Source organism: Ascaphus truei, chromosome 2 (genome assembly GCF_040206685.1).
Source record: "Ascaphus truei isolate aAscTru1 chromosome 2, aAscTru1.hap1, whole genome shotgun sequence".
NCBI lineage: Eukaryota > Metazoa > Chordata > Amphibia > Anura > Ascaphidae > Ascaphus > Ascaphus truei.
This window is the reverse complement of record NC_134484.1, coordinates 253573372-253645460: the sequence shown is the minus strand read 5'-3', so window position 1 is coordinate 253645460 and position 72089 is coordinate 253573372. Positions and strand designations below refer to the sequence as shown.

At 42.2% G+C, this 72089-nt stretch overlaps 2 protein-coding genes across 6 annotated transcripts in view; one reads left to right on the top strand and one right to left on the bottom strand.

The window, feature by feature from the left end:
- Positions 1–12462, top strand: part of LOC142487223 (uncharacterized) — a 42459-nt gene extending 29997 nt beyond the window's left edge. For all 3 annotated transcript variants that reach the window (XM_075586103.1, XM_075586105.1, XM_075586102.1), the window contains 6 exons: positions 213–264; positions 1190–1249; positions 2090–2197; positions 2399–3455; positions 9457–9775; positions 12165–12462. In XM_075586103.1, coding sequence (XP_075442218.1) covers positions 213–264; positions 1190–1249; positions 2090–2197; positions 2399–3455; positions 9457–9775; positions 12165–12177 — 1609 coding nt within the window. In that variant the 3' untranslated portion in view covers positions 12178–12462. The remainder of the gene's footprint in view (positions 1–212; positions 265–1189; positions 1250–2089; positions 2198–2398; positions 3456–9456; positions 9776–12164) is intronic.
- Positions 12463–15561: 3099 nt separating this feature from the next.
- On the bottom strand, positions 15562–47198 carry LOC142487221 (uncharacterized). 3 transcript variants are annotated; one of them, XM_075586099.1, is made up of 15 exons: positions 47056–47191; positions 46545–46622; positions 44866–44951; positions 43014–43052; positions 36884–36949; positions 35491–35515; positions 33621–33743; positions 29636–29767; positions 28143–28182; positions 25750–25792; positions 22460–22519; positions 21709–21816; positions 20562–20637; positions 18424–18768; positions 15562–15824 (listed from the first exon to the last, which is right to left on the bottom strand). In XM_075586099.1, the coding sequence occupies exons 3-15, from the start codon at positions 44914–44916 to the stop codon at positions 15727–15729; spliced, it is 1206 nt and encodes a 401-aa protein (XP_075442214.1). In that variant the 5' UTR covers positions 44917–44951; positions 46545–46622; positions 47056–47191; the 3' UTR covers positions 15562–15726. The 3 variants fall into 3 exon arrangements, with proteins under 3 accessions (XP_075442214.1, XP_075442215.1, XP_075442216.1); XM_075586100.1 differs by lacking the exon at positions 47056–47191 and adding an exon at positions 46915–47023; XM_075586101.1 differs by lacking the exon at positions 46545–46622 and having other exon boundaries at positions 47056–47198.
- Positions 47199–72089: the final 24891 nt, after the last annotated feature.

Here is a 72089-nt window from a genome sequence, read left to right as displayed (position 1 = left end):
TAGGCCCCCAGGGAGGGAGAGGGGGGCTTTTTTATTTTTTAACTTGCACTGGGGCACACCGGTGCCTAGTTCTGCCCCTGTGTGCCAGCCTTCCACTGCTCCTCCTTCTTAACGAATATAAGTAACATTAGGCTATCTGAAAAGTTTGTGTGCAACAGTTCTTTTTAGTCATACATTAGACATCTTACATTTTGTTTCTTGTATGATCTCAGGCTCCCCATAAACAAATTAGATTCATCTACAGAAGAGGATGATGACGACAAGGTGAGTTGAGGCTTTATTGGAGGCCCATCTTCATATCTGTCTAATTTCACCCTCATAAATGTAGAGCCACTCACTGGAAGGGTGTCTGACTGATTATTAAAATCTGTGCTTCCATAGACTTCAACAGTCTCATTCTTTAAAGCTGTAGTCACACGAATACCATACTGAACTAATGGCAGGGTGCAATAGGGTAAAAATATGTGGCTGTATAGAAAGGGACAGTGCTACATAGGATACAATGTTTTCTTTATATAACTTATTAATGTAATTTGCGTATAAAGAAAGATCGGATCCCATGTAAAGTAAAATATTAATTTACTTGCTTATTTTGTAAAAATATGTATGTTTCAGAGGTTTGAAACAACTACATATTTATTGCATCATCAAAACAATATTGCCTAAGTACCAATGTTTTGGACAAGGTAGACCTTCCTGATTGCAACAACTTACTATCATTTAACAGCATTATGTGTGCTGTGGCTGTATGCACATGCAGAATTGTACTCACTAATATGCCATTACTATATTTGTGTTACCCCATAAATAGCTTTAGAACATACATGTTCATTTCAAATAGATATTTGTGGGACTTCCTAAATATGGCTACAATGCCTAACCCATCTTGGCAAAAGTAGCACATTATTGCAAATTCTGTGGTACAGTAAATACCATGATCCCATGAAGATTATGACTTCAGTATGTTTAATAGCTAAAATGTTTACATTGAGAATATCAGGAAATATGCCATCTGTAAAGCAATAGTAATATTGTATTACAAGCAAATGTTCATTAATCAGGCCTTGTTAGATGTGCTTTAATCGTGGACCTTTTCTCTTTCGGTATGAATAGGGAAAAATTTAATCAGTGTATCATAAACAAGCATTTTTGAGTATCACATTTTCGTCTTCAATTCATGCTGTTGTAGGTTTTGGGCAACAATATTCCATTTGAATTTCGCAGTCATAAGGATTTGCAGCAATTTTTGGTAAGTATGCTTTCCTGTTTTGTATAATAGATTTGTACACAACTATAGATGGGATGACATTACACTAGTCATAAGTTCCTTTCTGATTTGCTCCTGCGCTCTCCTATTCTACCTTAAGAGGTGCCTTACACACAGATCTTATCCATAAAAACATGCTATTGTCATTCTATGAATGAACAAATACATCTACTGTACATTCCCATTGTGAGGGATACAATAAAAGTGACAGCCTTGGGCCTAGCAGTGCATTCATCAAGAAATGACATTGCATGAAAGTCACTGGCGTTCTTATTAACTAGTCAGTGTGAGGTAAAAGGACATCATTGTGCTATGTAAGTACACAAACATTTTGAATTGTTTAACTTAGGGCTATGGTTACTTGAATGGTCTGTGAGGTGTCTTACGGAAAAGCACCACTTAGTAACTATGGCCCATAATCCTAGATATCTACTGTTAAGTATAGAAAACAGCAGGAGAGCAGCAAAGGTTTAGTTACTGTTATAGCATGTAATTAAGTAGTTAATCCGTTCTGTGACATAGACACACAGGCCCAGATTCACTAAAGTGTGCTAAGTTTTAGCCCGCTTTTATTGCCATTCATATGAATGGGAGTAAAGGCATGCTAAAGCTTAGCACCCTTTTATGGATCTGGGTCATAGGCTGGGGTTCATCAAGCTGCAAAACCGGGGTGTCGCACTGGTCCATGATAACTGCCATGCAAGTTTATCATGGCTTGATGAATTCAGTCCCCATTGTTGCGTATTCCCAGAATAAAATTATTATTAGCTATTTTACCTACAATAGCTTACAGTTTTATTGGTTGCTTTTTGTTGTGTTCAGGAAAGCTTCGAGATAACCAGCGAACCAGATGCTTCATTCATCTTGAAGGTCACTCAGATAATCACCAAATCATTAACGGAATATAAGGATAAGTGCCTGGCAGCAAAGGTAACAATGTTGTTGGCTTAGCTCTAATGTGGAGTATCTCAGCCTGGTCTTTTACGTACTTGAAAATTGTCTCTGAGAATTTGTACCCTCTGCTGAAGGGGAAACAATTGAGGCCGATGTAACACATACATCTTGTATGTATGTGATAGAGACAGGGAGTTGCCCACTCATACGTAGACTGACCTGTGCCTTTTTACTTAGTCCGTTTCAGGTGCAACATATAGAACTGGCGAAGTTTCAGAATCAACATATAGAACTGGCGAAGTTTCAGATGCAACATATAGAACTGGCGAAGTTTCAGAATCAACATATAGAACTGGCGAAGTTTCAGAATCAACATATAGAACTGGCGAAGTTTCAGAATCAACATATAGAACTGGCGAAGTTTCAGATGCAACATATAGAACTGGCAAAGTTTCAGATGCAACATATAGAACTGGCGAAGTTTCAGATGCAACATATAGAACTGGCAAAGTTTCAGATGCAACATATAGAACTGGCGAAGTTTCAGATGCAACATATAGAACTGGCGAAGTTTCAGAAGCAACATATAGAACTGGCGAAGTTTCAGATGCAACATATAGAACTGGCAAAGTTTCAGATGCAACATATAGAACTGGCGAAGTTTCAGAAGCAACATATAGAACTGGCCAAGTTTCAGATGCAACATATAGAACTGGCGAAGTTTCAGAAGCAACATATAGAACTGGCGAAGTTTCAGGTGCAACATATAGAACTGGCCAAGTTTCAGAAGCAACATATAGAACTGGCCAAGTTTCAGATGCAACATATAGAACTGGCGAAGTTTCAGAAGCAACATATAGAACTGGCCAAGTTTCAGAAGCAACATATAGAACTGGCCAAGTTTCAGATGCAACATATAGAACTGGCCAAGTTTCAGATGCAACATATAGAACTGGCCAAGTTTCAGATGCAACATATAGAACTGGCCAAGTTTCAGATGCAACATATAGAACTGGCCAAGTTTCAGATGCAACATATAGAACTGGCGAAGTTTCAGAAGCAACATATAGAACTGGCGAAGTTTCAGATGCAACATATAGAACTGGCCAAGTTCCAGGTGCAACATATAGAACTGGCGAAGTTTCAGAAGCAACATATAGAACTGGCCAAGTTCCAGGTGCAACATATAGAACTGGCGAAGTTTCAGAAGCAACATATAGAACTGGCGAAGAAAGCAGAGTCGAGCAATCATCGGACCGATTTTCGAGTGATGATATATTTAGTAAAAATACAGGTAAAAGACCATTTGACTAACGCTTCCTCATACTTTTCATTGTTGTTTTTCTGTTTTAGGTACTGTTGGAGATTTAGTAGAGACCATTCCACGGGCCTATAAGCCTTTTCCATATTAGCCAATCCCAAAGGATTGCGCACTCTTCATACGTGTGTCTGTATCTGTGTGTCTGTATTTTTGTATAACAGAATTAGGTGACTCAAACCTGCTCTTATAATGGAATGTATCAGTAACACTATAACTTTAAATACATTTATGGAGTATGCAGATAGGAGGCCATACATTTATGGAATATAAATACACAAATCCTGCACTCATCCCAAATTGGCGTGCAATTTATTAGTGAAATTCTTCATTTTTATCCTAAGTTTTATAACAAAGGAGTCATTTAGTTGCATCTTTGATCAAAAAAAGATTCAAGGCTGCTAACCCCATCAAGGTAAACTCTATTTCAGCAGGTACCTACACTAAATGTAAATTATTTCTTATTGGCTTATGTACTGAACTTGGTGGATATGTGAAAGTGCCTTAAATGAATGAATGAATCATTTATGATATCCGTGATTTAGTACCATTAAAACTGTCAAAAAAAAAAACAACCATAAAATTCCCGGAGCAGTATGAAGGAATTGTGAGTGCACAAGTTCTTTAGTGAAAATTCATTTAAAATATATTGTGTGTGTGTGTGTGTGTACACACACACACACAAATAACCACCAAAAATCAATATAAAAAAATGCTCATCAAAACCACCTAATAAAGCCAATATAATGCTGGTGGCGGTGCTATGGGGGGAAATATATAGAAACACAGGAAGAAAGAAAAAAACCACAACAAGCACTCTGATTAATCAAAAAATAGAAAATAGATTTATTAAACTAATTAAACACAGAAATTCATAAAAAGACAGATTGAGATCAAACTGGGACTACTAGAAAAGCCTAACAAATAATTAAGAGAAGCCACTAAGTCTGAAATTAACTGATATGGGTACAAAAAAAATACACCTATATAAAGCTTGGCCCCCTGCAGACGCACTTACCAGAACTCCCTCCTACTGTCTCTGTACGTTCTCCCTACCTACCAATTAGACTGTAAGCTCCTCGGGGCAGGGACTCCTCTTCCTTAATGTTATGTTTATGTCTAAAGCACTTATTCCCATGATCTGTTATTTATATTATCTGTTATTTATTCGATTACCACATGTATTACTACTGTGAAGCGCTATGTACATTAATGGCGCTATATAAATAAAGACATACAATACAATACAATACACCTCAAATCAGGTATTAAATAACACGAAATTAGCAAAAAAATACACATATTACCTAAACAAACAGTGGGATCTAAATAGTTCCCACTGAGAGTCTTGACTAGCCAGTCCAAAAAACATGCACAATTAAATGACATTTGGAGGAGTACTGAGTGGAACAGAACTAAACTAAACCCTGTGTAGGGAAAGTAAAGAAACCCAGTAGGAAGGGTCAGGTAATGTGAAAAACATGATGTCCATGAGTTGCTATTGTATGTCATTATTAATATAGTGCCATAAATATACATAGCGCTTCACAGTAGTAATACATGTTGTAATCATATAAATAACAAATAATATAAATAACAGGTCATGGGAATAAGTGCTTCAGACATAAGAGTAACATTAAGGAAGAGGAGTCCCTGCCCCGAGGAGCTTACAATCTAATTGGTAGGTAGGGGAACGTATAGAGACAGTAGGAGGGAATTCTGGTAAGTGCCTCTGCAGGGGGCCAAACTTTATGTATCGTGTCCAGGATTATCCACAGTGCTATTCATATGCTTCTTTAAGCAAATGTGTCTTAAGGTGGGTCTTAAAGGTGGATAGAGAGGATGCTAGTCGGGTATTGAGGGGAAGGGCATTCCAGAGGTGCGGGGCAGTCAGTGAGAAAGGTTTAAGGCGGGAGAGGGCTTTAGATACAAAGGGGGTAGAAAGAAGACATCCTTGAGAAGAACGCAAGAGTCGGGATGGTGCATAGCGAGAAATTAGGGCTGATATGTAAGGAGGGGCAGAGGAGTGTAAAGCTTTAAAAGTGAGGAGGATATTGAGTGTGAGATGCGGGATTTGATCGGAAGCCAGGAGAGGGATTTCATGAGGAGAGACGCGGAGACAGATTTAGGAAAGAGTAGAGTGATTCTGGCAGCAGCGTTAAGGATAGATTGTAGGGGAGACAGGTGAGAGGCAGGAAGGCCGGACAGCAGGAGGTTACAGTAATCAAGACGGGAGAGATTGAGGGCCTGAGTCAGAGTCTTAGCAGACGAGTAACAGAGGAAAGGGCGTATCTTTGTGATATTGTGGAGGAAAAAGCAACAAGTTTTAGAAACGTTTTGAATGTGAGGGGTGAATGTGAGAGAGGAATCGAGTGTGACCCCTAGGCAGCGTGATTGGGCTACTGGGTAAATGATCGTATTTCCAACAATAATGTGGAAGGGGTAGTAGGGCCAGGTTTGGGAGGAAGTATAAGAAGCTCTGTTTTTGCCATGTTAAGTTTCAGTCGGCGGAGGACCATCCAGGATGATATTCCAGAGAGACATTCAGAAACTTTGGTCTGTATAGCAGGTGGAAGGTCAGGGGTTGAAAGGTAAATTTGTGTGTCGTCAGCATAGAGGTGATATTTAAACCCAAAAGATGTGATTAGGTCACTTAGAGAGAGTGTGTAAAGAGAAAAGAGAAGGGGTCCCGGGACAGAGCCCTGGGGTACCCCCACAGAGAGATCAATAGAGGAGGAGGAGGTGTTAGCAAAAGAGACACTGAAAGTACGATGGGAGAGGTAAGAGGAGATCCAGGATAGAGCTTTGTTCCGAATACCAAGAGTATGGAGAATGGAGAAGAAGAGGGTGGTCAACGGTGTCGAATGCTGCAGAGAGGTTGAGTAATATGAGCCGAGTGTAATGACCTCTGTCTTTGTCAGCATGGAGGTCGTTGGTTATTTTAGTGAGGGCTGTTTCAGTAGCGTGTGCAGTGCGAAAGCCAGATTGTAGAGGGCCTAGAAGAGAATAGGTGTTGAGAAAGTGTAGCAATCGAGAGAATAAAAGACGTTCAAGAAGTTTGGAGGCAAAAAGCAAGAGGGAGAACGGTCGATAGTTAGAAGGACAGGTAGGATCAAGCTTGCTGTTTTTGAGCAATGGTATCACGGTTGCGTGCTTGAAGGAGGATGGAAAAGTACCAGAGTAGAGGGAAGAGTTAAAGATCTGTGTGAGCATAGGGATTATAGCAGGAGCAAGAGGTTTTAGAACCAGGGTGGGCAACCCTGTCGCCATTCGCCACTTGTGGCGAATTGGCAGTCAAAGTGTGGCGAATTGTGTCAAGACCGACTCCCCCCCCCCGCCCGCATGCGCGACTCTTCCTGCCAAGCGCTTGTTCAGCGCTGCCATTCCAACTCAGCGCGATGCCAACCACAACATGGCCGTTGCATAGGTTCAGGTCACAGAGTGAGGAGGGCGTATAATGAAATCCTGAAGCACCAATCAGGTTCCACATTTGAGCCATCAGCCCACCTACCTGACGCCCCTTCCAATCAGCAAGCGAGCCCCGCGAGCTTCGCCTTTTGCCCTCACCCAGCACTGAAGGTAATCGGGGCTGCGGGGACAGGAAAGTGTGTGCTATTCGAAAACACCAGCCAACCGGGTGCGAGTCCGGGGGCGCTGGGGAGCGCTGATTGAGTGGTGTGGGCGGGGCTTGTCATTGGCAGCAGGGATCTGGTACTCTGGGAGAGAGTGAGTGGCCGCCCGAGGCTCGGAGCCCCTGGCCAGACCGACCAATGGAGCTCAAGAATATAGTAGCCAACACTGTGCTGGTATGTGTGCTGGTGTGTGTGTGCTGGTGTGTGTGTGCTGGTGTGTGTGTGTGTGTGTGTTGGTGTGTGCGTGCTGGTGTGTGCTGGTGCGTGCATGCTGGTGTGTGCTGGTGCGTGCGTGCTGGTGTATGCGTCCTCTCTCCCCTCTCCCTCTCTCTCCCCTCTCCCTCTCTCTCCCCTCTCCCTCTCTCTCCCCCCCCCTCTCTCTCCCCCCCAGGTTTATTATAACTTTCAAGTTTCATGTTTAAAGGGTTAAACCTAGGTGATTGATGTTTTTTTTGTTTGTTTGTTTTTTACCCAAGTCTGACACCAATAAGGATTAATTTAAAAACACTATGAGCTAATGGTTGGGGTTGATTTCCTTTCCCCTTTGTCTGTTGTTACTGTGTGCACAGCAAGTACTTGCAGTCACACACAGCCCCCTCTCCCCTTATCTTTATCATCTCTCTGATAAGGACAAGATATGCATAGGGTAAAGAAAACACTTGGTTGACAAGCACTTCCCTATTCAGAGCCCCCTAATAAATTGAACCAGTTAATTGGCAGTCAAAGTGTGGCGAATTGAGTACCTACTAGTTGTTTCCCATTGTAATGGGAAGCGTGGTGGCAAGTGAGAGTCCCCTCGCGCCCCTCTCCCCCCCTCCCGGCAAGTACGAGGACGCCGGTGGCGGCACTAGTGCTGAGGGGACGAGCGGAGGAAAAATAACAAATTTTCGCATGCACAACACAATACCTCAATTTTAACACGTTGTGGCTATTTTCACTTCTAATTCGCCACACTTGTGGCTACATTGAAAAATAGGTTGCCCACCCTTGTTTTAGAAGATGGGAAGGAATGGGATCAAGAGGGCAGATGGTAGAGGGAGAAAGGGGGATCAAGAGTGACACATCCTCCTCCGAGATAGCAGAAAAAGAGTCAAGAAAGGCAGGAGGAGAGTTAGGAAGCGGTGTGGGATGGGATATAGCAGAGTAACAGCACATTGAGTAAAAGCTGAGATCAACGCACATGAATACTGCTAATGCACAAGACAGAAAAGCCCTGAAAATGAAAGCAGTAAGAGTGGGCTTATAAGGTAATACTTCACCACAGAATCTCATGTGTAGCTCCTGGGCAGCGGCGTGCTAGTAATAGACAGCGGATGGCCATGCAGATTCCAAATCTGGATCTATTCTTTTGGCCAATAAGCAGCTGGAATAAACATGAAGGGCTCTGGTATCCGCATCAGTCGCCATACATGTTTGCCGGTCCCGCGATCCCAATAGCTGCTGGGTCCACGTCTACATCCACAACCAGCGGACACACGGCGCTCATAGTGGGTGAAAGTAGAGGCTAGGTCTGCTGAGAAAGGATGTCACCCTCTCAAATCCACAGACACACACACACACACCTCGACAAATTCTAAAAAAAAAAAAAAAAAACACTCGCTCAAAACAAAATGTCAATTGCCACCCAAATGAACTCTCATCCACTCCCCAAGTCTTACATGCGGTGTCTCCCATCATTCTCCTGCTCCCCTGCAACTTGCGAGTGTCACCCTGCAGCTCCTGTCAAAATGGCTGCGCAGCGTCAAATGACAACGGGATGCTACGTGACGTCGACATCGCGCGGTGTCGAGTTGTCATGGCAACACATACACTCACCACCTTCTATACAAAGTGAACTTTGAACTGAAGAGATATTTTATACCCATTTGCTTAGTGGAGAAGTGGCAAAAGGTCTGAACCCATAATGAGGGGGCAACCACCTCCAAATAAATTATTTAACAAAACAGAATAAGGTGAGCTCAGATATTACCCCTATAACGGAATGTATTAGTAACAGTATATAGAGTAATTGAGTAGGTTTTTCCAGTATGCAGCTGGGTATCGATTTGGCTTCACATCTATGTAAAAATACACACAAATCCTGCCCTCCTTCCAAATTGGCTTGCAATTTATTAGTGAATTTCTACATTTTGATCCTGTACACTTCTCTTGGAATTAAAAGTGTATGTGTGTGTATAGAGATATATTATGTTTCTGTATGTGCATGTACAGTATGAGTATTTACATACGCCTCTTGGAAGTACATAGAAAACAATCTAGCACAACCTCAGTCTGAAACTGGTTGTGATTGTTTTATTACATGCTATTTAATATTGTCATTGATATTTTCTTGTGTTTTATTTAAGGTAACCGAACTATTTACCAACCTGATAAGCAGCGCCCTGTTGTGTCGTACAGGGGAGCACATTTTGAAAATGAAACAAGACCACGGTCTTTGAATTATGCACCAAGCTCATCACAAGACCGGTTGTCCTACAATCCCTCTTTTGTGAAAGTCTCCCCTGTGAGTCCCCCAAACTATGAAAACGTTATGCCAGCAAGAGCACGAGAAGGGGCCCCGTCAGGGTGGTCAAGAACGCAAAACATTAGACCTCCTACCATTGAAAACTTTTTGGGCAGCAGGGATAGCGTGGACTTTTCCAAGGTGATTGCTGTACTTCAAAGGTAAGAAGTGGCTGAAGGAAGTCAGGGATGCTTTTCACGTTTCACTTTCTTTCTGTACTCGGGCGTCAAAGAAATGAACCTTTAGAGTGCCCTATTGACACACGTGGTACGGCATTGGGCCCTGCCAAACGAGGGGCCCTTGTGATGTACCACGTGTGTCACAGGCACTTGCACGTTTTCATGGGGCATATTGGGCTGGCCGCACCTTCCATTAACGGGATCCGGGGACCAGTCGCATCATGCGATTGCTCCAGGGACGCTTAGGTGACGTGTACGTGCTAGAGGTCCGGTGGCATCCTGGTGCCGGCAGACCTTTATCTCTAATGTTCTGCTTCTCTTAAAACCGCATACTGCTCTATTCAATGCTTTTTATTTTGTTTTAGAACTGGGGGCTCCCTGATTTTGTACACTGTCAGTCTTGGACCACGGCACACCCTGATTCCATTGATATTCTAACTGTAGAAGGTTCAACGGATAGGCAAAAATATCCAACAGGCAATTTCCTGTTATTAAATGAGACTTCATGCAATGGTGTTAGCATTATTAAGTCTATAGCTTGTGACATTGTTTCCCCCAGATAACACAACCTATCCTGTTTTAATACAGAATATTAGTATCATCCATAAGATTCAGTGGTAGTGTTGGTGCAGAATATCACAACATATCCTGCTATAATGCACCATAAGAGAAAAATGAGGCCTGTTGCATCTCCACCTAGCGTTAAAGCTTAAAGATACTTTGTTATAACACTATTGAGTTATTAGCAGACATTATATGTTATAATTTACCATAAAAGAATAGAGGCTATTTTACATGTCTCAAAATGGTTTCTTGCCTCTAAAATCATCAAGTAATATTTCTAATAATTTAGAAAAAGTAAGTTATGAATCAGACAACTTGAAACATGTTACTGGGCTGAAATGTCTTTATTGCACCGATCAAACATGGAAAAGATGTATGTTATATGTAAAAGTTTTTTCTTGAAAAAAATAAATAATAATGGCATTTCAGGTTCAATGAAAACATGAGTAGTCGTAATCTACTCTCATTTTATGACTGACATTAAAGTTTTTTAATTTAGTAAATAATTAGACTTTGAACAGTGTTATTACTAGTATTTATTCGTTCAATTGGACCACTGAGAATAAAAAAAAAAATTTTTTAATTGTGATCAAGCTTTCAACATTATAGACTAGCATTTAGAGAAACGTTCCCACTTAAAGTAATGATGGGGATAAAATAGTAGCCACTCTTCGTTCCCCCAATTTGGAATGGACAGGTAAGGAGATTTTACCAGTATACAGTATGTACTGTCTCAGCTGTAGCCTGTGCTCAAAGTAGGCGGGATTATAATTGGCGTAGCTAGAGTGTCGCCAGGCTGTATAAGAATTTGAGGAGCTGTGATCTCTGGATTTGGGAGGGTGACATCCTGTCTCTGGAATGAATATATACAGGTGGACCACGATTCACTTGCACCCTGCACGTCATTTGGAGCGGGTGAACCACAGCCTTGATTGCGGTCAAGTGCAGCGCAGGGTGAATTCCCCATAAGGATTAGGAGCAGTGGTCCCTGCTTCTGAATGGGACTCCTGCTGTGTTAATCCTACCGGGCCGCCACCCGTGTGGAAGAGGTATGCAGAGAGAAGCGGACCCTCTTTCTGTCTCTCTCGGCTCAGCTCTTACAGAAGATCGCGCTGTTTTTATTATTTTTAGTACACAGGATTGAAGCAGGGATTCTCCGGACCCAAACCACATTATTTTCAAGCTTGGGGACCCCCTGCTTCCCGAGATACAGGCCTATCGGGTGCTGGTATCTCCTACAAGTTTAAATGTCCCGTGTCACGTGACTGGGGCATTTCAACTTGCAGGAGATACCAGCACCCAATACTGGGGCCTGTACCTTGGGAAGCAGGAGGTCCCCAGAAGTAATGTAGTTTAGCTCCCGGAACTCCCTGCTTCAAGCCTACTGTATTTATTACAAATAAAAACATGTGTATTAAAGAGCTGTGCGGGGGAGACAGAGTGACTGCTTCTCTCTGCTCAGTTCAGACTGGTGTGGCTCAGGATTAATGCATTGGGAGTTCCATTCAGAAGCAGAGACGCCTTCTGGGAAATTAGTCTACTGTGTTTTGGAGCGTGGGGAAGCTGCGATCTGGTTGTGGTCAGGCTCCCTTCAGCTGTAGTTTCCTTGCGTCTAAATTTCAAGTAAATTATACTGTGCGATCGCGATCTAGTGGCTGTTTCCCAATTTGTGCACTGCTGCTTTAACCATTGGGCCCTGTGGCAGCCAAGGAGTTGAGCACAAAGCTTGTCTATGACGTTTCTTTTAGACCTAACCTCTACAGTTGGTGACTGAAGAAATAAAAATTGGTTTTCTTTCCGAATGCAGGAATAGACATTGAAGCCATAGGAATATTGACAGAAAGTGGACGACTGGATTTACCACGCAGCAGCACCGGCTAGCAATGTGTATGCCTAAAATAAGAACATATGCATTGTCTTAAAGTACATTTAGAAAAATCCCTTTTATGTACAACTGAACTGTATATACACCTGTAATACTTTGTGATTCCTAGTCTTTTTACCCCCTCCCCCCCCCCCCCATCTCTCCCGTATTTGTTTTTGGGGACTTCCTTTTGTATTTGTTATGCAATAGAAGACAATAAAGATTTAGATCCTACAGTAAATCCCATGTAGTAGAATAGTAATTTCACATTAAGGACAGAGTGGAAAATTTGATGATGCTTTGAATGATGGTTGTCCTGCACCAATAACCCAATTAATATATTCCACTGTCACAATACATCTCCCCCTTTATCTTTGCCACTTTCTGTATCTGCGTGTATGTCCCTCCTTTTACTCGAGTAACTGTAACTCTTCATGGCTCCCGGCTTTTTTATTTGTACTTAGCACCAACATTTCAGTCCAGCAATGTGGACCTTTCTCTGTTTGCTAAAAAATCTCTGCAGTCCTGCTGGTTTTTATCTGGGGCATTTTTAACTCGCCCCTGATGAGTGAGCGCTCACATTATGAAGTATGGCTTCAGTTTGTGTTTAAGATATACTGTATATATCTGCCTCATTTTGTGGTGCTTGCCTTTTGAAAAAATCTATATTATTACAATCCACATACCACTGAACTACTACGTTTTCTGTGTGTAAAAACAGAGCAGCTATACCGACACAGGGCTACGCGTTTCGCGAGTATCTCTCGCTTCATCAGGTCCAACGCGTAGCCATGTGTCGGCATAGCTGCTCTGTTTTGGACCACTGAAGGCCACCGTACTTTCTGAAGAAGCTCATTTGCAGGTCCTGCGACCGGACGCGGCAGCTAAGGAGACCCCCACATGAGCTGGCACTAAGGGCTGGGACCCGCTGCGCCCGGCGGCGCGGGCTGCCACACGAGAGTTCCCCACCAGCAGGGGAATCCTCCCGAGCCGGTCCCGGTCCCCCCTGGCTGCACAGCTCACTACACGCTGTGACGCGTCAGCCGCTAGGGGATACAAGAGAATTGTAATCCCTAGCTTCGACGGGTCACGTGGTGTGGCTGTGAGCCAATGAGGAGAGGCTTCGGGGAGCGGGGAGGAGTGTGGAAGGAAAGCAGCGTGAGTGCCTGTGTGTGTGTGTGTGTGTGTGCCTGCGTGTGTGTATGAGTGCCTGTGTGTGTGTGTTGCTTGTGATTACTTCCATCAGCAGCTCCAGCCAGGAGGGAGGGGGGGAAGAGTAGCGGGTCCCTCCGCTCAAGCCACGCCCCCCCTCCCGCTCAAGCCTCCCACTCCCGTTCCGGCTCCCTACAGACCGCATATCGCGGTCTGTATGTCAGCGCCCCGCCTGTCTGCAGTGCGGGAGCGCTGACGGAGGGAGCGGGGCCTTAGCCTTAGGAGACGGATGCCGGAAGTGTATTATTTACATGCAAGTTCTTATACTTACCCGTTTAATAAAATCACTTTTAACTCACTGAGTGTTTCTGCCCCTATTTGGAGCCTACCAGAGGGAGTGAACTTCTCATATCGGAAGTCCCCACATCACCCTGGGTACTACCCTTTGAAGTGGATCTCTCGAAAGAAACTTTGACAAGATCGGCTCACACTTATCCGTGTGAGTAAGATCTGGCTTCAGCCTTTTTATATTTTCACCACCTATTCCAAGTGTATGCTTGGTTCACTGTTTATTCATTTTTTTCCATGCGCTCACCTTTTCAACAAGAATTACCACTGGTGGAGATCAAGGAAGGATCTCATCAAGGTTGAGCTGCTATTTGAAGGGCCAGTATACCACCTGTGTTTTTAGGCTCCCACATGTGTTTATATATGTTCATTCACATTTATATCTTTAAGTGTTAAAGGGGAGCGCCGTAGTTTCTCTCCACTTGTGCTAAGTGAAGACAGAAAGTTAGCCCTCTGCGTATTAGAGGGTAATTCACCTAATATTAATATCACATGGCTCTTGACAGTTATCAAAACGCATCCCAAATTTTTTTTTTTGCAAGTCATGATGTGTAAAGATTAGGAGTAACAATCTGAAATAATTTGAGGAACGAGGAAATCGTGATGTGAGCATTGTCACGAAGACATTAAACATGTCGAATCTGTTAAAGTGTTTGATAACACTGCCCTTAACAATCCTATGCAATCGGGTTTGGATGCTGATGGTATCATTAAGGAAGCCTTTGGCTGTAATAAGGACCCTGTGTTGTGGGAGTAGAGAAGGCCTCAGTCCCCATTTAGTTAATGCCATGGGAACTTTCCCAGACCGGCCCGGCCTTCACCTGCTGGAGCGGACAGAACATGGAGCGGACAGGAACACATCGGCAGAATTCTGGGGTGATTATTATAGAGCTGCAAGGTATGTGTGGTTATACATACTTTTAGTAGGCACAGACTTATATACAAAGTGTATAGAGATACAATATGTATATAAATGCTTACATATGTACACCGTGCACCAAAAGTGCTTCAGTAGATTACTGAGACATTTAAAATGCATTTTCCCAAGTCTCTCTCAGAGACTCAAATTTATTTAACTTAAATTGTGAGACGGGCAGTCCCTGGGGCTGCTAATGCCACTCTGTACAGCTCTGACACCAACTACACCATTTCATAAATAGTAAAGTTCTTGCACATGTCTGTCTGCAGCAGTTTGTTTTCTACTGTGATACCTATTCTCTTATGATCCTTTTGCAGTACTTTGCCTTTTACTGATTGCTTCCTGAGAACAATGTGATTCCCTCACTGAGCCGTTATAGCGATGATGACTAACTCTTCTACTGCTAGAGCAGCTTATCTTATGGTTCTTAAACATACTTACCAACACCTACATTGTGTGTATTTGTGTCCGTGTTCACACACGTATCCTCTTAACTGTGCCCGGTCAATGCTGTGATTAATTTATTTAATCAGAAATGGAAGGGGCATGAATTAAAATCTAACCGTCGCACCATTAAGGTGTTAAAGATATAACTTTTTCTATATTTCACCAAGAATGGATGCTGTACTGTGCATAACATTGCAAAATTCACTTGTCATTTTGGTGCCTGTGGCACAGGAAGATTGAGTGATGTTGCCCAAGGTCACAAGGCACCAACGCTGGAATTCAAACCCGATGCACCCACTTCAAAGACAGTGACATTACCACTTGGTTCTCTATGAAGCAATAGCTAACGTTTCCCCATACCACATTAGTACTATTCAAGTTTTACTTGGTACTATGTTTTTTAGTCCTTACATTTCAAGAAATTATTTTATGAATATATAGCAACACTAACAAAATAAAAAGGCAACACCTACATTTCAAGTCACTTTTTTTAAAAGGTGTCAAAACAGAAAAAGACAACACTTCATCAATAATCATGTCTACACACAAATACCTTAAAACAACAAAGGGCATTTGTTCAATAAATTCATGGATTCCCATTAGATATTTTATTTAAAATATAGTCCTCATGAATGCCCATTATACATCATCTTCATCACTGGAGGCTGCTTCTGCCTTTTGGGATTTCAATTTTCCACTCTCCATCAATATTTTTATTACAGTGTTGAGGTCTAGTCCTGTTTATAGAAGAAAAAAAGGATGTGCTTATTACTGAAACAGTCACATTCTAACTTCAGCAAGTCATTTCAATTTCTAGTTATTAAAAATATTCTGCTGAAACTAGGTTAACTGGTCAAACTGATTTTGCATTTAAAGGAGCAAAACGTGAAATCTTATACAGGCTTTTTTAAAGTAAATCTGTTCTGTAGTATTAGATACTTGCTGCATTTTGTTCTTATGATCATTCAACTCAATGCCATTTTAAAGCATCCGTTGATTTTAATAGCAGGTTTTAACCCACCTCCCAAGCAGTGCCAGATTTTTGCAACATTTTGCCGTTTGGGATCATTTGTTGCAAATGTTCCCAGCACTTTGAACTATAACAATAGATAATGTTACCTTAGTAATATCAGGATACAATTTACCTCCTACGTTACATTGACTGAAGCAGCCATTGTTAGGCTGTGCACTATACTGTAAGCGCAGCCTAGGCACACAATCAGGATTTATAACAGGAGAACCAAACGAGTGCCAGTTTAGGTAAGACTAGAGTTATTTGTTTATGTAAAGCATGTGACAATGTATCAGAAAAGGGGGTGGGGGGAGGAAGGAAAAAGAAAAAAAAAAGTGGGGGGGGGGGAAGAGAAATGTAATCCTGGTCAGATAGTGTAGTGTGAAATTCTCTAGTAGTCTCATTGTTTTTAAGCAGCATCCAGGCAACAGCAATTATTATTTTTTTTTAAAAATAGGTTTGACACAGGGGATCTCCAGAGCTGAACCATATTGATTTTAGCTTTGGGCACCCCCTGCTTCTCACGATACCTCCGTAGGTGTCCCAGCTGGGTTCACAATATGGCAGTATAAAAGTCCCATGTCCTGTGAGCCAATAGGAAATTGCAAGGGATGATGAGGCTTATTTTTGTCCCACAGAGACATTTTAACAGCAGAAAGATACCCACCGACACTCCATACAGAAGTAAGTATCTCAGGAAGCAAGGGGTCCCTGGAGCAGAAATCAACGCAGTTCAGCTCTGGAGAAACACACACACGGTTTCTAGAGTTGAAGCCCATTCATTTCAGCTGCGATGAACCCCTGCTTCTGGAGATACTTACCTCTGGAAGCGGGTGTCAGTAGCCACTCCGGCTTGCTAGCTGGGGTTCATGTAATGGTGGGGTTCAAAGCCCCCGCATCCTGCGGGCCAATAGGAAGCCATGATGTCATCCGGTCCTGCTTACTGTTGGCCCACGTGACATGGGAGCTTTATTCTTTGCAGCGATACCCGCACCCCCTTCGGGGTAAAGTAGCTCAGGAAGCATGGTTCCCCGGAGCCAAAATTAACAATCGGGTTGAGCTCCAAATCTATGTAACAAACAGCTTGCTTGGATTGCTATATTTTTAAGGAAACCCAAAAGTGGCACCAGTGTGGATTTTCTGATTAAATTCAGCAACAAATCACTCATCGATGTAGCATTGTATCCTGAGCCAAGCAGCCAATAACCAAATCATATACTGTGTGTTACTGTTTGCAGTTCAACTTTCACACCTTCAGTTGAAAAATTGTAATTAGAACAGGATAGCCTATCGCAAGCATTTTATTCCCTTAGTGTATTTGCTTATCCACCACTCCATCACCCTTTCCGTCTACTTCTATATCAAATCTATGTGAAAGTGTCAGACCTAGATTTTAGTATGGTCAGTGTTTCTCAAAACAGGGTTCCTAGGCACCCATGGGTTCCCCAGGCATCCCTGCAATTTTATGGTCATTAGAAAATTAACAACTACAGAAGAATTTACAATGCATCAAAGTTGCTATTAGAGAAGTTGGGTGTTCCTCAGAATTTCACTTGGGGTTCCTTGGCAAAAAAAAAAAAAAAAAAAGCTGGAAACCCGCGGATCTAGGTAAGTTACATCTACTGCTTCACTGATTATCTTAATCACCCAGTCCAAAAAAAAAAAATTTCTTCGTTTGAAGCAGGGGAACCTTGTTCAATTCCTAGTGTCGGCTCCGTCACTTTCCCTCCGTGCCTCAGGCACCAAAAACAGATTGTAAACTCCACGGGGCAGGGACTACATCTGCAAAAGGTCCACGTAAAAAGTAGCAGCGCTATACAAGAACTATTATATAAATTTGAATCATTTAATAGTTCCTACTTTTAAGGGTGCACCAGAGACATACATTAAGGTCCAATCTGGGTGATTGGCAGTTTTGCCTTTTATTTGACACCTATATTTATTTCTACATAATTCTTAGTGTAGAAATAACCCTTTCCCATACTCTCCCCTTGTCCTCCAACATTAAAATGGCAGACCATGGAGAGACGGAGCAGCTGATCTCCAAGGATCCCCACCAAAAATGGCATCGTGACATGTTTTGCTTCCCTAATTATTGAATTTGTTTACAAGTGGCAATTGGAGTGGTACCCAAAACATTTTCCTGAACAAATTGCAAATGCCCCACTTCACTCCTGCAGCAGCACACATGGATGCAGGCTCAAGATGGCAGCAGGACTGTTCACTCCAGTGCCAGACTGGGCTGCACAGACATTAAAATAGAAAGAGTACACTGTAGGCCCTCTTCCAGCCCTGTAGTGGTTTATACAATAAGAGCTGATTACCTTTAAAAGCTGGGTTTTCTGCTGCATTTTTCCGCAGCATATCTATAACATCAGAAGCATTCACGCTATTAGAAACATTAGGGGTGACTGCTTTGTTGACATTGCGTGGTGTGCTGGAACGGTCCGACATGCTGCTTGGATTAGGTGAAAAGGAGAAGGTGGGTTGTTTTCCAGTTGATGGACCGAAATGGAAAGACTGCAGTACAGAGGAGGGCTTGAAGAAACTCTGGTTTTGCGATGATTTGGCCGGAGAACTGGAAGATTGCGCACGTGGTGCCTCACGATTACCGTCTTTGTATGACGTAGTAGTATGCAGCGGTCTTGCGCTGGGAAAGGCTGGGGTCTCTACCACAGAAGAAATAATCATTACCAACAGCCACATAAGACTTTTTAAAAGCAGCACATTCACATTTCTTGGGACCTCCTCTAAAGGCATAATAACTGAAATACTGAAATTATTTCCCAAGCACATCCGTGAAAAGTCGCTCTTTGCCTTGCTATCAATTTGGGTTTGTAAGTATTTTAAGCAGGTTCTCTGAAAATTCACAGCTCTTAGCAAAGTATCTGAACATGTAAATGTTTGCTGTAATCCACTCTTGCACATTTTCCCTTCCTATGCATGTGGTCCTGCACAATGTAACCCTTTGAGTCCCAGCACACTCGCAATCACGTGACCACTGATGGAGCAGACAGGAAGAAGCACCCTTTTCCTGACAGAGCGCGCCCCTAGAAAAACGAGCAATTAGATTGATGTACAGTAGCTACTAAGTCTCTGGAGTTCCACACCCCATGCCGTAGTAGCTACCAACCTGGGTCACTCTAAAGTGTTTTTATCCCTTTTAATTAACACAACCCAATAATTATTATTTCTAAAAACATCAATTATTCATATTACCATTTATTTATAACAAGGATATATAGATAAAACAAAAATCTAAAGAATCCACAGCACTCAGTCAGTTGAATTAAACCCTATTTTACAATTTAAACTAACTGGTGAGTGCTGCGGATTCTTTGGATTTTTGTTTCATCTATTTGTGTTGTTGGGTGATGATCCTGGCTGCACTGCCAGCACCCTGATAAGCAGAGAAGGTTATCCACATGGAGGAAAAAGCAGAGCACAGCAAACATCAAGAAGTAGTCTGGGGCCAAGTAGGGATACTTTTTGACAAAGCGTGAAACGCATCAGATGCTGTCTACCATCAATAAAGATTAATTTTATTATCAGTTTTGCTTAGCCCCAGACTACTTTTTGACGTTTGCTGTGCTCCGCTTTTTTCTCCACGTGGATAACCTTCTCTGCTTGTACTTCGGCTGGATGCACGCAATTTGGGATGGTACACACCAGCAATCAATGTGAGTACAACCTTTTCTTTATGAAAATTGGAACGATGACAAATCATACTCTAGGGATTTTGCCTACTACATAGGGACCTGCCGAGTCACTATTGTTTTAACACCACTGTAGCGGATTCTAGCAGTGTTCCCTTTACAGGCAGTTCTTAACCCATTAATGAGTTCTGCTATCAAGATTACTCAGTCCTACTCACTGGCGTGTTTTACATATACCTGTCCCTTGTCCTTTCAAGACTTCATTCATAGTGTTGTGATCTCACACTCCGATGCACTGACATTGGAGAATATTCTTCTCCATTGTTTGCACCCTGATAATAAGATAAGTGACTAGTCTCATTTTTGTCTATTTGAGTGCCCTGAACGTTTTGTGTGTAATATTAATACACACACGCCTCTTTTCGTTTGTATCAGTCAACTAAATTGAACATAGGCTTTGCTCGATGGACATGTCTTTTCATTTCCATCTTCTATGTAATTATGCTATACTGTACTTGGGTTTGTTACATAAACAGTTATGGGTAAAATAACAAATATAAAAATATTACATAAACATTAACAGTCTGATAAGAGGAAAAGAAACCTCTGCTCCAAAGAGCGCATCGTTGAAAAGAACAATCTAGTGCAATTTACCAGGTTCCAAAGGATGACTATCTTGTGGGGGCTCCTGGAACTAGGAATAATCGGTTTTCATCTTCAGTGAACCTCAACACAGAGGAACAAGGCAACATACCAAAGAATGCCCAACCATACAAGAACCAACCTTATTACTGAAACAGACTTACCTGCAGGTTTGCTGGAGTGGGCAGCAGTAAATGGAAATTGGCTTTTGCCGCTTTCTTCAACAGCAGCGTAACAGATCTAAACAAACGCACCATCAACAAACTTGTTAATTCTACACTGGTTTATCTGACTAGAACAAGGACATATGCATGCGTGGCTTCAAAACGAGCACAGAAGAATGGAAGAGAGAGAATGATGACTAAGGACCTACAATGAAATCAAAGCAGAAAACCGACATGAGATGTATGGTAGTTTCAGGTCTATAGCCGAGCAATCAGCCTCATCGAACCTTACCGACTCCAATCAGAGTTTCCAGAATAAGAGCCAATCTAGCAATATCGCATGGAAAGACCCAGTGACTTCAATGGTGATTTCCATGCAATACTGGCCGATCGGCATCAGAACTTACAGAATAAGTAAGGGCTTTCGTGTCCAAGTCTAAAACAGCCAAATGTAATAACCGAATGTGTATGCCAAAAGTAGAATGACCAGCAATCTGACAAATAAATGAATACCTTTGTGGTTGTCAGGAAAGCGATAAAGCAGCAATCCCCTTTATTAAATGTACGTGCTGGTGGTTCTGATCCCGTTTACTAAATCAAAAGTGGCTGCTATCCAAGCCTAATACCACGAGTTAATACCCGGCCTCAATGTCAGAACAGGACACTGGAAGACCCCAGCAACCATCTTTGATTTTACCTCCACATAAAAAAAAATATGACATCTTTCGAGGAGGAAGAGTGGGGGCTCCTGGAACTAGGAATAATCGGTTTTCATCTTCAGTGAACCTCTCCGTTCCAATTTATTAAAAAAAAAAAAATTGAAATAAATCAGGATTGCTGTTTTAATTGTACAACGCCACCTATCACTGTCTGAAATAGAAATGCATTAACATGCATCTCTAGTTCTAGTGTCTAATGAAAGAGTAGAAATGCTTTATTAATAAAAACTAAAAAAGTTGTTTGTGCTTTTCAAGAAGTACTAGTGTCTGCCTCTCCGACTTATCCAATGATATAAATGAAATCAAACCTGATCAAATATAACAATGTGTACCGCTCCATTCATTTCATGCAAATCTGAATGTAATTGGAACTTTGACACACAAAACATTTGTATTTTTTTTTTAAACCAAAATCCCAACATGTTTACCTCTTCTCCCGGGCTCTCTTCTCTAAACTCTTTTAACGCACTGGAGAACTTCTGCTTGACTTTTAAGATGAATGGTATATCAAAAGCACTCGCCACTTCAAAGTTTTTCTAAAGAAAGTAAAGAAGTTTGAGTAATTCACATCAGGCCTCTTGGCAGACTGTGATACTTCATGGATGGCCAGCGGCCCTCAAACGTATTCACCCTAAAATACCAAATTGCAACAAATGTATAAAAAGGTGCTTATCCACTAAAGTTCATAATGCTTACAAGGGGAGAAAGGAGGAAGATCATCATACATAGCTTTGCGTGGATAGCATTTTGAGGAAAGGGGCCTGCTTGTAGTGAAAATATGTTCCGCTGGGTATTATAATATCCAGCATAACATTGCCTCCATACATTTTCACCAAAGTGATGGGCTTGTTAAGAGTGTATTCATTATAATATTGTTTACATTTGCACAAAGATGAGGAAGTGGTTGCATTAAAAATTCAGGGTAGGCTACTCCAAAAATAATTCTACAAAAATAAGCAATATCTGGACCTATTTTGCCTGGTTGTGTAAGGAGGAGCATTTACAATGCGGGGAACTCTGGGCCAGAGTATTCCGTTAATGGGAGCCGGTCACGAGTGCGAGTGACATTAGAACGTGTCAGTATGGAGAATGACTATTACATAAGCCAATGTATGAGTTATAAAATATTGGATAGATATATGTATAGATATCTAGCTTTATCACAGAAAGCATACATACCAAAAAATGAAATAAATCTTCATTGCTTTCTAATGTTAATGGTGTACAGGTATTTTCATCCTACAATAAAATTAAAACAATATTAAAATATAAATAGAAAAAGTAGAAGACACAAAAGACTGCGTGCACGCATCATTGCTCATTTCAGAGATGAATTTCAATATAATTAAATCTGTTGCTAACAAAATCGATTTGAGCGACTGCTAAACTGAAATTCAGAATTAAGTGATGTCCACGTTACATCCTGTTCAAGAATATAAAAATGTGCACGTTATGTCCCATATTTTATCTAACCCGTGTTATTCCTTAAAATACCATCCCACCCTGGAAGACACCACATAAGCTGTAAGGTCTCTTCTGAAACAGCAGCAAGTATTCAATATGAGCCTACATTTACACTGGATATTTCAGGCTCAAAATGATCCATGCTGCTCGAGAAATGTTCTAACCACTTACCGGTTCCCGCACAAAAAGACTGCGGAGTCGGTGCTTCCTCCTGTGGCCAATAAAAAGCTGAAACTTCACCGGGAGGTGACGTTGGCGATCTGGACAACCAGGTTTGTATTTATTTTTTTAGAAGGCTACAAAAGAAATGTGAAGTCTCACCGCTCCCAAACAGAGTGGGTTCCTGGACATCAGGGGACGAGGGTTAAACTCTGGGGGAACCCCCAGTTATGTTTTGGAGGGATGTTGCAATAAACAACAACAAGCTGAAAGCGAAACATTTTACACTAACAAGCCTGAGAAAGATGACAAAGATAACTGGCGCTCCCTCTGACTAATACACACAAATATCAGTGATACAATAAAAAACAATAGCAAGAGAAAACCAAGTAATGATATTATACTGGCCCCTTATGAAATCTGCTGCTCAACCAGAAGAGGATCATCCCTTGATCCTCATAAGACAATGGAGGTGAAGATTGTAGTGAGCGCACGCTGTGAATATATAAAATATATACGTTAAGACACTCAGGAGCAGTGATATTCTTAGACACACAAAAAACAGTCAATTGGGGATGGGATAGAGAAATATAAATAGTAGCTATACTCACACGGCCATGTGTGAACCCTTTCCCATCAGTAAGTTTCTTTGTACTGTACATAGATTGTACCTCCACTGGATCAGTCACTCAGCAGGCCTATGGTAGTGGAAGACCAGCGTCCCTCCGACAGTCCCAGTAAGGAAGACAGTCACAGATAAAATAAATGCAGTTTATTAACACAATACGAGTATATAGTAACTCGCATGTAAACAAACACTCTCCAGCTCTGGTAGCCGCGCTGAGTCCTCCGTTGCGGTTTTCCTCCCACTTCCACAGCCGTCAGCAGGATCGCTATCGGAGAGCTCGTGGCAGCTACGGTGGCCTTCAGTGTACAACAGGATGCACGTACCGACAGGGAACAATGCGTTTCGCAAATAACTTTGCTTAGTCGGGTTCCACAATGTACTCGTATTGGGTTTTAATAAACTGCATTTATTTTATCTGTACCTGTGACTGTCTTCCTTACTGGGGCTGTCGGCTTACCATAGACCTGCTGAGCGACTGATCCAGTGGAGGTACAATCTATGTACACAGAAACTCACTGATGGGAAAGGGCTCACACATGGCCGTGCGAGTATAGCTACTATATCTATTTCTCTATCCCATCCCCAAGTGACTGTTTTATGTGTCTAAGAATATCACTGCTACTGAGTGTCTTAACATATATATTTTATATATTCACAACGTGCGCTCACTACAATCTCCACCTCCATCCAGCGAGTGACATACAGCTGCAGAGAAAGCAGGCAAAATCTAAACTGTGTTTCCAAATGCACAACACACATTTTTGTGCATTGATACCTCTGTAAACACACAGACTTTTTTAGTGTGGACACAATCTAGAATGTGTGTGGTAATGACAGAAAGAAGGAAACGTTACCACTGCAGTTACATTTAATGTACAATTTTCAAACGTACTTCTTATATGGATTTATATGCATCCTTATCTACAATCTCCATGTCATCTGACAGTATAAAAACAACTTTCCTTTCACGTTTAAAAACAAAAAGTATTACAACAGAGGAGAGGAAGATTACACATCTTAGTGTTTATAGTGCCCATGACATAACCAGATGGTATATCATGGGCACTTGCTCATTTTCTTAGGGCAGATCGGCCTGATCATTCCAACGGAGCAGTCAACGCAATCGAAATGGAAGAGACGTCCCTTCCACTTCTGCCATCCAGGCCTGGTCGCATCATGTGATCACTTCAGGAGCAATCACATGACGTGACATCTGGTCCAGCACGTCAACCTAGGATGATTTTATTTTTGTGTGTGTATGGCGACAAGTCCGAGCGTGGCAAACTACGCAATCTAAGTCACAGTAGTAGAGTCACAATGGAGGTGGAGCAATGCGTTGCCGGCCCCTCTGATAGTGAAAGCATGTGTCATGATTCCTCCATATCAATGTCACTTTAACTTAAAGCTTCAATTACTGATAGTGAATTGTTCCCCCATAAACCTTTCCACTAATATTGCCAGCTTTAGTTATTTTTTTGTTCTAATATCTTAGGTGTCCATGGCTTCAACTGCATATGCAGTCCTATAATACATGCCCAAAAGAGTAGAGTGCTGGCAAGTACATTGCTTGTGAAGCAGGAGAACCTGGTTCAAGGTCAGTGTCTTACGACATTCAGCAAAGCATTTCAGTTTTTGGAGTGCTTTAGTTTGCGTTGAGTGGTGTCAAGGATCCCAGATAGAAGCCATATAAGTTTGAAATGTTGTAACGCCAAGGTTTATTGCTTTCTGTTCATAGTCACCCCAGCATTTTGAATATATTCGTAATGTCAGTGACACATTCCTTTAATTTTATGTCAAAGATTGTGCCTATAAAATATGAATATTCTGTGCTGCAAATGCTACTCCTATGAAACAGAATTAGTATTTTACACAAGATCAAAATTTGGCTCAACAAATTGTGAATCCAACGATTCTCCACTCAAAAAGGTCAAGCGTGTCCTTACATGTATATTAAGTGCTTTTTCGAGGCAGTTTTTGGCTATGCGCCCAATTTTTAACAGTCAAAATAGAATAGCGTGATCGTATTACATTACTTTTGTTTACATAACCAAGTGTAGATGTTACAAGACTGTGGCATAAATGAGTCAAGGACGTTCCCAATCAATGCAATGGAATAAACTTTCCCTGGAATTCATAAAGTGCAGAGGATCCCACTGGCTTAGTGTAACAAGCCGCAGCTATACAATAGTAATGGGAATTCAGCATTGTAACGCCTTACCTCTTCATCACTTTCTTCGGTTTTATACTCGTCAGCCTCTTCCCTGTCAAACAATTGTCAGAGAGAGAAGAAGAAGAAAAAACAACATTTTTAATATCTAAATAAAAACATTTTTTAAAGCCTGCACGTAATACAGGAGCAATGTTATAAATGTATTTTATTTTTTTTAACAGTCCCACGGAGCCAAAACCCACTTCTGATCCGTGAGACCCACTGATTCATGAGATATTCACCAGTGGAAGTTTTGGTGCTAGAAGGCGGAGTCGGCAATATGCTGAATCTATTCATTAAACGGTCAATTTTGCGATGCAAAAAAGCATGCAATTAGGGAGAGAGAACCAAGAATGAAGATTTTATTGGGAGGGAATTCAGCTCAGGACGAGTATCAAAAAGTAGGAATAGATACATGATTTGTGCAGAAATATGCAACTATCATACCCATCATTTAACTCTAAGTTCAAAAGAAGTATTTTGGAGGTACTGTATAGAAGGCAACAGATATTTTTATAATGGGCTCTATTTCACTGTGTCTCTCCTTATTGAAGAACCTGAGAATACTAAATGTTGCCTGATTTCCTAATTTACATACAAGAGTTGCATACCGCATGGATTTGCACAGGAGGAACCAAATCGCAACCATTCTCTCATGGTCTTGTCATGCGAGAAGTGTTTAATAAAGTATAGTTAGGTGAATTTTCCCACAGAAATGCCCTAGCTCAGAGGTGCGCAAACTAAGTTGCGCCCTCCGGCATCATCTCAGCGACGTCGCAGTGCCATGGCAACGTGTCGCAATTTGATGCCGCATTGTCATGGTGGCACAGTCGGTTATCAGAAGATGCAAAAGGAAAAGCCGGAGGGGAAAAAAAAAAAAGTGTAAGAGGTAATGACAAAGGCCCATGCTCTCCATCGACAATCAATTTAAATGTTGTGGGGAAGAGCGCGGGCCTCTGTAACCGCAGGGCTCGGTTCGGCACACCACGTAGAAAATAGTAAGCCCCCCATTTTGCGCACCCCTGCCCTAGCTAGTGATCTACAAATCAATGTGGCTGCCAAGCAGGGTACTGAAAAGTACATGTCATTCAGCCAACCCTTCTCCTCACTTTTAAAGCTTTACACTCCTCTGCCCCTCCTTACATCTCAGCCCTAATTTCTCGTTATGCACCATCCAGACTCTTGCGGTCTTCTCAAGGATGTCTTCTTTCTACCCAATTTGTATCTAAAGCCCTCTCCCACCTTAAACCTTTTTCAATGACTGCCCCACACCTCTGGAATGCCCTTCCCCTCAGTACCCGACTAGCACCCTCTCTATCCACCTTTAAGACCCAACTTAAGACACCCTTGCTTAAAGAAGCATACGAATAGCACTGTGAACATTCTGAACACAATACATAACGCTTGGCCCCCTGCAGACGCACTTACCAGAACTCCCTCCTACTGTCTCTGTACGTTCTCCCTACCTACCAAATAGATTGTAAGCTCCTCGGGGCAGGGACTCCTCTTCCGAAATGTTACTTTTATGTCTAAAGCACTTATTCCCATGATCGGTTATTTATATTATCTTGTTATTTATTTGATTACCACGTGTATTACTGCTGTGAAGCGCTATGTACATTAATGGCGCTATATAAATAAAGACATACAATATAATATAACCCAGCACCTAATTTAGAATGTGCCAACGCTTTTTCATAAAGATTTACATCACAGAAAAAAAGACCAGCAAAGTCTGCAATACAACTCAGGAAGTTGATGGATCCACATAATTTGATTGGATGATGTTTACAAAATTTATGACGATGAAGTTCCCAGATCCCCGACTTCAGACAAACAATAAGTGCAACAGCTTGGTTATATTGGCATAAAACATCGGGGAGATTCACCAAGCCCTGATGCCGGGTATCGCACAGTAATCCAACGCTAACTGTTCTTGAAGTCTATGGCAATTAAAGCAGCACTGTTGCACAATTTTACTTACTTTAAGAGATCTCTTCTTGACCTTTCCAACAATATTTTCATTTTTTAAATCTTCTGCTCCATTCATGAGATATATATGCATTTTAAATATGACGTGTCCAGGAGGTTAAAAATTGAGATCTGCCCAGAGCTGGACATTCTCAGGGGTCAAGACAATAATTTGATAGCCAAAATTTACTCAAGGGTGCTAAGCTTTAGCAGGACCCAACTACCATTCACATGTATGGGTGTTGCGATGTGCTAGGGGGGTATTGCTGCTGATCTAATGCAGGCTTACGATACCCTGAAACAAGCGCTTTTGTGAATCCCAACGATTGTTTTTTGACTGAGGGACGAGATGATCAAACATAGCTGGATCTATGCATGTACCTACTGGGTTAAACACACTTCATATAACTATTTAAGCACTTCATTCTTACCCTTCCTGTTGCTCCAGTTTTTCATCAGAACTTAACGCTTCTAACCAAAGAACAGAGAAACATTATTGTTCTGCAATTAGGCATGAAACGCATTGTTTTCCCCATTTGTGATAAAATAAGGCTGCCTTTAAAATTACAGTAAAATTTAAAGTTTGCAGTAAAATACAATAGCACACAAAATGCATTTACACAGTGTAGTAGTGATTTTGTAGAGAAAATGTACAGGAGTGCCAAGCAAAGAAAATTATTTATATCTAAACTGCAGTAAATGCAGCTTTAAAAATAAAAAAAGTTATATATCCACAATTGTGGGTAGGGGGGGAGGGCAGCCGGGACAGGTGTCCGGGCCCGGCGGCCAGTTGTACCCGACCTCTATATTTAGTCGTTACATTACGGAATCACAACAACAAGTCAGGTCTGTGATCATTTTTTAATAGATCAAGTTTACTTAATTCAAAATGTGTAAGTTCCAACCTCACTTGATTCCATTCTCTACCCATCCACTACTAACACAATGAGATCAAGCGAGCATTTGTTTCAAATGTAACACCATTCTACGACAATTCAGGATTTGTCCTACCTAATGTAGTGCGGTACAATAACGAAATAAGGACAAACCGGTACAAAAGGCAAGTGAGGGCCCTGTTTGAGAGTGTTTAGAAAATCGAGAGAACTGGCTTAACGCTTTGAATATTCCAAGATCCCTCTAGTATTGCCCACACCTAGTAACAATATGCTTTCCAGTATTCTGCCGTCACTAACTAGCTCTGTTAAACTCAAGTGTATATTCCTGCCATTCGTAGCATTAAGCCAGTTCTCTGGTCCTCCGTGTATAATCTATATACATAGCTACATTTATTATACCTGTATATTAGCCCTTGCAAGATTTGTCCTATGCACTTTTTTGCAGCATTGGGACATATACGAGACACTGAGCAATAGCTTCTGCATACATCACCTCAGACTAGCGCCTCCCTAACAGCACTTTAAGCGTAATGACTTCATCAATTTAGTTAATACGTCTATGTATCTAATAAGTTTCAAATGTAGAGACTAGCCATATAGCTTCCTTTTCCACTGCTATTTCATTGTTTTTATTATTCACTACATTTATAGTGAATAATTATAGGTGATTCATGTGCAGGCTTTATAAAAAGCCTGGAGTATGGGAGCAGATAGATATTTTAGTTGTGTGGGTGTCTTTTCTGTGTCTTGAGAAAGGCCCTAGACAGGACCTAAAAACATTGATCTAATAAATTCCCATTTTGTTTTCACCAAAAGAACTGTGAGTGCTGATATTTCTACAAATATCTTATCTATCCAATATCTGCAGCATCCAAGCAAGTTACAACTGAAGACTGAGTGCCGCTGTTACAGTCATTCCCAAACGAGTATAGATACAACCCAAATGGGTATTGAATGATAATCTGCCTGTGAGCTATTAATGCTTTGCTAAACTCTCTGCAGGCGGGTTCCAGGTTTGTGAAGCTCACCTAGGGCATAGTTGGTAGATGAACAGCTGGAATGGGAAGGCGAGGGGGTACATGGAAGATTTTCATCATCGCTAACCAGGTCTGTCTGTAGCTTCTTGCTCTGTGGCTGATTGTCAGTAGCCTCTGCGGGAGCTGAAATGTAACGTTTGCAAAAGATTTATGAAGAGCAGCGTTTTTCAACCGGGGTTCCTAGAAGCCCTTGTGTTCCCCAGCTTTCTTGCAATTTTCAGGTAATTTTTAAAAAAAATTACCAAATACAGAAGAATTGACAATGCATCCGATCTCAGGCTCGTGTAACCCCCATTCCCCAGGTATGAATAGTGTCACATCAGATTAGTTCACAAAACAATTCCTCAGGTCTCTCAGCCATAAGATTTTGTGCGAGTAAGTGGTGGCTGGGTGTGAATTGAAGTGCAGTATAGAAATGGGGCGCCAGGAACTTTTATAAAAAGAGAACAAACAAAATGTATTCAACTTAATGTCATTTTCTTTTCCAGGAACCATATGGCAGTGGGTATCGTAGAGTTAAGTCCATCTTTAGCTTGAGGAGGACAAGAAATTGAATTCTGCAGGCAGTACCATAAATGGTCACTCCTACCTGCAGGTAGTGTTTGGTATCGCTCATAGCTAAAACATACAACTGATCTATATTAAACATTGGGCAGGTAACTATGTGCCCAATGCCATACGGTTCCAGGAAAATAAAACTATGATAAGTTGGATAAATGTGCTCTTGTCCTGCTCCCCATGGCAGGGGGCCGTAGGAACATACCCAAGCAATACAATAAGGGAGGGCAATAATAAATACCACCAATATCAGTTTCAACTCAAATGTATTTCATTACTACAGACTGAAGTACTTTGCAACCGAAGCCTGAATGTCCAGTCTATAGTATTTTATAAATGTGTTAAATGATGACCATACGGCTGCCTTGCAGATCTGTGTAGGTGATGTCTGTGCCTTAGCGCCCATGGCCCTTGTTGAATGAGCCTTTAAACTTAAAGGTGGATTTTCTCCTTTTGTGTTCATATGCTTTCCTTATGAATGAAAGAGTCCATCAGGATATTGTTGCCTTGGATGCAGTGGCATAGCTAGAAATGCGCAGGCCCCCGGGCAAAAAAAATTTCAGGGCCCCATTAATATTTATACGGAATGCAATTTTTTTCTCCCTCACGCCATCCTCTCCCTGATCCTCATCTCATTTCATTTATCATATCTCCCCCTCCTACCAATACATAATTTAAAAAAAATACACCCACTCCCCAATACATAATAAACACACACACACACAAGCTTGACTTTATCACTATATTTGTTGCGCTTTATTATGTTTTTGTTTCACAGTATGTAACAAGGAGTAATTGTAGTAAAGTATAAATATAATATACGGTTATGTTAAAAACGAATGTTATTAGGAATTTGTTCCATTTTTTAAAAAGTGGGGGCGGGGCAAGGGGAGAGTAGCTTTTTGGGTAATTTGTCAAGCCCTGCATATACAAACACACACACTTATTAAAGGCAATATTCAGCACATAAACCCCCCACCCCAAGAAAATGGACTGTTCAAGGCTCAGTTTGGTCTTAGGCAGGGCTGCACCTTTAAAAAGAGTCACAAATTATTCATGTAATGAATACTTCTGGACCTTCTACTTGTAATTTTTTTCTAATCCAGCCCTTTGGGAAGTTAAAGAGCTCGGTCGTAGACCATAGAGCAGTGGTTTGCAATCTGTATTCCCGGGGAATTACACATGAAGTTACCAGGGATTTCCCGGGACAATATTGCTGACACTATTTTTCAAGACCTAATAATTTTAAAAGTATTGCATTTTGCCATATGTTTGGTAATTATAAAGCCACAATCCCACCTAACGTTTTTGTGGGGGGAGATGAGGGGAGAGAGGTCCCCCGGTGCTGAAACATGCTATTTGTCCCCCCTGCTTTGGGGACCTTCCAGTTCCCAATATATTTATTGGCAGAATGGCAGTCAAGTCTCTCGGGTCTCAGCGGCCCAAATTCATCAGGGGATGACATTATGGCTTCCTATTGGACAGCCATTTAAATGTCCACAAGAGATCACCAGTAATGAAACTGGAAGGTATCTCAGTGAGGGCAGGGGTGTCCCCGCAGTTAAAAACAGTGCGACTCGGCTCTTGATGCATTTTTTAGCAGTTGTAGAGTCATCATACAATGGAAAGGTTGCATGGGTCTTAGAAGGTTGAATGAAGTCGAGCAAGGGTACAGGTAAGTGTCACGATGACACCAACTTTTATCAACACATTTATATTTCTGGTTACTTGATTGAACAGAACAAGTTGCAAAATAAATTGTGATTTATTTCCTTAATAGACAAACACACGACATCTGCAGAATACACTTAAAACAACACTCACTGGGATAAGGGAACGATATAAATTGTTCTTGGAACGAAAGAAATTGTCCTTTGCTTGCCAGTGCAAGAAATGCAGCCTTGGTTTTAAAAGTCCTGTGGTTATGTTGTTGTTAACCCCTTCACTCCTGGACTGGTTGCTGCTGTGCTGGAACAAAGTCTTGCATCTTTACATCATGGATCAAAATTCAGGAATCACACTGGGGATACCTGGGGAGCCACAGTTATAGACTGCCCAAAACTATCTTTAACATGTGGATCCAATCCCCTCGAAGGAACAAAAAAAACCACAAATAGCCAAGTTACCCACAGTTCATAAGACCGGTCAAAAGGGCTGTCCGGTGGGCAGGGCGCATGGGTCAGGTTGACGTCCATGCCACTTAGCATACCTGAGCTACACCCATAACTTGGTGCCGCTCCGTCTGATTTTTGACCAATAAATGTCAATAGACTGGCATCTGTGATACCTCAGAATGCCGGCCGTGTATAACTTATGGGTATCTGGGTCTTTTCATAACTGACACCCTTTTAGACAGGGAGACTCTAAATCTGTGAGACCCCTTTTGAGGCTCTGTCATAAAAATACCTACAGCTCATTGAGACCCTTTTGAAGCTTCGTCATAAAAATACCTACAGCTCGTTGAAATGCCGATTTCTATACTGCCAACATGTGTCAGTTAGAGCAGCGGTGCGCAAACTGGGGGGGCGCGACCCCAGGGGGAGCACGAGACTTCCCGGCGGGGGGGGCGCGGGGTTTACAGAGGCCCCGCACGCTTCCCAAAGGCACTTAAATTAAGTGCCGGGGGAGCTGCAGGGCCTCTGTAAACCTTCACTTACCTAGGCTCCGGCGGCTTCCTTCGTCGCCATGGCAACGCGGCGTCATCGGTCATGTGACGTCACGTTGCTATGGCAACGTGACGTCATGACGCCGGAGCGCAGGTGAGTGGGGGTTAGGGGGGGCGCGGGAGTGAGGGGACCGCCGGTAGGGGGGCGCAGGGAAAAAAGTTTGCGCCCCCCTGGGTTAGAGGGTATGGCGAGCACTGCATTTTGTCTTTTCACATGGCAGCCACGGAATGGCTTGTAAATGGGGAACAAAAACGTCTGGGACAGGGCAACCACAGTACAGGCATACCCCGGTTTAAGGACACTCACTTTAAGTACACTCGCGATTAAGTACATCTCGCTCAATAGGCAAACGGCAGCTCACGCATGCGCCTGTCAGCACGTCCTGAACAGCAATACTGTCTCCCTACCTGTACCGAAGCTGTGCGCAAGCGGGGAGACTATAGAGCCTGTTACACATGCGTTATTTACATCAGTTATGCACGTATATGATGATTGCAGTATAGTACATGCATCGATAAGTGGGAAAAGGCAGTGCTTCACTTTAAGTACATTTTCACTTTACATACATGCTCCGGTCCCATTGCGTACGTTAATGCGGGGTATGCCTGTAATGCATAGCAAATCAGGTATTAACCCCTTCCTCCCCGTCACAGTAAGCACCAGCCATCTTCTAGACCTATACAGCTCTAAGTGAGCACAGAAACCCCATTGTGATTGAAAGATGTTGGTTTGATGTCTGTTGTGAGAGTTACCTGGACTAGACAGGGCAGTTTCAGAGCTGGAAGAGTCACACGTGGCTGGGACAGGCACGGGTTCAGTTCCAAAGTCCTCATGTTTGGGGCGCTTTGGCAACTTGCCCGTTTTTGGGCCATCACCTTGGGTGAGAGAAAATATGTACAAGATCATCTTAAACTGTTGCAGGCAATTGCTAGCAGGTATACCATCAAAGAATATAAGCAAGGATCTTTGACACTACCATAAACTGAGAAAATGTTCAATACATTAAGCCAATGGTTTTTCCTAATCCGGTCACAGAGTTATCCAAGATGTGAGGAAAAATTACTACCTAATAAGATCCCATTTAAAAGAATAAAGATTCTACATAGGGGAATTTATTAATTGTGTTATTGATATTTTTCTGTAACGCTGATAGCATACACAGCGCTGTACATCAAATTTTGCAGGCCCAATGAGACCCTGCCCCATATAGCTTACACTCCGAATATGGCGAGTGAGGCTTGGGGAGATAAAGTGACTTGCCCAAGGTCGCAAAGAAAGATGACTTTGGGATCCAAATCTGATTCAATCCCTTCAAAAAGGCAGTGACATTACCACGGAGCACCATTGATGCAGCAAAAATGCCATTCTTCTTATTTGTCACGCTTTCTGATCTCTCTGTCACATGTCCTCCCTTTTCTTTGCCACTTTCTGTATCCTTTTCCCACCTGTGCCCCTTTGCAAGTCTCCTGGAGACCCAGGTTGGGAAGCCATTCAAGGAATTTCTACCACAATGCTTACAAATCTTCTCACGTAACCTCCCAGGTTGGAAATTTGGTAGTGTAAATATTCTATTTTAGGATTGAACTACAACAAATTAGCATGATAAGAAGGGAGTTCCTTAATGGAGAAATTACTCCACTAGGTGTTTGGGTAATTAAAACAAAAAAAGGTCTCTTCATTGCGTCAGAAGTATTTTGCCTTATTTAACAAAGTTGTGCTATAACACAAAAGACACCCAATGCCAGAATACACCCTATAGCCCTTGGCCCGAAATATTGTGGTATGCAACGTATTATGAAAGCTGTTGCACTTGCTGAACTGCCTTTTTCACCACAAGCACGCGGCCTACGGGTCCCATTTGACTCCTCCATCACAGTAACAATGTAGCTAAAACCTGATTTTCCCTCATCAACATTGCAAAGATACACCCTTTTGTCTGTCGCTCTACTGCTAAAACTAACAGGCCCTTACGCTCCAGACAACTATTGTAACCTTCTACTGTCCGGCCTTCCTGCCTCCCTTACAATCTATCCTAAACGCTGCAGCTAGAATCACTTTACTCTCTCCTAAATCTGTCTCAGCGCCTCTGCTGCTGAAATCCTCCTGGCTGCCGATTAAATTCTGTCTTACTTACAAAGTTATCCTCCTCTCTTTTAAGACTAAACCCTCCTCTGCCCCTCTGCCCTAATTTCTCGCTGTATACCATCCTGACTCTTGTGTTCTGCTCAAGGATGTCTTCTCTCACCCCCTTTTGTATCTAAAGCCCTCTCCCACCCAAAGCCTCTCACTGACTGCCACACCCCTCAATATCAAACTAGCACCCTCTCTCTCCACATTTAAGGCTCATCTCAAAACACACCTATTTAATAAAGCCCCGCTGGCTGATACTTTAAATATCACAGATACATTTACCATGACCCATTGCAGACGCCCTTACCATAACACCCTCTTACTGTCCCTGGACGTCCTCCCTACTTACCACTTTGATTGTAAGCTCTTCAGGAGGAGAGGCTCCTTGTCCTAATGTTTACTTTTATATCTGAAACGCGTATTCCCATTATGTTATATTATGTCGTGCGTATTACTGCTGTGAAGTGCTATATAAATATAGATATACATCACCTCCCTCCTTCTGCCGGCTTTTTAACTACAGAAAGAAGAGAAAGAAGAGAGACAGTGGGAAAGGTAAAGAAAACACACGCTGTAATGAGTTCAATCTTTAATCTGACCACTTATTAAAAAGTTTCTGTCACAGCAATTATTTATTTCCTTTCAATTATTTTGTATACATACAAGGCAGTCACATTACGTCTCGTGTTGTGCCCTTTGTCATGGGCCCCTATTTAATATTCAGTGAAGCTGGCTCCCGTTTGCTCTGGAAGATTTAAACCCCACTGAAATAAACCACAGCAAATGGAAGACTGGTTAACAGCATATTAAATAAGTGCAGTGTTTCTCAAAAATGACCCCACAGGAAAAACCGAAAGCAATTCCTCCCGCCTGGGGCCATCAACTCTTCCAACCAGGGCATTATTGTCCAGTAATGCCCTGTTCTTCTGGGATTATTACTTTAATTATAGGCTAAAGCTGGTAAATTCCAAGCATTATTGAAATCCCTGCTCACCGATTGGATAATGCCCGAAATTTTAACCAATCAGTAATGGCCCGGAATTTTGGTCAGCTTGCCAAATTTTTCAGCCAATCAGCTTTCAGTTCTCATTACCAAAGAGTGAAACTTCCTCTTAGACAGGGGAGGTGATTGGACAGAAGGCACGGAATCCTCCCACTCCCTGCCTATCGAGAGCTCTGCACAGGAGAGTGAGGGGAAAGGTTTGTGTCTGTGTGTGTTTTGTGGGTGTAGAGGGGGCAGCAGAGTCTTGTTGGTGTGTCTGCTGTGTGTGTGTTTTGTTGGTGTAGAGGGGGAGCTGCAGTGTGTTTTGTGGGTGTAGAGGAGGGGGGCTGCACATTGTGCAGGGGGGACTGCAGAATAATAAAAACAATAATGCCCTGTTCTGAGGGGATTATTACTTAAATATGTGATGATACTAAAGGGTACGGACTAACACTACATTTTCATTTACAACCCCAGAGTACCTGTACTCTTTATTTAGGGGTCTTTTTTTCTATTTAAAGTAAAGGGGGGAGAAATATCCTGCATTAGAACGATCATTTGCTTTGAAAGACAGATGCCGGTTCACCCAAATCTTTGCCAGATTGTGATATGGAGATTGTCAACAGGAAGCCTAGATTGAGTATATGCTGACACTATAGTAAAATAAAGGATTATAAAACGTGACCATAAACAAATATTATAAATTATTTCATTACTGTGGCATTTCCTCAGCCAAATCACTAACTATAAACTCAAATACACCTGTACGTCAATAATAATAATAATAATAATAATAATAATAATAATAATAATAATACAGTAATATTGAATTGTATTTGTTTGCCATGTAAAGGCTCTCATGCAGAGTAGCAGAAATGTCCTTCCATTACACGGAGATCCTACCTTGTGCTTAGCTCCAGCTAAATGTTCCTCTAGTTGAATAAGAGACGTACATGTTATATTACAACTCTACAGAGGAAAAAAGAAGAAAAAAAACAGCCTTGTATAATTATGATATTAAAAGCAGAAATCTTGCGGTCCTTTTAGTTAGGCTACACACACTATTACATTCACTCTGCCACTGATACTCAGTCCCAATGCTTTAGCCATAGATATATTTTATGCACTGTGCAAAGGGATTAGGGTCTGGCAATTTGACCTGTTAAATATCTGACCACTATTAGTGCATTATTATAGTGGGAGCCCTTTGCCTGTTCAGATCCAGCAACTCCGGGGTTATCTATTACAGCCACACTAACAGCGACTATATAAACCCTCACTAACCCATTGGGACCTCCCCTATGAGTTACGTGCCCTAAAGAAGCGTTCCTACGTGAAACGCGCGCGTTGGCCATACTCCCCCACACACGCGGGACGCTATCATTGTGACCGTAACACTGATTGATACCGACTCTAAGTTGCGGAGTCCCAGCGTTCTGTATTACCACTATCATGCTAATACGATCCTACGTGCAGCTGTTCAGCATCGCAGGATCTCTTCACACAAGGGACCCCTATTCCTCACTGCTGTCTTTATTTATTTAGGCATGTCCGCGAGCACATCAACATTGATATACAATGATCATTGCTGATGTAGGGGACAGTGCATGTAAGAGATAGTGTCCAATAGCAACATAATATGGTTATCTACCTTGGTGGTTCTGGATGTGTCCGAATAGAAACACTGTACACTGTACATAGTGAAATCTTCATGCCATTGTGTCTATTCCCTCTGTAGCCATCTCAGGTGGTTTCTGCAGGAAGCCGTTCAGTGTATATATTCACTGTACAAATCTATTCACGGCACTATCTACCTGCCGTGGATCCGCTTTAACTGCCACCTGTGACCTGTCTGGTGATTGGATGTAAATCCTCAGTAACCTCACAGCACAGCCGCTCACATCAGGCTACTGTGCTGCTATTATATGCAGCAGGTATTTAACCTATCCTACATACAGGGACATTATTCTCTTCAAGACACCTGCTGCCTTTTTGATCCTTACACCGGCGACACACTTTATTCGAGCTCGGCTAGTCCCACGAATTCGGGTATACCCGGGTGTATTGAGGTTTGTGACTGTTTTCTGCCCGAGTGCATTGAGGTATTTTCCAAGCAGGGATTGAAGCATTTTATTCCCGCTGGCTGCAATACTGCACAGTATATATATATATACTGCATTACAATTCATGAATTTATGCCATCTGGTAGACACGCGAAGCATTGCAGCCTATTAAATCCTAATCATTATCATTTAACAGATCAGCCGCCCGTCAGCCAGGCATGAACCCAGGCTGGGAAGGCAAACGCAACGGGGCTTGTCAGAGGTGAGGAGCGGCGCATTCCAGGTATCTGCCAGGTACATACTGGGTATTTGCTCGAATAAAGTGTGTCTGTGCAGTATATGTGATCCTTTCATTATCTTTATATGTACTAACTGCCTCCTCATACTTACCCTCCGCAGCAGTGAATATACTTTAATCCCTGCTGACGGTACAGCTGCTGTGTGCTCCCACGGAGAGATATTCTCTGCTCGGTAGTGTCCAAACACAATTCGGACACTGCACATTGCCGGTTTTACCTCTCCTTACACTCTGAGGTATATCTGCATTTACCATTAGTTTTGATTCTAGCAGGTTCAGCCTTGGTATTTTAGCCCATACCCACCTAGGTATATTTATTTATATTTCACGAATAGACAACCACTGGCTGTTGAGGCAGTTTCTACTATACAGCAGTGCCTAATACTGGCCCCTTTACTCTATTTCCCAATAGGCTGTTAATATACAGCATGAGATTCTGACTGCCATGAATCTCCCATATGTATAATCAACAGAGCTGTTACAGCAATGTCCCTCTGATTACAGTCACAGTCAATGCTGTTTGATTTGAAACCCCTATATTTTATATTCGTCGATGACAATAAAGAATAATTTTAATACTACCATAATACTCTCGTTGTGATTGAGTGCTCGTTTACTAGGTTTCCTTTTTCTTCTAGTTTAGGTCCTTTTAGTTATACAATTGAGGCAGGGGGTCTCCGGGGCTGAACTACATTTATTTCAGCTCTGGGGACCCCCTGCTTCCCGACTTGCCGGTATTTCTGCAGGTAGCAGCCCCGACGGCGCTTGGTGGGGCTATAGAAAGGGCACCGTTTAAAATGTCCAGCGTAATGTGAGCCAATAGGAAGCTGTGACATCATCCGTTGCGGCTTCCCATTGGCTGCATGACCGGACATTTAAACCTGCAGATACACTGGTACCCCTTACTGAGGCAAATATCTGGCAAAGCAAAGGGTCCCCAGAGACAAAATCAATGCAGGAGCGCAGATTTAAAAAAAAAAAAAACTTTTGGAATACAGCATCACATTATGGTGGCCTTCTGCACGCCCCTTTTTTATATCTGTAAACTTATATTCAAAGTCCTTCCATTTTAGGTGAGTAGACTTCCATATAGAGAGAAAATATATGTCTGTCTATGCATTGGCTAGAAGAAAACAATATTTTGTGCCTCTTGGGCAGGAGAAAAGTTGCACAAAAATGTTTCATGTAAACTAATGCAGTTTAAAAGGAGTGCTTCAGTATTAAGTGATGCCTTTTTAATTTGGACAAACAATTGATATTATATGACAAGTGGAGTTCTCTCTTCCTCAGGATCCTTTGTTAGTCCAAATTTAAACAAAAAAAAAAAAAGTTTCACCTAACATTGAAGTACTCCTTTATTCTGCAAGTGGACTAACATGGGTATTTCTAGTTAATTCATGGAAATTAAACTTCTGAACACACTTATTAAGGGCCAAAGCTACTATTAACATTTATATGTTGAACTTCTGCACGGAACTGAATGTACTCAAAATCTAGAAGTCCAAAAGAAAGTCTGGAAAGACTAGTAGCTGTATTTATGCAAAGTCCAAGCAAGCTTTTCAGAACTTGCATTTTTGTCTGTACAAGCTGAAAAATAAAGAGTTTACTGATTTGTATTGCTTATTTGACGTATTTTGTATGTTAGGATGAACTTTTATGGTCTACAAAAATAGTTTCTTTGCCCGTTTGGAAAGTCTTAGTGTAAAGTCAATACATTTATTAAAGTTGTGGCTACAACTGAAAGATCCCATGTTGCCTCCGTCACATTCCTGCAGCGTCTAAGCACGGCAAATCACCTTGAACACAGAATACAACTACTCTACATGCACAGAGACCCATGTAGTGGCGAGAAAAAAGACATTTGGGAACCCCAATGATAATTATTGCCTTTTCTTAAATATCCAATAGAGTTTATATTAACCAATTCCATGTCTTTTGAAACAAAATAGATATATGAATTAGACAAACGAGTCAGGGTATGTGCAAAAGTAAGTAAAACGCTGGTTTTATCAGCTAAATTAAAAGGTGATCATTTTAATCAGGTGTTTAAATAATGTAGATCTTCAGGTGTGAGTTTGGGATGCCCACTCTATATAAATTTTTAGACTACATTTTTAAAGCTTCCAGCGACTGAGCTCCAGATTAGAACCAACACTAACACAACCCTAACACAACCCTAACCCCTGTCACTAGTTTTAAATACCTGGGCATATGGTTGGACTCCCACTTAACATTCGGAATGCACATTGATACCCGGACAACCAAGACCTCTGCCAAACTAGGGGTACTTTACAGGAACGAATCCCCCCAAAGTCTCCTGGTCAGAAAGCGTATCGCACAGCAGATGTTAATGCCAATTATTGACTATGGAGACATAGTATATGGCTCGGCACCTCAAACCCACCTTAGCAAACTTGACACCCTCTACAATTCAATTTGTCGTTTTGTTCTCCAATGCAACTACAACACACATCACTGCGAAATGCTCAAAGAACTAGATTGGTCATCACTAGAGTCTAGGCGCAAAGTTCACCTTTCCTGTCTTGCCTTCAAATTCTTTATGGGCAAGCTACCCAGCTACCTGAACAAGCTCCTCACCCCTACCACATGCAGCACCTATCATCTGAGATCAGACTCCAAAAGACTGTTCATGGTCCCAAGGCTCAACAAAGTATCCGGATTTTCCTCCTTCTCTTATCGTGCACCCCAAAACTGAAACAACCTACCAGAGACTCTCACATTCACCACCAGTTTAAGTTCTTTCAAATCTAAGGCTGTCACACATTTTAATATGGTCTGTAACTGTTTCATACGCCCATAATATTTATTATCTTTAACTGTGCATGCAATGTCTTGTATATAATGTATCCCCTGTTCATTTATGTAACTATTTGTAACCATGTATTATTTGTCTTAACTCTGTGCCCAGGACATACTTGAAAATGAGAGGTAACTCTCAATGTATTACTTCCTGGTAAAATAATTTATAAATAAATATCAGAAACTTTTTGAGTTTGGTCTTCACCATAAAAGGTGTGTTTCAACACATCATGCCACGATCAAAAAAAATCTCTAAGGATCTCAGAAAAGCAGTTATTGAAGCTCAGTAGTCTGGAAAAGGTTACAAAACGATTTCTAAGGATTTGGGGCTCCACCAATCAAAGGTCAGACAATATACAAATGGAGAAAATTCAAGACAGACAGTCACTCTACCAAAATCTCTCCAAGAACAAACCGGCAAATCATCCAGAAAGTTACAAAGAACCCCAGAGTAACATTCAAGGATCTGCAGGCCACTCTCACCTTGGCTAATGTAAGTGTTCATGGCTCAACTACCAGAAAAAGACAGGTGTTCATGGAAGAATAGCCAGGAGGCACCACTGCTCTCTAAAACAACATGGCTGCCTGTCTGAAATTCGCTAAAGAGATGAGATGATCCACAAGACTTCTGGAACAATTTTCTCTGGAGAGACTAGTCAAAAAGGTAGAACTTTTTGGCCTCAGTGAGAAATGTTGTGTTTGCCAAAACCAAAACAAACACTGCGTTCGAGTACGGTGGTGGGCGTTTGATGGTTTGGGGCTGCTTTGCGGCCTCAGAACCTAAACGGCTTATTAACAACCATGAATTCTACATTGTATCAGAAGATTCTAGAGGAGAATGTCAGGTCATCCATCTGTGGGTCATGAGTTGAAGCAGTTCTGTAAGGAGGAATGGGCCAAAATTCTTCAAAACCGATGAGACTGACCAGCAGTTACAGGAAATACTTAGCCATTGCTGCTCAATGGGATGCCACCAGGTACAGCATCTAAAAAAGGTTCACATGCGGAATTGTAGCGCCCGAAAACACTTTGTAGTCCACTAACCAACCCGGTTGGTAAGTGTCTTCCAGACAAGTAAGGTGTCTCGTGGCATTGCATCGCTTAGTAAATATAGCCCTCTCGCTCAGGCCAATATATAAAATGCTGGAAATTTGGCTTTGCTTTGCTCTGGAGGATCCATGCCCCCATTAAAATGAATGGAGCTACATATTCCCAAAGTGAAAACAGATACACCACATACAGTACTGAAGGGTAACACTAGTTTCAGAATTACATGCTACATTACCAATTCATTTTAAAGTAGGCTTTAGAGCAGTGGTGGGCAACTCCAGTCCTCACCAACAGGTCAAGTTTTCAGGATATCCTTGCCTCAGTAGAGATGCCGCTCCCCCCCCCCCCCATCTCCTAACACCATCCTCCCACCCCCCCACCACCACCACACAATGTCTCTCGTAACCACTTCCTCCTGGCCCCCCAATGTCTCTCATAACCTCGTCCACCTGCCCCCTCCAATGTCTCTCGTAACACCGTCCTCCCACCCAATGTCTCTCTTAACCCCGTCCTCCCACCCCAATGTCTCTCGTAACCCCGTCTTCCCACCCCCCCAATGTCTCTTAAGCCCTTCCTCCACCCCAACTGCCCATGTCTCTCTTAACCCCTCCCCCCCCTTCAATGGCCCTTAACCATCCTCTCCCACTCTAAAGAGACATTGGGGGAGAGAAAGGGATTAACAGACATGTGAATTACTTTACATTTTTTGTTTTTTTCTGGGTATCACGAAAATGTTTGCTATCGCAATAAAATTATTTAATTTTATAATAAGAAGAATAACAATAATAAAAAGACTACTTACTATGCACTGAAAGATACCTGGCTTTCTTTCCCTGGGGACCTAAAAGCAGGAAAAATAAAAGCCTTTTTAACAAACACGAATAATATTTTGCAAAAGGACGGTCATACGGTCACGTTTTCCTCAAGGAGTCACCTGTACTTTGTACCATCCATTCTCCCCTCTATCATGACAAGCTTACCAGTACCTGCTGAAGAGAAGCATCCCCATTATATGATGTTGCCACCACCTTGCTTGACAGTTGGGATGGTGTTGACTTGGTGATGTGCAGTGTTGAGCTTCTGCCAGACGCAACGCTTTGAATTTAGATCAAAAAGGTTCCATTTTTGTTTACGATAAAGCATATAGATACCGCAAACGTGGGAAAAGGTTTTGTGGTCAGACGAGACTAAAATGAAACTGGGAAACTTGTTAGGATAGAGGGAAGAATGGATGGATGGTGGATATAGTGCAAATTAATCCTTCAGGAGTTAGATGAGACAATTTGGGAGCCCCTGCTGCTGCCACAGTGTAGGTGAACGGTGCTTTTGGGTAATAGGTTTGAATGGGGTAGAAGAAGAACCCAAGTCTAGCACTCGAGCTCACCCTCTGGTGATTAATGTAATAATTAAAACGTAATCTTTATTGGCAACCAAATAAAATATAGGGTATTAAAAACGACGAACTGAAGGTGTACGTGGATCCAAATACTGATAGCCGTATAGGCTCAGGATCCTAAATATATAAGTGTTATATTAGGATAGTATAATATATATAAGTGTGTTATTAGTACTATCCTAATATAGCACTTATATATTTAGGATCCTGAGCCTATACGGCTATCAGTATTTGGATCCACGTACACCTTCAGTTCGTCGTTTTTAATACCCTGTATTTTATTTGGTTGCCAATAAAGATTACGTTTTAATTATTACATTAATCACCAGAGGGTGAGCTCGAGTGCTAGACTTGGGTTCTTCTTCTACCGGATTCAATCCTTCAGGAGTTAGCCAAGACTCTGAAACTGGTGCGGAAATTCACATTAGAGCAAGACAATGACACAAAGCCAAGTTGAAATGGTCGAACACGAGTGGCCAAGTCAAAGTCCTGACTTGAATCCAATCAAACATTTATGGCGAGACTTGAACATTGCAGTCCATAGAATTTCAAAACAAACTTATTTGAACTGGATCAATTTTCCTGTGAAGAATGGGCAAAAACGTCACCATCCACTGTGCAAAGCTAGTAGTAATTGCTGCCAAAAGGTGCTTCTGTCATTTAATTTAGCAAATGCTACGGCGTAACCAATAATGCATCTTTAACACCATGAAGAAGTAATATTAATAAAGAAGCAGATATTTGGAGCACCACAGGCTTTTTTCTATCGAGAGTTTCAAAAGAATTTAGCTAAGGTTAAATTCGAAGGGTAACCGAAACTATTATGCTGCTAAATTATATTACAAGTAGAGCACATCTCTTATCAGAAATAGAAAAGAAAAAAACTCTTGTTGCCATATAGTCACATTTATGTGTTGCGGGATCGGCAACTATTTAACATGACACGATTCACTCTATTTCATGCAGTGTTTCTCCATAAAGGTGCAGTGTTAAACAAGGCTAGATCGAATTAACCTGAAGGGGATCCTACGGGGAGAGCAATTAACGATGTAACTTTAGTATACTGAGGATAAAAGATTTTGCACTAAGCACTTTCACAAGTTTAATCCATCGTCTTAAAAGCGGGATCATATGAATAGACGTCCTTGAGGGAATAAGGTTGATAAACACGACTTTTATTTATTTCAGTAAGAGGAAACAAAGACATTGAAACCAAATAAATCCATTGCTTGCCATTGTAATGAACAAGGGTACTCACTGTTTTATGGGGTTTGACCTTCTGGCTCTTTCCCGGCGAACCACGATACATACTTATTTTTCAGCAGCAGAGTGATCTGAAACACGCTGAAAAAGAAATGTATACTTGTTGTCTCTTTAGGAGAATTACAGTGACATGAAAAAGAGAGAGTGTACAGTATTTGCGTTGTTAATTTATACACAAAGGGCTTGAGGTACTGAATGATGCCAAGCCGAAAGACACCGTAAGCCATATTTACTGAGACGTGTTACTTCACAAGATACCTTATTGTCCCGTATAATATGGCCGTATAAGTACATATTTACTAAACGGTGTTACTATATAAAAAACCTTCTGTGCTCGAAGACGCCTTCCAGCTGATTCAAGTGAAAAGATTCTAAGGCACTTTGAGATGTGTGACAGTAGTAAAAAGATACAGCAGTAATAAAACAAATCAGCAATATTATACAAGTACACTTGAGGCAGAGACTTGTGGCATTTAGAAAGCTGTATACACACACACACACACACAGGGGGTAATGCTATATAGTCGGAGCAGTCCTTGACGTCAGCATGGATTCTGGGCTCAAAACAGCTGCTTCCCAGTGCTGGAGAAGCACATGGACTCTTTACCAGCAGTGGGACGCTGCCTCACAACAGCTTAGTTAAGGGACCTTGTTGGTCCCGTTAAAGGTTACACATCATACAGCGAGTAACGGATTTAGAGGACTAACATTGGTTACAAATGTACTATTTTGATAATAGTCGATAATCATCTGTAAACACGGAGGCTTCTCTAGTAAGATATTGAGGGGTCATCAATGCTTGTGTGCTACCAAGCCGGCTGGATGTCTAACAGAGTAGCACTGCTTAGTACACATGGGTCCTTACGTTTTAGTACTGCTTAATAAATATGGCCCACGGTGTCACTTTCGCAAATCTTGTTACCTTTCTATACTGCTAATAAACACAGGTCATACCTGGTAAACAATTTTTTTACATCAAGGGAGAGGATATTTATTATTAGGTGAGTGGAGGATACTAGGCCCTTCTTCAGTTTCTATTGAACCGGCAGCAGGTTGTTATTTAGCCTATCCCTTACCATAACTCTATCATGCCGGCCTAACACCAATATGTCAGTCCTCCCGTACCCTAAACAGAACTCTAATAATGCTGTAGAAAAGAATTGCCGGATAAAAAATGGAGTAGATTATAAACCTTGCTACCAGATAGACTGAGAGAGATATAAATATATATCCCTCAGTGCACTCAGCACTTCACAAAAAAGAGACAGTACAGTAAATAATACAATAAGTGCAAACAAACAAAAGCAGACAATAGGAAAGGAAATCCCTACCCCAGGGAGCTTACAATCTAAGTGGTATGTTGGGAGATTTAAAAGAGTGAGGAGGTTATGGAAATATCAATCGCGCTCAAATTCAGTCCTCATGGGGTACAAAGAGAGACAGATGTTCAGGTCAAACACCCCTCTAGAAGCAAAGGCGTAAATAGCAGCAGAAATATTATATCAGTATATTCAAAAACCTTCCCTGCCAGAGGGGACAGAAACGCACTGCAGACCGATACATTGATGGCCCCTTTGGCAGTGAAAGAATATATATAGATATATATCCAAATTATGATTTATTTATTTATTTATTTTAACTACTGATATATTAAATTTGAACTTTTACCGATACCTTGAGGAGTGCGGTCTCTTTTCCTTTGTATATGTTACTTTGAGCTGAAGAGGTGATCCTGGCCCGTCTGCATGCACCCTATGAAACAAAGTACCTCCAAATGTTTGAGTGTGAGTGCGTACACACACACACACACACACACACACACACACTTTTATTCTCATGCTCAGTGCTAACACTATTAATTCGCACATTTTTCAATTTAAAAAAAGGGTGAGGATCCTATGGGATTTTTTGCCATTATGACAAGATTTACAGATTTTAAAAAAAATAAAATAAAAAAAAGCAGCACCACCAGCCAACAAACCACTACACATAGTGGAATGTAATAATTGGATAATTTTGTTGTTATTATTAATCAAACACACACCCATTTATCAGGACAATGAGTCACAGCCAGGCTCCCTGAATGACAACAGGTCTGGGAAAGGCTCCACTGCCACAAATTGGAAAATAATATGACATAAAATAATAATCCGAGCCTCCTCTCTCTCTCATGCCTGTCTCTCACCTGCTCGTCTCTCAGGCACTGACCTCCCCCGCTGTGTATGGTGATCACCCTCCTGCAGCAGGCTGATCACACAGAGCGGGGATCATAATGGGACAGGCATGAGAACCCACTTCCGGGCGCGGCCGTGACGTCACCGCGGGGCGGGGCCTCTGGAAAGTCTGTCTCCGGCGGCGCAGGCTGCGGCTATTATTATTATTATTATTATTGTTATTGTTATTGTTATTATTACCTGCAAGCTGCTGCTTGGTAAATGGAAGCGGGAGGCTCATTACCTGTTTTTTTTTTGTTTGTTTTTTAAATAAACTTTATTGCAGGGGGGGAGAAATAACAAAGAACAATCGTCATTCAGTAAAAGTAAACATATCACATATAATAGTTTGCGGTTTCTTTAATATATCATGAATGTAATATTGAGAAAAAAACAACAAAAAGTGTTTTCTTTTTCGGTAGTTTCATTGTAGGTATCTATGCAAGGGTTGCCACCGGACAGATTTAGTTCTGTTCTACCCTCATGGACTGACGGTCAACCTGGAGATTTTTTTTTTTTAAATGACACTGTATTGCCATGACAACGGGATGCTATGTAATGTCACGCGGCGTCAAGTTGCCATGACAACGTGGCACTGCATGACGTCTTGACATCATGCGACGTCTCATTGTCATGGCAACGAACATCACGTGATGCTGTAACGTCACGTGACATTCCCGTTGGCATGGCAACGCAGCGCCATTTGACGCCGCGCAGCCATATTAACAGTAGTTGCAGGGGGAGATGGCGGGAGACTGCTATTGCTGGCACTATTGCTGCGTTAATGGTATATGGAATTATACCTTACATCATTTCTATTATTTATAACTAACGCTGATGACAATTGTTGCAGACAGAGTCGTCGCTGATCAATATTCATTTATTACAATGGTTTATCTCAGTTTACTTTACTTTAGTTAATTTTAACAAAGACAAGGTTACCTCATTGCTATCAAAAGGGAGGAACTGAAGCAACTTTACTGTAAAGAGAGAGAGAGGTGGGGAGAAGAGAGAGATGAGAGAGGGGGGAGAGGGAGAGGGGGGGGAAAGGGAGAGATGGGGGAAGAGGGGGGAAGAGAGTGGGGGGGAAGAGAGAGAGAGGGGAGAAGAGAGATGAGAGAGGGGGAGGAGAGAGGGGGAGAGGGGGGGGAAAGGGAGAGATGGGGGGAGAGGGGGGGGAGAGAGAGGGGGGGGAAGAGAGAGAGAGGGGGGGAGAAGAGGGGGAGGTGTGTGTTCTCTAGCAGGGTTTCTAGGAATGTTACTGTGTTGCTTATGTGTCAATCGATCTTGTCTAATAAAAACTACAACTCCCATGATCCCCTACGTGTGAGCATGTCAGTAGAGCATAGGGCTGTGACCCGGATGTAGTAGGCAGTGAAGGGAGGAAATTAGTTCTGCAGGTAGTTCTGTGAGAAATGCAAAGGATCTGTGACTCGAGTGATCTATGATGTAGCAATGAGAAGTCACTTACTATGCCTGCCCTGTCTAAAAACCCGCCCACCCGGAGATTTCAGGGACAAACCCGTAGCCCGGAGAAGGGTATGCAAAAACCCAAAATCTCCGGGTGAAACCCGGAGAGGTGGCAAACCCGGGAGTGGGGTGTGTTCTGAACTTTTACCGATACCTTGAGTGCGGCAGTCTCTTTTCCCTTGTATATGTTAGGCTGAGTCCATGGTGACTTCAGCCGTGCGGAGGCGCGCTGAGGCTGACGGAAAGCAGGTGCTTTCCCTGGCCTTAGTTCGTGTGCCGTCCGGGGGCGTGTCGGAGGCGGGCCAGTGACGTCACGGAGCTGGTTCGTCCTCATTGGGCGAACCGCTCACGTGACCGGCCCTGCGCTCCCATGAGCACCGAAACAAAAAAAAATTAAGAGCTACGCCTCTGCACGCCTGCGGAAGCGTGCACAAGCCCCTGCTAAAGCCGCTCTCATTGCGGCTGCAGGGGCTCACTGACAAGCGTCAGCGCGCCTCAGCATGGGTCAGCGGATAAGCGCTGACCATGGACTCAGCCTTACTTTGGGCTGGAGAGGTGATCCTGGCCCGTCTGCATGCACCCTATGAAACAAAGTACCTCCAAATGTTTATTTGAGTGTGAGTGTGTTATCTCGCTCTATAAGAGTCTCTGCAGTCTCTTCATCAGTGAACTCCCCTTCCTCCCACCAATGGTCCACTATATCCCCTGTAATTAACAAGACCCAGGTTCTATTTATATGGGGTACATAACCCTGAAACTTGGGGTCACATATCACATATGATGGTGTAGAAAGCCCAACATAACAGACCTCTCTGGCGCTGAGGAATACAAGCACAATGGGGCTAAGATGGAATAAGCTGGAATCTTTAGAATTACGTACCTCAGGAAAAGGAGACAAGAGAAACATACACTACAGGCACACCCCGCATTAACGTACGCAATGGGACCGGAGCATGTATGTAAAGCGAAAATGTACTTAAAGTGAAGCACTACCTTTTTCCCACTTATCGATGCATGTACTGTACTGCAATCATCATATACGTGCATTACTGATGTAAATAACGCATGTGTAACAGGCTCTATAGTCTCCCCGCTTGCGCACAGCTTCGGTACAGGCAGGGAGACAGTATTGCTGTTCAGGACGTGCAGACAGGCGCATGCATGAGCTGCCGTTTGCCTATTGAGCTAGATGTACTTACTCGCGAGTGTACTTAAAGTGAGTGTCCTTAAACCGGGGTATGCCTGTACTATAGTGCATTATCCTAGGATACAATTGATTGGCAAGGTATGCAAGGCAAAGGATTTAATAATAATATTAAAAAGAGTTAAAATGCACATGTGAACCCATACACTGTTCACAACAATTAAACAAAATGACTGATGTCACACTCCTCCGCCGTGGGTTAAAATTGGAAACCTACTCACATCAAGTGGCTAGGTCTCAAGCCTCAATGTGGACAATCTCACACGCAGATTGGACTTTGCTCCGTCTGTGGATGGTGTTCTCCGTCACCTTGTCAGCCTCGAGGCGCCAACTCCTTCGAATCGGCTACTACTCCGCTGCTCCCGATGACGTCACACGCTATGCATCCGCTACGGTGTCCCTGCTGTGCCACAATCCAACGCGTTTCTAGACTCAAAATGGCTGGTCTCTTCGTCGGGGATATGCATCAAGGCTAGCTTGAAGGTTATTTATACCGTACTGAGTCCCAGATCATACATGTAATTGTCATGTTGATCCAGCAGTTAGCTGGCATTTGCGCAATTAGGCCTATGCATCAATTACATGTATGATCTGGAACTCAGTACGGTATAAATAACCTTCAAGCTAGCCTTGATGCATATCCCCGTACACCGTAGCGGATGCATAGCGTAGTATATCAATTGGTGTAGAAAGCCCGACTTCCTTCTGGCCCGGCATCGGTGGTGCAGCACCTTGGGCTGAAGGTGGGGCATCCCAAATCTCTTACAGTGGGACGTAATGGTCACTTCTCCAGGGTAGTCGCAGTTTTAAGAGATACACTGGAGAAAGTCCTCTCCATTCATTTGTACTAGCAGGAGGCCTCCTGGTAGCATGGAAAAACGAAGAGAAAGGCCGAGCACTACTTCTCCATTGAAAAAATGATTGTGCAGAGAAAACGTTCCCAAAGTAAATAAAAAGTTTATTATATCAAGGATACAAACACAGACATGTAGGCCATAAAACAGCACCTATGCGTTTCAGGAAAAAAGCCCTTTATCAAGGTGAATACAGAGACACTTACCGGACTGTTTAAATACTGAAATTTCACGCCGAGCGGTCCCCTTCACTTCCTGGTGCGTCAAATAACATGGGGTCTACGTCAGTATTCAAATGAAAAGAAACTTTATTAACAAACGTGAACAAAATGAACAAACCGGTAGTGTTCACTGAAAAATTATTTTTAACAACAGATGGGACATTTAAAAAGAAAAAATATCTGTATAGCGTGTACTGTACTAGGGTTTTCTCAGCCATAGACTGCAGCGGGAGCAGTCTCGGATATATCTTACTCGGCTGGTTCACCACGGGCAACTGAGGGTGCGGTAGTTCACGTCCAGCTACGCCCCTAGTGGTGGCACCCAATGTTCAATTTGCTCTGTGCCTCCTCCCCTGGTGGATCCAGGAGTCCAGGCACTAACAGGTGGGCGCGGCTTCGGTTTTCACTGAAACAAGCCCTAACTATGGGCGGGGCTTGATTTTCGCGCTGAACCAAGCACTAATGGTGGGTGGAGCTTGGTTTTCTCGCTGAAACCAGATACTTTGCAACTGAAAAGCTTGCATCTTGCAAAGCTTACCACGCGGCTCTCCCATTTTGGTGGGAACCGCTATTATGTGGCTGTAGCTCATTTAAAACGGAGGTTCTGGTCTCCCAATTTTCGAGAGCCCCCCTTGGGACGCTACCCGCACATACTGTTGAACACTAGTTGTGGATCATCATGTTGTAGTCCCCTTCAGGCGATTCTGGTCCCCTTGGGCCCGAGTATTCCCAGGTACCCTACACATAATCCCTCTGAATATCGGTGATTATCAAGCACCTCTCAATCTGACATGAAGCTGTATATTCATGTGATCGTTTCCCCTTGCAGGAGGTTCTGGTCCCTAGGATCCCAAGGTCCCCCAGGTACACCAACCATAATTCCTCTTGCCCTGATACGATGTTTTTCAGGCACGTCTCAGTTTCATATATGATCATCCCTTCTGCTGTAAAAGCCTGCCTGCTTCTCAGATTTTATGTTATCTCAGCAGCGCCTTCAAATGTAACCACTGTTCCCCCACCCTTCGGGAGATTCACTGCTACCTGGTGTTGTGGTGCTCACCTGCAGGTTCACAGAAGGGCCTGAGCTTCCGCCAATGGTTGTGGGGATTGAACAGGACAGGCTTTTGGGATTTGTAGGTCTCATCTTCTCTGGTACAGCGCCTCCATTCCCAGAGGACCTATCGCAGATAGGTGCAGTCCCTGCAGAAAACCTATTTTCCTCCCCATGAAAGACTGCAGCCTCAGGCAGGAGTATAAAACATAAACTTGAACTTTTTGAACACACCTCATCACAGCAATCGTTTACAGTACATTCTCTTTTCTGTGTCCCTGGAATCAACCCCAAGGGCTTGAGGCCCCAGGAGTCTATCCTTGTCTCCCACACTCCCTGGTGAAGTATGGGATAATTGCTCCCACTCCCCTGAGGGAGGGAAGGCCTGACACCAGGTCCCTAGCTCAGGATAGAATAATCATCCCACTCCCTCTGAGTGAAGAGTATATAACATACCCCACTGTCCATGAGGGGAGAGGGTAGAACAGAACTAAATTTGGATGCAGCTCCTTTTTGTTACCAAGGGAGGGGCCCCAGGTCTCAGCCATGCGTGGGCGGTGCCTAGGCCCTAGGTCACTAAAGGGAGCTGTTTACTGCAGCAGGGCATAGATTTAACCCTAACACTGTCTGCGCTGGTACCAGCGCTTACGTGTTAGGCAGGGAAATTACTAGCCCAGGGGGTACCTGGCTACATAATATATAAATAAAATAAATAAATGTAAAAAATTTAATTGCAAAAAGTCTCCGGGTTATCCTTCATAAGAAGGTGGCAACACTGAGCGCCATCCATGTACATAGCGCTTTACAGCAGTAATACACTTGACATAATAGGAATAAGTGCTTCATACATATGTAGGATACAAGGATAAACAAAGAGCAACAGAGCACTACTGATAACATCCAGAATATTAAAAAAAAAGCTGTGTGTGCTGTGCACGCGCATAGTAAGTGAAACTTCTTTGACTTTTGTCACAGAAATTGTATTTGTATTGGTGATGTTTTAATTAAAAATCAAAATACAGGGGGGCGTGGCCAGGAGCTGAACGAGCCGGTCATAGATCTGTATAGCTCCGCAAACATACCTGCAGAAACCCTCAGGAACCCCACTAAAACCGAGGGAAAACCCCCGTAGGAGACTGCCCAAAAGCCCCCAGTGCAGATAACCCGGTCCCTGGTCCCACACATCAACCCAAAAGGGGAGAAAAAGCCTAACTCGTGCGGATGATACACAGCTCCCCTCTCCCTGGTGAAACCAAGATGGCCGCCGGACCGCGCGGCTCATCTAAAGGGACAATCCTAACCACGGCAAATGGCCAAAAGGTAGGGAGCAGCCCTGTCGCAGCCACGGACACGGGGGCTGATCAATCCCGGCACCTACCGCAAGTAATAGTAGCCCCTCTCCTGAAAACGCGGCGCATTCCTGCTTTCCCGCCGAGGCTTGCAAAATGGTGCCGCCTGGTGTGTGAGCTATCTAGCTTGCCTGCGTCCAACCGAGGTGCGCGGTCCCTCGAGGGGGAGATCGGCGAGGGGCTTGCAGGATACAGGAGGGGACCCAGAGCAGCAGTGGGGGCGGAGAGAGGGGAAGGGGGAGCTCCGAGGAGGAGGAGGAGAGGGAGAGGTACCATGCGTTCCAGCCTGAAATGCAGCAGTGTCCCAGCCGGATCCAAAATGGCCACCGCTGACCCGAATTAAAGGTACAAACACACAAATAAATACAGTGACTGAAAACTGGAAAACAGAGCTTGGTAAAAACTATTCAAACACACTCTCTCCCCAATCCGACTCAGCCCCAATACCTACCCACCTACCTACCTAGGAGAAGGTCAGCACCCCAAGTTTCGCACAGCGGAAAAGACGAATAACAAACAAAGAGCGGAGTGAATGCGCACCTGCGCCCCCCCCTTCCCTCCCACCCCCCTCCACCCAAGGAGGTGAAACAGAACCAAGCAACTAGTCCCATGGACTAACAGAATGCCCAAGTGTGGGGGTGCATATGTGAGATAGCTGCGAGCCTAGAAAAACAGACAAGAACCACCCTCAGCTCCCCATATCCAAGATAAACCAACAACCAATATAGACGAGGAAGACCCGGACCTGATTGTTCTCTACACCCCATAGCTGAACAGACGGCATGGCCCCTCCTAAAAAGACAGGGAAGCCAGAATCTTCCACGTTCTTCTCCAGAAGGAACATGGCGCCCACACCAACGGGCAAAGAGAAAGCCGCACAAGCCCAAGATCGCTCAGACTCGGACTCAGGGTCAGAAGCAGATAGGCACCCAGATATCAGGAAAGAATTAAAAACCTGGGTTAAAGAAATTAAACAGGCGTTTCACGAGGAGTTACAAACCGCAATGAAGAGCCTACACACCAAGATCGTAGAGGTAGAGGAGCGGACGACAGGACTGGAGGAGGCCATGGAGACAGTTACCGAAGGACAAGCGGCGACAGATGAGGACATAACCCAAATGAAAAAACAGATCTCCCGCCTTCAAGACGCCCAGGAAGAGGCAGAGAACAGATCGTGGAGGAACAATCTTAGAATTCACAACATCCCGGAGACAGTCCTTAACGAGGAAATCAAGCCATACCTAAACAGACTTTTTCGGAGCATACTCCCAGAAATCGCCGAAGCAAAGTTGGAACTCGACCGAGCCCATAGAATCTACAGGCCGAGAGAATTCGAAAACAGAAGGCAAGGAGACGTAATCACAAGGTTCCATTATTTCTCTACCAAAGAGGAAATCTATACCAAAGTCAGAAACCGAGATAAAATCTCCTTTGAGGACATGGAACTGCAAATTTTCCCGGACCTCTCGCCAACAACCATGGCCAAAAGGCGAGAACTCAAGAACATCACAGGCTACCTGAGAAGCAGAGACGTCAGGTATAGATGGGGCTTCCCCTTCCGTCTCCAAGCCACCAACAAAGGCAAACAGGCCACCCTACGAACCCAAGAGGAAGGCCCAGAATTCATCACAGCGCTAGGACTGGAGATCCCAAAAGAACTACGAAGAGATACAGGGAAAGCTTTCCCACGACCAAGACGTGAAAGGTGGTCCAGGGTGACAACTAACCCAGGATAACCCATCAAGCCCCTAGAGCTGAGGCTTAACAACCAGAACACGGCAAAACTACGAGAGTACAGGAGAGACATTCCTACCTCAACTGTAATCCCCAGCCCCGAAACTGTATGCTGTTCCAAATACAAAGACACGAACTATCGGGAGCGGGAGGAGGGAGGGAAAAAGGTTTTATAGAAGGGAAGGAAGAGGAAGAGGAAAGAAAAAAAGAGGGAAGAAAACACAGTACAACTAGATAACTGAGAGCATAAGGTTTAAGCCATTATTAAGCCTCCATAGATTTGACCTAGCTCAGATAGTTGAAGGAAAAGAGAGAGAAAATAAATTTTTGTTCTTTTTTCTTCTTTTTTCTTCTTTGTTATATTTACTGTGCCTAAAACTGTTTAACATGTTTGACCCAGAAGTTTGATTGTTGTATTTCCCCCCACCACATCTGTGTTTTAGTTCCAGTCAGTCATAGCAGAAAAGAAGGTTGTTCAACAACACGACTAGCCGCCGGAAGTCCAAGCGGAGCTGACTACAGTTTACAGATTACAAACCATACTCTCCAGACTGCAAGTATCACATTGCACCCCACACACACTTTCCCCCTTTTTTCTTGACCCTGCATGTCCCCGACACCCCAAACGCAGAGTCAAAGGCCCAAAGCACCAGAGGGCACTAGCCCACTCCACGTTAAAATTCCCCAAGGTTATTTTTGTTCCCCCCCAATGTTCTCCCCAGTTCATCCACGCTGGAGTACATCTAAATGCACACAACATGGCACAACCAAAACAACAGTTGGGATACAGTCCCGCAATCCGAAAAACCTCCACAGGGCAACCCCTAACAACAAGTTCCCTCCGGCAAATACCCGCGCACGAAATTTTAAACCAACATATGGCTAAAGTACTAAAAATAACAACGCAGAATGTCAGGGGACTGAACTCTCCCATGAAAAGGAGACTATTGTTCAGAGACATCAAAAACAGACAAAGCGATATACACATGATTCAAGAAACACACCTGAATAGAGCAGACATGATTAGGTTAAAAGACAAAAAATTTCACCAAATTTATCACTCACCAGCGACAGACAAAAAAGCGGGAGTAGCCATCCTGATTAGAACTAATATCCCCTTTGTAGTAGAAAAAATAAAGAGAGACAAGGCCGGGCGACTGTTAATTGTATCCGGTAAACTAGGCACGATAGAACCAACACTTGTAAGCCTATATGCCCCAAACACAGATCAAGAAAGCTATATTAATGAGGCTTTCGAGATGATAAGCCAATATAAGAAGGGTTACTTAATAATTGGAGGGGATCTTAACACAGTTATAGACTGCAATAAAGATCAGGCAAAGCTCAAGGGCAAAGAGCAACACTGGAGACGGAAAAGCTCAACCGCTCTAAAACAACGCATAAGACTGGGTGGGCTAGTCGACGCATGGAGGCTAATGAACCCCATAACCAAAGGGTTTACTTTCTACTCACCCCCGCATAAACAATACACTCGCATTGATTACATACTTGTATCCAGGGAACTGGCGGAGAGGATAATAAAGGCAGAAATAGACAATATAACATGGTCAGACCACGCCCCGGTTACACTAATCATAAGAGACCTACACCAAAGACCGACGGGCACACAATGGCGAATGAACGACCTACTGCTCAGGTTACCAGACACTAAAAAAGCTATAGGAAAGGCTATACAGGACTACTTCGCAATAAATGACAACGGGCAAATCAGCGACTGTACACTATGGGCGGCGCATAAAGCTACGCTCAGAGGCAAGATAATCAGTATTGCCTCCCATAGAATAAAGGAGAAAAACAAAAGGATAAATAAACTAAATAATAGTATTAGAGAAAACAAGGAGTCCTACCAACAAGGCCCAACGGACATAGTTAGAGCAGCGATAGACAAGGATAGATTGGAACTTAAAAATATACTGATTGAAGATACTGAAAAAGCAATGAGATGGACAAGCCAGATCTTTTATGAAAAAAGCAATAAGGCAGACAGGCAATTGGCGGCAAAACTCCGCAATAAAACAGCAAACCTCAATATATACAGCATAAAAACCAAACAAGATAGCCTAACACTCAATCCGGTTGAAATCAATAAAGAGTTTGTCCAGTATTACAGTAACTTATACAACTTGACAAACCCCGATAAAGCTAACAAGAGGCTCGAAGCAAAGTTAGACGAATATATAAAAAACACAAAACTATCCAAACTAGACGAGTCAGAATCAGCCCAACTAGGAACCTGATAACAGCAGAGGAGGTCTCAGCAGCCATTAAATCCCTCAAGAAATCCAAAGCCCCGGGCACAGACGGGTTCACTAATTTCTATTACAAGAAATTCGAACACACGTTGAAGCCATATCTGATCCGCTGGTTCAATAAGATCCTAGACGGAGAAGCACCACCAAAAGAGTCCCTAAAGGCCTCTATCATTGTAATACCAAAGGAAGGAAAAGACCAGACATTATGCTCCAGTTATAGGCCCATCTCTCTGATAAATACAGACATAAAACTATTCGCCAAAATTTTAGCAACCAGGTTGAACAGAGTATTAAATTCCTTGGTACACCCCGACCAAGTGGGGTTCACCCCAGAAAGGCAGGCCTCTGATAACATCAGGAGAGTAATCAACATTATCCACAACAGTAACAAAAACCAACGCCCTACCCTGATTCTAGGGTTAGACGCTGAGAAAGCTTTTGACCGAGTGGCCTGGCCCTTTATGTTCCGGGTGTTCAGAGAGATGGGCCTACATGTAAACTTTATTAAAGGCATTAAGGCGCTATATTCCAACCCAATAGCCACAGTTCGCACCTCAGGTTACACATCAGAACCATTCGCAGTTTCTAACGGTACCAGGCAAGGGTGCCCACTCTCCCCAATGCTATTCGCTTTGTGCATAGAGGTATTAGCCTCAAGAATACGAGAGAACCAAGGGATAGAGGGTGTCCCTATAGGAAACAACATATATTAAGTGTCGCTATTTGCGGATGACACTTTATTCTCCCTGACTAACCTAGATACCTCATTAAAAAACCTATTTGACAACACAAAATCAGAGGCTATAGGCCTGCACATACCTCCAGAACTAGAAAGCGCACTAAACAAAAAATTCCCAATAAAATGGATGTCAGACAAGATGAGATATCTAGGAATATACATTACGAGAACATATGATGATATGTACAGAGCAAACTACCCGAATCTTATTAAAAACTTGAAAAAAGACCTGGAATCCTGGTCAAGATACCAGATATCGTGGACGGGTAAAATAATATCAGTGAAAATGAACCTATTACCTAGAATACTTTATCTATTCCAAGTGCTCCCAGTAACGGTTCCAATCTATGTAATAAGGGATTTGGAAAAAGAGATAAGTAAATTCATATGGAACGGTAAAAAACCTAGGATAAAGAAGAAACTGATGGCTCTCTCCCAGGCAAGAGGCGGCCTGGGCCAACCAGACTTAGCAAAGTACTATGAAGCGGCTAGACTATGGGCCTCATGCAGTAAGCGTTGATAAGGATTTTTTCGGCATTTTATAGCCAAAATTGGGTTTGAGATTCAATAAGCGCCGATAAGTGCTTGATTTCGGCAGGTTTCGTAGCCGATAATTTTGTTATGGCCAGTCGGCTGCCGATAAGCCTGTTTTCGGCACTGATCGCCACTTTTTTAAATCGGCTGTATTCAAGTACCAAAATCAGCTTATCGGGGCTGATCGGCACTAGGAAATTGAGATGTTATGGCCAATTTCTCCCGCCAACTAAAGTTGGCAAGTTGGAGGGGAGAACGATCGCTAAGGCTGCCGGAACGGCACTTAGAAAAAAAAACTCTTCTGTACATCAATGGAGTCAATGGAGTCAATGGAGCGGGGACGTATAACATTATAGTACTGTTTACGTTTCATTGCTCACAATACAAAGGTGATTTGCATTACAGTGTGGGGGGCATTCCCTGCATTGTGTCACAGCTGACGTGTATTATTTGCATAACATTGTACTTTTAGATGTTTTCATCATTTGCGTGTCACATTACTCATCATGTGATGATGTGTCAAGGGAAAATCCTATACTCAACTCTTAAAGGAGAACCTCACATCATATCACACATTTTACTGAACTGAGCGACAATTATTTATATGATGTTACACATGTCACACATCTAACACATACACCGTATATATTCATGTTGCTTTACATTACACAATGCTTGTAATGTGTAACGCATCTTGAAACGTTCATGTACATCTTTCTTCTCATGTTTACATGTACTTATTGGGTCCACCCTTTTTTCATGACGTCACTTATTTGACACTCAATCACATTGCATGTTTACATTGTAAACGTTGCATTACAAGCACTTCAACCTAACTTCTACACACATCTACAGTAATTAATCATTGTGACACCTTTCAAACTGATTATATAGCAACTATCCTCATTACATAAATGCATGCATATGCACACGACAATTCATTGTTGTCAACATGTGACAATAACATGGCTAATTACACATGTTGCAGCAAACATTTTCCACGTCAATCTCAGGCTTTTTGTCTAATTACATGACTGACTGTTGCGTTCAGAAGTGTTACATGCATTGCACATTAAACTAATTATTTTCAAGCAATGTTTGTACAAAGCTTCACGTGACATCATTGTCAAATATCATGATTCCCTGCAGAATACACAGAACAAATACTTCTAAGATCAAGTGCAGACAGCTTGGGACAGAAGTACTTTAATATGTTAATGTAACACCTTGCATTTTACTATGTCACCTGACATCATCACATACCTATTTAAAGGACGCCCATTACCTGCTCATTCACAGCTACTCATTTCAAAATGTTGCGATTGTTTAGGAGACGGAGGAACATTCTTTTCCATGACATGCTTGCTGATCAAGAGAATGACATAGGGCAAGGGAGGGACAGAGCCAGGGACAGTGACAGGGACAGGCACGCGGATACGACAGGGACAGGGAGAGGGACAGGCCGAGGGAGAGGTAGAGGGACAGGAGATCAGAGGAGAAGACAGAGGAGACAAGTTGTGCCTCGTCCGCGTGTGTACAGGGAGAGAACCCTGTTAGATGGGATGAGTGAGGAGGAGATAGTAAGTCGCTATCGTTTGAGTTCAGCAGCAATCTTATCTCTTTATGAGGAGATAAGGGGAGATTTAGATTTTTTGACAGCCAGAGGTCGTGCAGTCCCTGGGCTTGTTAAAATGCTGTGCTCATTACATTATCTTGCTTCCGCGTCATTCCAGACAACTGTGGGCATAGTGGGCGGGGTCTCGCAATCTACATTCTCGCGGGCCTTTACCCAGTTTCTCTATGCACTCAATAGACGCGCTAGGAATTATATTAATTTTCCTACAGAGGCGACAGAGTGGCTGGAAGTCAGGACTGGCTTTTATAATATAGCAGGGATACCATGTGTGCTGGGTTCAATCGATTGCACACATGTTGCTTTGATTGCACCTAGTCAGAGTGAGCATGTTTACCGCAATCGTAAGCACTACCATTCACTCAATGTACAGGTGGTATGTGATGCGACGATGAGGATAATGCATGTGGTACCCAAATTCCCTGGTTCCAGTCACGATTCCTCTATCCTGAGGAACTCTTCAGTCTTCCATGCGTTCGAAGAGGGACATTTTGAACATGGTTGGCTGCTGGGTGAGTACAGATTTAGATGTTCTAACACAAAACACATTTTTCTTTAGGAATGTTGTCATTGTAGAATCTTATCACTAATGTAAGCTTATGTGTGCTCCATTCATTATAGGTGACTCAGGATACGGAATTAGGCCGTGGCTCTTGACTCCGGTGCTAAACCCTCAAACTGAAGCAGAGGAGAGGTACAATGCAGCCCATATCTCTACAAGATCTGTTATAGAGAGGACATTTGGCCTACTCAAGACCAGATTTAGGTGTCTGGACAGAACTGGTGGGGCTCTTCTATACAAGCCTCAAAAAGTGTCTGATATTATCCTTGCCTGTTGCATTTTGCACAATGTTGCACTCAGACATAATGTACAATCAGACCTAGCTGAGCCTTTGGTAGACGAGCATCCAACCCATGTAGCTGCTGAAAATGAACAAACAGCCAGTGGTGGCCAGACACGCCAGAATCTCATCAATTCCTTTTTTTCTTGTAAGTAAAAACATATATGTTCCTAGTACTACTTTTATAGGTTAATTATGTTATATTAACAATAATGTTTCTTTATATAACCTTCTGTTAGGACACAGATGAATATGGGTTGCACACCTTTCTTTTCTCTGCTGTGTGCACAAAGGGATGTGGCACCGGTATGTTATTGTTGCACAGGTTATATAATCCCTCTTCAATTGTACATTAGTTGTGTGTATGTGAATACAACTGGGGTAACAAAGCAGTAATATTTTAGCATTGTGTTGTTCCTTATGCAAACACAATACACATAGTATGGCCATAGTCATTCATTCTTGCAGTATGCTTACATACAATGTTATTGTTGCAGTGTAACATGTACATCCATATGATGTGTACACCAGGCTGCTTTACATTTTGAATGTGATTAAATATACAAGGTGTTGCACATTTAACACCAAATACACACTTTGCTGTGTTGCTTACGGTACTGAAGATGGCATGTCAATGTTTGCAATTTATATATTGTTCCATTGCATTATAGGTATATCTCCAGTATGACTGATCATGGTATGTATATTTGCTGACATCTGTCATAAGATGTGGCTACCTCAATATTCGTATAATTATTTGAAGTAAAAACCCAACATATTGGTTAAAAGAAAAATGTTATTTATATGTACTTTCTGTATCATGTACATGCATTTAGCTACTATTGAGGTTTCATGTGCATTGTATTATAAAATGATTACTCCCATTTCATCACATTTAATGTATGTTCCCTTATAAATTCCATTAATGTAATATAGAGGTGTTTGGAGAGAAGGGAATAACTGTACTTATTTGTTTACTTACGGGAGCTCATTAATCACGGATGCAATTGACTGATCATAACACTCCATGCATGAATGCCTGTAATCACAACAATGCGTGGTACATCTTATATTTAGCAATGTAGGTGATTATTAATGCTACAAATTATTTGTCAACATTAATTAAAATGTGTCACATGTGTATGTATAAGTCACACGTGTGTTGATGTGACCTACATGTAACAAGTGTCAAAGTGTAAACAAAACCACAATTGTGTCAAAAATGTTACTGTAATTTTGCATTTCTAATTTCCCACAATGACAATGTTGGTAATATATTTGGAATGTCATTGACGTCACTTCATCATTATCATGATGATAATTATCAAGTATTCTCTAAATATAAACGTCAATCACGTGCACATTAGCATAGGCACACTTTTTAAGACAACTGTTTGTGTCTGTATCAATTTGTGTATGATCCATGTATAACACCGACAAATGATAACAGCAGGTTTATTATGGTAGCTTATATCATCATATTGACTGTAGTATGTATGTGTTGAACGTTTAATAAACACAGTAAACTATAGTTAGTTTGGTACATGAAATATACACATAAACGTACTTCATTACATGATGTTGATGTAATATTCAGAACATCATGCATTGTAGGGGACCACAACATCTTGCCAATAACATTATTTGCTACAGTCCCAAACCATTTTATCAACATACCCATGTAACAAGAGATTTTTAACAAGAAATGGCTAGTTGGTTGTAAGTGTCCTTTACATTGGGAGAAGGAGTGGCTCAGTGAGTAAAGACACACACTGGCACTGAGAGTTTGAAGCAGGGGAGTCTGGTTCAATTCCCGGTGTCGGCTCCTTGTGACCTTGGGCAAGTCACTTTATCTCCCTGTGCCTCAGGCGGCAAAAAATAAATTGTAAGCTCCACGGGCCAGGGACCTCAGCCTGAAAAATGTGTCTGTAAAGCGCTGCGTACAACTAGCAGCGCTATACAAGAACATGCTCATATTATTATAATAATTATTATTGTTACATAGTTTCGACAGTCATACGTTCCATTACACAATAGAATACACAAATGTGTTAGCAGAGTGGGAATGGTTGTTATATATAAAACACACATGGCATAAAATGTTAGTAGTAATTAAAGAACAGTCAAGAAAATTTCTAGCTGCACTCTTTTGCAACATCATTATGTTAATTAAGTGCTTATGCAATATAGGCATAAGGGTATCACATTTTTAATTGTTTGTTAATAAGCGCTGCAAGCAATATAAAATTAGTTCCATATGTAGTATAGTAGTCGGTGGCTCCTCCTCACAATCATCTCATATAAAGGTAGACTCTTCTGAAATCATACATTGATCCGATTGTATCTTCCCCGACATCTCTGAAATACAGCAAACACATGATGGTCAAAGATGGCACCTTACTATATATGTATCCGTGACAACGCGTTACACAGCTCTATATGATTGTGTAGATACACACGTCAGTCACTTATATGTTAGAACTACAAGTGTACATCATTATGTAATCGTTAATTAAATTAGTAGCAGGCATAACTATGTATATGAAGTTAACATTGCCTGTATACTGAAAAATGTGCGCGCACATCTTAGTGTGCGCACGCACTTCACGCTTGGGTCGACTAACTGTTAGCGCATGCGCAAAGCAATGCGTACGTTGTGCGTTCAATACATGTTGAAAATAGCATTAACCATTAAATATTTATTTCAAATACAATGAAGGCGAAACTACATTCGTTCTAAACGAGTACATCTGTATTCTTTTTAAACAGACGTGTGTGGACAGAAAGCACGGGCGATAACACAATGCGCAAATGCAATACGTGTGACGTCATGTTAAGCCAGCGTGAAGCGCACGCAAACACTCCTCCCACTGAATTAACATTCGGCTAACGCCCAGTGTACGCCCACAAACACTGAGGCGCACGCATGACACAGTGCAGTTACCGTAACTATAACAAAACAACACAGCCAATAGGCTTTGACGCGCGCACGACGCTTGGGGGCGGGACTTACATCCGTAATCCTTTTTAAGGACGCCTTGGCACATGACAAGGGTCCCACGTCATACGTGGTCGACCCGGTTTGTTTTTTGTAGATGTTGCATGATAACAAAACAGGTGTGTGTTACAGTTATGGTAACATGTTTATAATATGTTTAAAGGGATAGGAAAGTACATATATTTATTCCGTGAGCAATGTGTACTACTCTTTCAGGTTCTACTATATTGTAATAGGAAACAATGTGTTTGTGATCGCTACATGTTATGCAGTCTGCAATGTTACGCTGTATCCACGCATTTAAAGTCAAAATGGTGGTTAGAAAAAAAAAACTTTTAACGCTGAGTCAACGCATAACGATTGTTATATTTACCATTCTTGTAGAAGTAACACTTCGTCTGCCTGCAACTGGTCGCTCCAGAAAACCAAGGCATTTGCATCCACGGTTGACCCAAACGCTGAATCCTGTATGACACACATCTCCTCCATGAAGCGCTCATAGGAATCGCCACTGCTTTCTTCAAACAATTGGTCCGGCGGTAGGTTCATTTCTTCAGGTACCCAGTCGAATGCGTTTGCAGCAGAAAGGCTTGGTACAAAATCATAGTAGTTATGTTCTTGTAGAATGTGTGTTTCAGCAATGGAGGGTGCAGATATTGCAGCAGGTATCGATTCACACGGAACAGTAGTAGCGGATCCATTGCTATTGGCATTAGGAATAAATATGCCATTTAGCACAATATGTGTGCCGTCTTCCACGGTGAATTGTTTTTCCTTAGCAATCTTCCAAAAACCATACCTTTCTTGTAGCTTATCCTGCACACGTTCAAAACAGTCATTAGTTGATAAAGTGAATCTTACTGAGGATTTAAAATTTCGCGCACGCCCAGGTTCTTGGTAATAAGGATACTTTGCTCTAATCAAATCATAGATTTGTCCCACGTTGGCTTTCTGGTCCGCACTTGACACTATCGCTTCTGCAATCATCAGTTTGTACCCCTTGTGTGGATGCATATTTGTACATAAATCATCAGCCATTGCAGAGTATCAGAAATGATGTGTGCAGTTCTATGTTCTTTGCTCATAAGAATGAAATGGTTCAAATGCTAACTATTTTGTGTCTTGCCTTTTCAAGGTCACACAATGTTTCAACTTGTACTCCTTGTTTCAAGCACCAATTGGAGGTCTAGAAATAATTGGTTTCACATTTGTGGTTTCTGATAGCCATTTGACTGACCAACATGTAGCAACTTTTATCTACTTTCTCAAAACATTTGTAGACTTTTAATTAAGAAACATTGTGGGTTGAGGAAAAAAACATTGTCCACTTTATGAAAATAGTGCTTACACAGCCATATAATGAAATACACACACACCTGCAAAGGTAATTTTATTTTTTTTCCCATAAATTTCTGTGTCTATTTGAAAGTCTGGTTAACTCCCTGTCTGCATCAGAGTTTAAGTACGTGTGTATATGTAGATATATATATCTCTCTCATAAATATATATATCTATATATATATAGATATATATATATATATATATATATAATGTCTGTAAAACCAAACTTTTAATGTGTGTGTATATTACAATATTTAAGGGTTTATATGTAAAGAGGGATTTTTATATTGGTGTGATTTATTTAAAGGTTTAAATAATAGAGGCTTAAAATGTGTTATGGCCTACTGCATTGACCTGTCTGGTAAATGTGATTTACCATCAAACAAGGGTTTTTTTGAATTTAGAAGGCCTGTAGTGTTACAACCAATAATATCTCTGTAATACAGGTGTACACAGAACATATTGATGGCAGTAAGTAGGCCTTGTATGAAACCTATTTAAATGGTGATAAACATGAGTGAATTAAGTAATAAACATTTGTTTTAGGCCAATACTGTTATAGGCTCACAGTTAGTATAGTTCACAAACATTAGGCCTGTATTATTAAAATACTGTGTTTTCACAAGGAAGCATGAAGTGTATGTTTTCTGAAAATACATCTATACCAGTTTAGATAGTACAAATTATATATATATATATATATATATATATATATATATATATATATATATATATATATATATATATATATATATACACACACACACTGTGTGTGTGTACATATATCCATACATACTACATATATATTAGTATACAATCACAGATATGTTCTTGAAACAAGAACACATAAATGATTAAAGGACAACATTACAATGGGCAAGCAAGGTGAAGGTAAGTAATATTTTACACTTAATCCTGCTGTACACGGACAAGAAAGATGTTTGCAGTTAAATACATGTGTGGTTTTAATTGCATGTGAATAATATTAACATGCAATGATTACATCAAGTAACACACCCAAATACAATGTTTTGCAGGTAAGTCAATGGCAGCTTCTCTAAACATAGCAACTGGCTCCTGGTGGACCATTACTGAACAGATGATTAATACATCAATATTAATAACACTATTCATTAATTAGGACTGTTAACATTTCCAAAACTTCACGTGTACAAGAACATACTTGAAAGTTTGGAAACAACAGGTCTTCAGCATACATACAATATTCATTAGATAATCTGAAGTCAACAAAACAAGGCCAAAGACATATTTAGTGAATTATAACATTTATTATTTTTTTTCCTTTTGAGAGCGAGTAACAGGCCTGCTTGTTGTCTCTTGGATTTTCCTTTTTCGTTTAGCAACAACTTTAGGCACAACAGAGCCACTTTGAGTGGCCTCTGGCACTTCACGGGCAGGGCTTGTGGCCTCTGGCACTTCACGGGCAGGGCTTGTGGCCAGTGACTGTTCACGGACAGGGCTTGTGGCCAGTGACTCACCGACAGGGCTTGTGGGCAGTGACTCACCGACAGGGCTTGTGGGCAGTGACTGTTCACGGACAGGGCTTGTGGGCAGTGACTGTTCATGGACAGGGCTTGTGGCCAGTGACTGTTCACGGACAGGGCTTGTGGGCAGTGACTGTTCACGGACAGGGCTTGTGGGCAGTGACTGTTCACGGACAGGGCTTGTGGGCAGTGACTGTTCACCTACAGGGCTTGTGGCCAGTGACTGTTCACGGACAGGGCTTGTGGGCAGTGACTCACCGACAGGGCTTGTGCCCACTGACACATGTGAGCAAGTTGGTAGACACTGCACAACTGATGGTTGGTCCGTTTCATGTGTGGGTTTTTTTGTTTGTGTCCAAAAACTGGTCAGTAGTAACTGCTTGTGCTTTGTTGTTTTTGCCGCCTCCTTTGTAGGTGTCAGCTCCTGATTTTCTACAGATGGCAGCGGTAGGATGTCGTCAGGAACCTGCACAGAAATGTCTGCTACTTGACCGGTAACATTCCGACCTGGGGAATGAACATCAGATGCATGTGGTGAAAAATTACCAGCATGTAAAGATCCTGCCTGTGAGGTGTTGAAGTTGAAATTGGGTACAGTAGTCATTCTCAAGTAATTAGCTTGGGTTTGCTGCACAACCATTGCTTCTAATGACGTGTTTATTTTTTGCATTTGTTTAGGCACTTCAATGAAGACTCTGTGGAGATGTGCCAATTGTGATATCGTTTCTTCCTGCAGTGAAATCATCCTTTCGAGCACTGTCATCAGATCAGAATGGCGATGTCACGGTTGTGCTCGCCACAAACTCGGGTCGGACCGCGTTGGCTGAGGTATAGTTGTAAAAGCACCGACCTTAAACCTCGCAGGCTGATCCGGATTGCGCAGTTCATAGTCGTAAGTAGCAGGGTCAGGATTGGAGAAGACAGCATCGTCGTTGTACAAGCCAGGGTCAGGACAGGAGACGTCAGAATAAACATTGTCCAAGTAGGAGTTCGGCAACAGGGAGTCAGGAAAACCCCGCTTCAGCTTAGGAGCGCGGGGGTGGCCTCTGCGCGTGCGGCGACCATGGCCCATGGTACTGGTCTCAGGAGGTGGAAGACAGACCAGATTTACACACCGCCTAGCTGCACGGTTAAACCAGTGCTACAGCGCAAGAGTCCTGAGCGGGCTAGGGAATCCTCTGTAGCAGCGCAGGAACCAGGACACAGCCTCTCTAGATTAGGGAAAGAGTAGGCCCCAGGAACCAGGAAGCTGTAGATACACAGGGAAACCTCCGCTTCAGTGCAGGAATCCAGGAGACTGAAGGACGCAGGGACGAAACCTCTGCTTCAGCACAGGAGAACAGGAAGCTGACGGACGCAGGGACAAAACCTCTGCTTCAGCACAGGAGAACAGGAAGCTGAAGGACGCAAGGGAAACCTCCGCTTCAGCACAAGAGAACAAGCAAGAGCTTGTGGCAGAACAGTTGGTGACATCCGGTAAGGACTATGCTCGGCCGGGAGCATTATGGGAAAGCAGTACTTAAAGGCCAGCGGGCCAATCCCCAGCGGGGGTGTGAAGGTACTGCTCCAATGAGTTGCAGTGATAGGCTGCACAGGTTGCAGTGATAGGCTGCACAGCTGCACAAGTCTAGGTTGCAGTGATAGGCTGCACAGCTGCAGTAGATACCAGAGGGAGTGTGTATAGCTTTGGTGAGTGAATCCAGGCTGCAGCAAACATCAGGAGAGCTGTTCCAGAACTGCACCGGTCTGCAAGGTAAGGCAACCAGTAAACCGCGGAGCGGATTCCTGACAGGCGACGATTTTCAGCTTCCACAATTTTTCCCTCTGAAGCTACTATTGCATCGTATGTGTTACTTGATGGACGAATTGGCTGTGTAACTGTTTCAATGGGAACCTCTTCATGGTCACTTGGTTGCTTTTCTGTGTCTATGGTGGCATCATCATCATCATCATCATCTTCATCATCATCATCTTCATCATCATATTCTAAAAATAAATGTACACATTATGAAATGGCATGTTAATCTCTGCTGTTTTACTATGTAATTATACTGTGTCATAAGTAACAACTAACATGTTTCCATACGTTTTATAACGTCCCATTAAAAACTACCTTGACTTACGAATAATGTTTGGACTCAGTATGAAATAAGAATGAATGAAAAGTTGTTCTAAACTCACAACTCCTACATGATACTTAACATCACCAACACAATACATGTTGTCTTAAACTTAATTTTCACTGACACTAAGTAATCCTATTTAAAGAACATGTGCAAAACAAATAATGAACATGACAACATAACATATAGAAGTGCACATATTATATGGCCACCACCTCATACACCCACCTTCTAGGTGTGTTGAGCTGCATGACCCAGGTGAAGACACTTGTTCCGTCTCAGGTGACACATGTCCTCCAGGGGCAACTATATATAACAATAACATCAGTTGTACATTTACATGTGTAAATATTGAACAAACAGTTATTGTATGTTCTGTATTTATGAGTAACTAACAGTATCAGTTCCTTAACCGAAAATGTGTGTGAGAAAGTTAACATAAATAGGTGTAATAACAATGTACATGCCTGTGTACTTAGAACTTTTGAGTTCCCTAACATACAACATACTATGTTTCTGCAGTAATGCGTTAGGATAAATTGATTAAATTTGTAGATACAAATCATATGTTGTGTCGTCATATCAGTATCATAATGTACATAAGTATCATGAGATGAACATTCACAATGGTTATCATGAAGGTGGTCATATAGCAAAAAGCTTCGTTTTTGGTAGAGGATATGTGTGGTACATTAATAGAAGCTGTGGCACACCTGAATGTGGCTGTCACTCAACAACACAACACATGCAGTGTGTGATAATGTGTTGTTGATATCAGTTGAACTATAGATATGAGTGAACGAATGTGTGACGTACGGTTTGATAAGTAATGACTTGTTCGGGGATTTAGTACCTAGAGTTAAGCTATCAAATGAGTGTGATTACCTTCAGTTTTGCTAGTCAGGTTGTAAGAACGGTATTCCCTTCCCCAAAAACCCTAATCAGGCAGACCTTACAATTACTTCAAACAGGTGAAAATGATGTGAACTAAGTTGACCGTAAGATGACCCTGTAATTTGGGTGTGTGCTGAACCCCACCCCCTCTGTTGACGTGTATGCTGTGATGACATATTCATTGCAGCTGCTTTAACACAATGGTAGAGGAGCAAAATAGTCGTCTGAAGTGTGCAAGTTATGAACACAATGACATAACATATGCTACGTGTGCCTCATTATGCTGTCTGTATATGACATAAAGCAAAAATGGACCTTTTAATAAACAAGTCGACATTTGTTTGTGCTAGTGATGTTTGTAGGCCGTTACATGCAATATATTCGATGCATGATTAGAGTAGCCAGTAATGTCGTGTTTGTATGAGTTAAATAAATAATATACACATTAATATTATACATATTTATGTTCTGTAACAGTAGCTAGTAATAATTTCTCATTAGCATGTGTTACACATGTGTGCTACCCTGTTGTTCCCCATCTTCGCCCACCATAAATTGCTTCCACTGCAGCAAAGCATTGTGGGAATTCACATGCAAATGAGCACGCAATGCAACGTGGTATATTAGTTACTGCTTTTAGTAGGACTACAACATATATGTCTAATTTGACACATTATATATATATATATATATATATATATATATATATATATATATATATATGAGAGAGAGAGAAACAGACATATACATATATAGATGTAGGTATGCTTATATTGGGAAGACACTATAAAAAGCAGCGGAAAATTTAAAATAACTGTAAGCAACGACACGCCTAGTACAGTAATATTTCTCACCTGGTGGAAATTGTGAGGGATAAATTCCGATGTCCCTGTCACCGGGCAAACCCTCCACGACGACGGGAAGTAATTTTCCCCGAAGCAGCTCCTCCAATGGAGTTAATATCAGACGCTGTGGTGGCGGGCCACCTCCAGTGCCACTAGCATGCACGCGTTGGTCTTGTATTTTCTTTTTTAATTTTGACCTAATATCGTCAAATCTCTTGCGACAATTCTCCTTGACCCTGACACGATTCCCACACGCATTGACACCAATTACTATTGTGTCCCACATTTCTTTTTTGCTTGATGAACTTATCCGCGCTTGAAAAACATACAAAATATATGACGTTAATTAATAATAATACAACCACCAGTTTCCTACACTGCTAGCTGTTCCAAGAGAAAGCAAACATGCTGTTTTAGGTGTAATATGTGAAGCACATGAGCATTCACTACTAAACCTATACATGTAAGCAAGGTTGCATTAATATTGTATGCAGTTATTGCAAATTGTACGCCTGAGTTTTGTTGTCCTTGTAACGCATGATAAAAAGATGTGTTTCCACACTAATTAACATAGAAAGATATTCTGTACCCATATTTGCATATTAACAAAACTCACATGACCTAGGATCACATGTATTTGAAGAATAAATGGAAAGGTACACTTACCTACTAAATGTCCATAGAGACTGTCATAGTGCTCCAGAATCCCAGTGACTAGAGCCCTATTTTCTTGGTCATTGAAGCGAGGATTACGTGGCTTCTCCACACGTTTCTTCCGAGCACGTTTAGGCTCAGAGCTTGCCTGCTGCTGACTGGACTCTCCTTCTTCCAATGGAAGAGACTCCAAAAGCTGGCCACCAGCAAGCACGCCACCACCAGACACCCCATCAGCAACTGAGCCACCAGCAGCACTCCCACTCCCAGCAACAGCACTCCCACTCCCAGCAACAGCACTCCCACTCCCAGCAACAGCACTCCCACTCCCAGCAACATCACTCCCCTGAACAGTACGTTCACTCCGACGCGTACTCGCACGAGTAGCACTACCACTCCCACCAGCATCACTCTTCCCACGCTTTGCGGGCATACTTACAGCACTCACAAAAAACAGAAAAGAAATGTACAGCCAATCACATAAACAACAAAACAGGTAGCGCTAACCGCAATGTGTGTAGTGTAGTAACTATTACCTTATATATTAATTAAAACTATACATAAGGGGCTGCCTAGGACACAAAGCCTGACCCCCTGGTCAGGAAAACAGTATGGACAGGGAATAGTTCCGTGGGCGTCTATAAAATTTTACCACTATAAAGGATATACGAAAACCAAGCCTGTTGGTTGTGAAGATTGTTGATCCTCACGGTGGGCAGATGGAATAGGTTTGCAGGCAGTG

Bases quoted from the DNA above. Each gene is read 5' to 3' on its own strand.
- LOC142487221 (XM_075586101.1), bottom strand. From the start codon at position 44,916: ATGTATCGTGGTTCGCCGGGAAAGAGCCAGAAGGTCAAACCCCATAAA. The intron at 35,516-36,883 runs GTAGGATCTCCG...TTCTTTCTGTAG, and splicing joins TAGCTGGAGCTAAGCACAAG to TTAAAAAGCCGGCAGAAGGA. The intron at 21,817-22,459 runs GTATGTATGCTT...TACTTTCTTTAG, and splicing joins AAGATTTATTTCATTTTTTG to AAAAACTTTGAAGTGGCGAG.